The sequence below is a fragment of the Gigantopelta aegis genome, chromosome 1 (genome assembly GCF_016097555.1).
Source record: "Gigantopelta aegis isolate Gae_Host chromosome 1, Gae_host_genome, whole genome shotgun sequence".
Classification (NCBI taxonomy): Eukaryota; Metazoa; Mollusca; class Gastropoda; order Neomphalida; family Peltospiridae; genus Gigantopelta; species Gigantopelta aegis.
The window spans coordinates 15520939-15593027 of NC_054699.1; the positions used below are offsets into that span (position 1 = coordinate 15520939).

The 72089-nt window shown below is 38.4% G+C and overlaps 2 protein-coding genes across 2 annotated transcripts in view; both read left to right on the top strand.

Annotated features, from left to right (window-relative positions):
* LOC121369206 (centromere protein I-like) overlaps positions 1-18638 on the top strand; it is a 22551-nt gene extending 3913 nt beyond the window's left edge. Inside the window, exons 2-14 of the mRNA XM_041494172.1 lie at positions 1-41; positions 1167-1307; positions 3677-3850; positions 4333-4453; positions 5418-5497; positions 6813-6930; positions 7776-7840; positions 8613-8749; positions 12234-12387; positions 14211-14335; positions 15695-15980; positions 16155-16205; positions 16806-18638. The exon at positions 1-41 is cut by the window's left edge and continues 49 nt beyond it. Coding sequence (XP_041350106.1) covers positions 1-41; positions 1167-1307; positions 3677-3850; positions 4333-4453; positions 5418-5497; positions 6813-6930; positions 7776-7840; positions 8613-8749; positions 12234-12387; positions 14211-14335; positions 15695-15980; positions 16155-16205; positions 16806-16907 — 1595 coding nt within the window. The 3' untranslated portion in view covers positions 16908-18638. The remainder of the gene's footprint in view (positions 42-1166; positions 1308-3676; positions 3851-4332; positions 4454-5417; positions 5498-6812; positions 6931-7775; positions 7841-8612; positions 8750-12233; positions 12388-14210; positions 14336-15694; positions 15981-16154; positions 16206-16805) is intronic.
* A 12172-nt stretch (positions 18639-30810) lies between these two features.
* Positions 30811-58981, top strand: LOC121371123 (cysteine-rich and transmembrane domain-containing protein B-like). Its single transcript, XM_041496790.1, has 5 exons — positions 30811-30976; positions 42648-42806; positions 56402-56472; positions 57348-57423; positions 58612-58981. The coding sequence occupies exons 2-5, from the start codon at positions 42648-42650 to the stop codon at positions 58630-58632; spliced, it is 327 nt and encodes a 108-aa protein (XP_041352724.1). The 5' UTR covers positions 30811-30976; the 3' UTR covers positions 58633-58981.
* The last annotated feature ends 13108 nt before the right edge of the window (positions 58982-72089 follow it).

The window sequence follows — 72089 nt, forward strand, 5'->3', positions numbered from 1 at the left end:
ATCCCAACCTGGTTACCCTTCCTCTACGCAGTACAAACATTGTAAGTTGCAACACTTCATGAAAATAAATGAATGGATACATGTAAAGTAAATTGACTTGATCAGATTAACCGCTGTGGAAAAAAATTGACGAGACTGATTAATTGCTCTCCTAATTTAGATAGTGAGGAGCTGTGTAAGATATGACCATAATCCTTTTTAGGGCTCAAATTTCTCGACCAACTGGTCGCATATGTGACTGGATTTTTACTGAAAATTATAATTAAGTTGCATGTGTGCGACTATAAAAAGTGGGCAACAGATTTGGCAAACTGGTTGCTTATGCAACTGGATCTTTAATGAAAATTATAATCAAGTCGCATGTGTGCGACTATAAAAAGTGGGCAACAGATTTGGCAAACTGGTCGCATATGTGACTGGAATTTTATTTAATGAAAATTATAATCAAGTCGTATGTGTGCAACTATAAAAAGTGTGCAGCAGATTTGGCAGATGAATTACCTGCTTGGTCATGCAGTCTCGAGCTTCGAAGTCTGGTAGTTGTACGTCCAAAATACGACATGTTTTGTTAGACTGGGACATGCACTTATAATTATACTTCTCGGCATGACATTACGGTTTGAATCGGTGACATCATCAATCAATCAAGCTGCCAAAACACCTGCTTGTTGCATAATTGCAGAAAACCAACACAAAAGTTAGCACCTTTTTCAAGGTTTATTGTTAATATGAATTCAAAATCGGTTTGAAAATGATATAAATGCTGGGTTTTTTATTTTTATGTATTGGGATTTCTTGGTAATAAATTATTATTGAAAACAGAATCGTAAAAACCTACAATTAATTTTTTTGGTATGTTTAAGTTGTATCTATTCACTACCTTACAGCCATGATGATTCTATTATTCACTTGAGTTGTGTGTCTAAAATTATTAACTGTGCTTTTAAAATTATTAAAATGCTAGGTGCACAGTGTGCCTTTAAAAAATCAAAACTTTGAGGCCTGTTTTTGTAACGGGTGTTTTATTTTTATTATTTTCTAATCATATTTCTCCTTGAACTAGTCTCAGGAGTGATGGAGAGAGAGTCTACAGATGGACAGATGAAACAAATAAAGACACACACACAGACACATGTATTGCACTGTTTGATGTTGCTGGCTTTCAGATATTCTTCAAGTCATATGACAGAAACTGGTCGAGTATTTTGAGGAAAGTTAAAGAGAGTAACGCTGAGATGTTGCTGAATCAGTCAACGGAGAGGGAATCCTCGAGGAAGAAGAAGGCGGACTTGTCAGCTAGAGCACCGGTATTAAATATCTTCTTACTAACAGTTTCTAGACATTCTGTGTGGAGATTATTTCATTATTTTTTGTCTTTCATTAAAGCGGAGTTCTCATCGTGCGATTAGTCACACCGACTTGTTGCATGCGATTTGTCGGCCTTACAACAATCGGAATGTATAAGACTTAATATGTTCTGATTCAGGTGTTCTCACAGTACGATTTGATCGCATGCGACAAGTCGATACTACTAACTGCATAATGAGAACCCCCCCCCTTAAGCAAGAAATGGGTCTTCCTTTGCGACATTAATGTGATATAACAATTTAAGTGGGTTTTTTTTTTTTAATAATTTTTAAAATTATTATTTCAATAAAGCAAACACCTACTAGTCGTCGGACCTGTAGTATAGTGACTACTCCATCAAGCAGATTTCTTCTCAACACTCTAAACCGTGTTGCATTTACTGTATATTCAATCCACTAGCAGTTTACTGAATGAGATTTTATTACAGGTAAACCTTTTTTCACACATTCAAAAAAATGTCCAAAGTAAAAAAATAACATGCTGCTAAAAGGGAACTAAACTCAAATATGAGCCTTATGTGTTGCAAAGATGTATGCCCGGACCACCAACACATACTGACACTTAAGGGATGTGTAATTTTAAAGTTAATTTTAAAAATGTGATTATTCCTGCTAACTGGGGGCAGCCATTTTCTTTTGTTTTCATTGTGTCCGGTACTCTAGCTTGGGGCAAAGTGATGTCAGCTCCTACCAACTCCTGTATGCACCGTGTAAACAAACAGTAATTTATGACAAGGCGCCTTTCTTTCATCAACCTGACTTTTAAAACAATGTAAATGATGTGATAATATAATAAACTATTAAACTAAATATATTTCAATTTGCATTAATAGAACGAAATGGGGTTATAGTATATTTCTCTTAAAAAATCCAAAGAAAAAATTCATACTGTTAGGTCTATTGGTAGGCTATGTTGGAGCAAAAACGACCACTCATGATACCCAAGTGATTATGTTCTTTTCTTTGGGAGTATGTAATTGGTCAGTCCTGTGATTTTAGATGGGAAAGTCTACTTAATCAATAGTTTTACAGAATCATTTACAGTAATTAATCATGATGGCTGATAATGTCCGTTACCATTTATGGGGTGGCAGGTTATTTCCCAATGCCCTGTAGTGTCAATAATACCACCGGTACGTAATTTAGTGTCTAGATGGCAGTAATTAATGGCTTGTCTACAGTACCTACCAAATATACACCTGCTAATCAGGAATCACAGGTGGAGGCAACTGAAAGTATAGACCAATTAACTAAGAAAACACTCCGTTTATCATTTCAGTACATAGGTTAATTCATGGACAAAACATGAACTTTGAGAGTGGTGGTTTATTTTGTATTGTAAAATAATATATACTTATTGCTGACTTACTGGGATTGATATTATTACAGAACATTGCGCAAAAATCAGGTACGTTTGTTTCTTCAGTTCTAAGACTAATTCCTGATGTGATGCGTTAAATATTATGTAACCACCGGCTCGCCAGAGGGCGTATTTACTGTGATGGTACAAAATGGCTGTGCTCATTATATATTTAACTATTTTATTAAATATAATAATATACTTGTTGATATTAAGTAGTAATGTGCATTATATATTGTTGAATATGCATACCAGTCCAAAAGCCTTGCACGATCATTCCTTTAAAAAAATAATCAAATATGGTCCATGGCAAAAGAAGTGCCATGGAGAATTAAAAACTGCAGCAATCACCTCGGCATTGCTGATTGCTGTGGCCATTTGGTAGTAGTAGTCATATGACTAGAACAGTTTTTAAAAAGTTTGTTTTGTTTAACAACACCAGTAGAGCATATTGATTAATTAATCACCGGCTGTTGGATGTGAAACATTTTGTAATTCTGACTCGTAGTCATCAGAGGAAACCCACTACATTTTTCCATTGGCAGCAACATATTTTTTATATGCACCATCCCACAGACAGGATAGCACATACCACAGCCTTTGATATACTAGTCATGGTGCACTAGCTGGAACGAGAAATAGCCCAGTGAGTCCACCGACGAGGATCGATCCAAAACTGACCGCGCATCAAGCGAGTGCTTTACCACTGGTCTACGTCCTACCCCCGGATCTTTTATATGCACATTCCCCACAGACAGGACATCACATACCATAGTCTTTGTTATTCCAATTGTAGGGCATTGATGGTATGGGAATAAACAATCGGAGAATGTGTCCGCCGAGGTCATTCGATCCTATGGCCGGTGAGGAAATGCACTTGGTGAGATGTCAGGTTAAGTAGTCATGAACAGAAACAAAACTGAAGTTTTTCTGTTGTTTTGTTTTGCAGGCTTCAAAGCGCCGTCGTCGTGAACTGATTCCTCAGATCTCCGCGTCACACTCTGCTGTGGGCGACCGGACTTCTGCCACCGAGAAAGTGTCCTTGTCGCTGGATGTCGCTCGTGTGCCCATGATTCAGATCAGTTCCTTTATGGAGATGGTGGAAAAAATTGACAGAATAGAAGTACGGCCTATGTGACAAAGAGCTATAGTCAGTGTTATGTTATGTTTCAAAACTTAATTGTTTTGTTTGTAGAAAACCAGTAATTTTCAAACAGAATATCTATAATTACATGTATGAAATGATTTCCAGAGACAGGACAGCACATACCACTGCCTTTGATGTACCAGTCATGGTGCACTAGGTGGAGCAAGAAATAGCCCAATGTGCTCACTGTCGGGGATCGATCCTAGACTGACCATGCTTCAAATGATCACTTTACCGCTGGGCTATGGCTGAGCCATACTGAGCATCACATATGTTTATTGGACAAAATGGAATTTTGAGGGGGGGGGGGGGGCATAAAAAATGGAAGCAGGATTTTATCCTTTAGACTGATGGAGCTGAAGATCTACAATTGATTTTATTATGACCTACGGTAAATAGAAGAAATTAAATTTCATGTGTTACAGTGTTTACCTGTAATTGTACCTGTAATGTTTCAGTTCCCCAGTGAGATCTGTGTGGCCCTTCATGATCCGCTGTTACAACACATCATCGTCCACTCCGGCGACAGGGTGATTGCGTCGCGCTTCAGCTACTGGATACAGCACACGCTCGTAGAAGGTATTTCTCACACAGTCTCCGACCCTCCAGAAATTGCGCACGTGGTCGTGTTGCTCGTGCAAGTCTTAAGATTTGTGTAACCTATTTTTGATTCAAGCATTAAATTTAGGACACGATTTTCATGGTTGTGATGGGTGGGTTATACAAAATTAAATGGGGTTTACAGAATTTTTTTTTTTTTTTTTTAACTTAACCCAGAAATTGTTGACTCAACTTTTCAATTGTTAAAGACCTGAGAGTTCTATTTTTAATATTTATGGCCATACTCTTTTAACAGTTAGTTCCTTGATATTTTATTTTTGAAATATATGGCAGACCCAGGACGTTTTTCCTTTTTTGAGGGAGAGGGACTAAAGGAAAAATTGCACATGGATCCTCTTGGGGAAAAGAGCAACCCAATAAAACAAAATGCAAAAAAGAATGGCACCTGAATATATTTGTGGGGTTCTCTGGTCACACCCCCCCCCCCCCCCCAAATCTGCCTCTGTTTCTTAAAAAAACCCAAAAAATTGTCTTTCCTATACTGTTTATCCAGTTAAACATTGTTTTACCAAATATGACATATATATATTTTTATGTCTTTGGAGGAGAAAAAATGGAAATGGTTGTCCTGTGTAGATGTGTACAAATGGAGGAAACATTCTGCTATAACTAATCAGAGATGTAACTGGTTTTATTCTGTGTACAGTGAAACTCCTCCAAACCGGACACTCTGGGGACCAAGTACAAAGTCCAGTTTTAAGAGGTATCCAGTTTAGAGAGGTTCTCATCTGTACAGATATTTAAAAAGAGACCATGAAAAACGTCTGGTTTTGAGGGAATTCTGGATTACAGAGGGTCCGGTTTTGAGAGGTTTCACTGTATTATGTTTGAATTCACATCCTACTTTGACACGAAAGACCTTGATTAGATCCACTGTGACCTGTGAAACAGTGATAATTCAACGTAATCTTCACACTTTCAGAACTGTTGAATCGTTCAGGCATTAACAAAGAAGCAGAGAAATTGCTTCAACATCTGATATGCTTCATGGATTTCTTGCAAGTAAGTGGTTTACTATATAAGTATTTCAGAAACCATGAAATAAGATATGTGGACCAAAACGAAAAACAAATTATTTTTCATGTAATTTTTAAATGGCCAAGACATTTATATTTTATTTATTTATATTTTATTGTATGTTATGACAATAACAGGTCTTTGATTTCACAGAAACAATAATTTTTTGTAGCGTGTTTGGAAAATCATAAAATTGAGAACTACACTCATCCAGTACCCATTATTATGTGTTATATATAGAATAATAAACGAGCTTGCCTGTCATACCATTTTATAAGACGAGTGAACGGTTTTGCTTTCGCTTGTTGGATGTCAACACTGTTCACGAGTTTCAGAAAAATTGTATGTCAGACAAGCTAGTTTAGGATTTTATTTATTATAAACCAACTGCAGACAAGCTGCAACGCAGAAGTAAGCAGCTGTCGAGACCTACTAAAGGTTATTTTTCTGCGAATTGGGTCAGGAAGTGATCTATGTCACACGTAAACTTAAACGACGTCGCAGTGAACAACGAGACATCATCAATGTACAGTTTAGAGTTTAGATTGAGCTGAGTGAATGGGATTGACTAGATGTGACGCTGACATTATATATATATATATATATATAGGGCCGTAAAATAGAATAGCAGGTCAACAACATCGTTTTGGCTTTGTACACAATAGGCCCAAATATAACGGCCTATCTTATCGCTGTTTCAATTCATGGTCATATTTCGTAATGGTACACCTTTAAATTACACTATTTTGTATAAACACAGTTAGATACGTTAATAATCTCTGAACAAAACATTTTCATCAGCAATTTTGCACTCAATGTTTTCTAGCGTTCGGAAAAAGGACGAGTCATGCACCCAGTTTATTTTATTGCAGGGAGCAAAGTGATGTCATTCCGAATATCAACGTCATTCAAATAAAAAAATTGCCCCGCCAGTCGGCGCGTGCCAATATTAAACTAGTTAGATATTTAGTAATTGTTATGACGCGAGTAATATCTTTACACTGGTCTGTAATAAAATTCACTATTTTAACCATGATTACATGAAAACAGTTTCCCATGAGTTCCAGTGATCACGTGGGCTCTATACCAAAAACATGTTTCCCATAATATTTGATTTCTTTCCACATTACCTGTCCTCAAGGAAGTTCGCTATCCTCAAACAGGTGTGGGGGGGGGTACTTCTTTGAGGACAGGTAATGTATCTATAAAAGAGAAAACACCTAAAATGTTCTCCAAATCCTGAGGCTTGCAATGCAATAGGAAATCTGCAACTATTTTGTTTTGTTTTGTGGATGTTCAGGAAGGTATTCCAGTAGTGGACACATTTCTTCAAATCTACCTGGACACGTGGAATGGGGCGGACTACAGACCGTACATCATGCGGCTCATCGGCAAGTTAAGGATGAAGCCCTTCACAGGTAGGTCAGCCAAGTTGTTACTGTGTTTGTGGTCGTCTGCTTTTCATGTAAAGCTTCACGTGTTCGTATTGCGAGAGGCCTTCACACATGTACTTTAGATCAGGGATCGAAGTAAGTCCAGAATGGTCATTAGAGAATACTCAACGAGCTACGAGGCAATGCTGTTTATCTTGCACAGTTGAATTCATGTCCCTTCCCGAGCCCTTGGTGGATCCATTCAGCTGATTTGTTTGGGGTTTTTCATTCCAACTAGTGCGCCACAACTAAACAAAGGTCGTGGTATGTGCTTTCCTGTCTGGGAAAGTGCATATAAAAAGATCCCTTGCTGCATTAGGAAAAATGTAGCTGGTTTTGTCTTATGACTACGAGTCAGAATTACCAAATGTTTGACATCCAATAGCCGATGTTTAATTAATCAATGTGCTCCAGTGGTGTCGTTAAACAAAACAAACTTCTTCTTTCTTTCTTTTTTGTTCTCCACAAAATATTATTAAACTGAAATTACACCACCTAAATTTTGATCAGCTGAGTGTTATACACATACGGTGGCATGAATGATATCTATGGAGGTATTTCATTGTAATATTGGAAATATAAATGTGTCATTACCAAGTCTGTATTTTATGGTAACCTGTACATGGGATGCCAGACATATTTATTATTTCAGTGTCTGTTAGATGAGCGTTAAATGTTCACTCTCTAGTATAACTTTTATCATTGTCTGGTGCCTTAGACTCTGGATAGTTTACCAACCTGGTCAAAAATTTACCAGTAGATAGGTTATAGCAGTTTATTTTCATGATATTTTGTTGTTTAGTTCACTTTTTTCATGGATTCTTTTTCAGTTTTGAAAGAACTTATTCTGGAACCACTGAGAAAACTCTTCTTCACATCGTCAGTTTATTTCAAGGTGGGTCTAAACTGGCTATTAATTTTTGAAGCTATCTTAGGGCTATGAAATTGTAAAACCATCGTAGGCTATGACGTCACTACAGCAAATGTCAGTGACGTGTCATAGCTTACAATGGTTTTACGATTTCGTAGCGATAGTTTTGAAAATATGGGTCTTGGTAGCTAAAATTCTGGATTTAATATTGATTTTTTTTAATTTAAAAAAAAATCTTTGTTTTAAGATTTGTTGAAATCATTAAATATTTTCAGTTGAAAAAGTACCTCTTGGTCACATTTATTTCAAAGATTGTTTCTGAATTTGCAAAAGGTTTTAAGAATTTATTTGTAGAGTAAGTGATGCCAGAGATTATCGGAAATTATAAATTACCAATTTTATTTCTAGTTATCTTAATAGGTCAGAGTGAAGATGAAAAATTATTGCTTTTAAGAACGAATGATGAATAACCAGGGGTGGGAATTCTCCTTGGATCAGCTGTTTTCCTCTCATGGAACATTGCGTTTCCTTGCATTTTAATCGTCCTTTTCTCCAAAATGTGTCAGATGGCACAGATTTTAACCTAGGATTTCAAGGATTTCTGGGACCCCTCTAGATTTCCTCTTTTTTACAATTCACCAATTCCCACCCCTGATGACACAATGTTACTTGCAACAAAGCAAATTTTAAAAAAAGCTTAGTTTTATTTCAGTCTTATCAAAGAAAAAAAATTAGCACCTCATCATCACCACCACCTACAAGAAGAATTAAAAAACAACTCTAACTCTTGTTTCAGTGTCAGGTGATTCTGACGTTGACTGATCTGACCCAGAACTATGTGGCTGTAGAGTTGTTCCGCTACAAAGATTCCTTGATGCAGCAAGAGATGAACAGCGTCACGTCCGACACGTTGGAGTTCACCTCCCCCGAATGGTCAGTTTGTTACACGTCATCCTTCATTCAAGTCATTCTTCATTTAGGGGGTATGATGTAGCCCCGTGGTAAAGCGGTCGGTCTAGGATTGATCTCAGGGCCCATTGGGCTATTTCTCGTTCCAGCCAGTGCACCACGACTGGTATATCAAAGGCTGTGGTATGTATCACCCTGTCTGTAGGATGGTGCATATAAAAGATCCCTTGCTGCTAATCGAAAAGAGTAGCCCATGAAGTGGCGACAGCAGGTTTTCTCTCTTGTTATCTGTGTGGTCTTCAACCAAATGTCTGACGCCATAGAACTGTAAATAAAATGTGCTGAGTGCGTCATTAAATAAAACATTTCTTTCTTTCATTCATCCACGGGGCGGGACTTAGCTCAGTTGGTTGAGCACTCGCTTGAGGTGCTGGCGTCGCATTATCGAACCACCTCAGTGGATCCGTTCAACTGATTGGGTTTTTTCTCGTTCCAACCAGTGCACTACAACTGGTCAAAGGCTGTGGTATGTGCTTTCCTGTCTGTGGGAAAGTGCATATAAAAGATCCCTTGCTGCATTAATAAAATGTAGCGGGTTTCCTCTATTGACTTTGAGTCAGAATTACCAAATGTTTGACATCCAACAGCTGATGATTAATATATCAATGTGCTCTAGTGGTGTCGTTAAACAAAACAAACTTTGGTTTCCTTCATCCACATCATTCTTCACCCTTCGTGCATGTCATTCTTCATTTAGGGGGCATGACGTAGCCCCGTGGTAAAGCGGGTCGGTCTAGTATCGACCCCAGTTGGAGGGCCCATTGGGCTATTTCTCGTTCCAGCCAGTGCACCACGACTGGTACATCAAAGGCTATGTGCTTATAATGCATATAAAAGATCTCTTTGCTACTAATGGAAAAAATGTACCGTGTTTCATCTCTGCAGTTATATGTAAAAAAATTACCAAATGTTTGACATCCAATAGCCGATGATTAATAAATGAATATGCTCTAGTGGTGTCATTAAACAACAAAAAACCTCTTCATTTATGCAGCCGGGCAGAATTTAACTCAGTCGGTTGAATGCTCGCTTGAGGTGTTTGCGTCGCAGGATCGAACCACCTCAGTGAACTCATTCACTTGGTATGTGCTATCCTGTCTGTAGGATGGTGCATATAAAAGATCCTTTGCTGCATCAGGGAAAATGTAGCGGGTTTCCTCTGATGACTACTAGTCAGAATTACCAAATCACCCAATAGCCGATGATTAATTAATCAATGTGCTCGCAGAGCAAAAAAACTGATTTGCAAAGTTTATGCAATGTCGTGATTCACTGCACAAGTTTCAGAGATTGCTACACAATTTTCAATTAACTAGAAATATCATTAATCAAGATTTTGAAAACTGATTTGCAAAGTTTATGCAATGTCGTGATTCACTGCACAAGTTTCAGAGATTGCTACACAATTTTCAATTAACTAGAAATATCATTAATCAAGATTTTGAAAACAAAATGTTTCCCTGGATTTTGTTTAATAGAGTGTGAATTAGGCATCTATGCCCATATTTTCGAAGCTATCTTAGGGCTGCAATATTGTAAAAACCATCGTACGCTGACATCAGTATGGCATGTGCTGTATTAACGTCATTGCCTACAATGATTTTACGATTTCATAGGCAATATTATTACCCATATGGTTAAAAATATCTTGGCACATACCAAAGTGATACATCCCACGGCAAATGAGACGTAACACTTCAACGTCACATGATGACGTCATCGATTGGTGCACTACAACCTTGCAGGATCATCATCCAAACGAGTTGAGTGATATAAATTAACATTGATTATGGGTAATAAATAATATATTAAACTCGCTACCATTTTGTATCACATTTATGCCCCTCATGAAATAATTTTTATTGTCACTTGCTAAAGCGTATGACAACTGAAAATTATTTCACTCGGGACAAAAACATGATACGAAACCGAAGCTCATTTAATATCCTATAATCTGTAGCCAGGCTATTAATTAATGTACTGGCCTGCCAAGAGAAATGGTTAGGTTGTGATTAGTTACAAACTCTCAATTCGGTGAAATGATAAATGGTAAATCAAACCTGAATTCTTCTGAATCTCAGTATGTGTTGATCCATGCTTAACCCCCCCCCCCCCCCCCAACAAAAAATAAAAATAATAATAATAATAATATAAATTTACATATCTTTTGGTATTCAGTATATTTGGTTGGTCAGCACTAATAACAACCCGATCTCAAGGAACATTTTGCTTTTAAAATTTTAATTGGTGACAAAATTGCTAATAATAGCAGTAGGTAATTAATTTTACATTAGGGCCAATCTGAGTACCCATCCACCATTATGAAAAGTTTGCAGGATTTTCTTTCACAACCCACTTTCACCTCTGATTTTGAGATGTGTGATTTTTTTCTTTCACTGCCTGGGTCAATAACATGAATTTGCCTTTCCGTCCATTATTGAAGCGACTTTAATTGACAGAAATACAGTGGTGTCCGTCTAAAATGGATTAAAGGCAAAATACGCCAGTATACACAATGAGCCCGATTACCCGAGCTATTACCACTTCACTGTACTTTTTAAAACATCTTTATTATCGTTATTTTTTATCCCACTGCCCGTTCCTTTGTTTCCTTTTCTTCATTTTCCACTTTTACTGCTCACCTCTACATCCCAGTCCTTGCCTCTCCAAACCATGACAGGTACTTGTCACTTGTGGCTTTCTGTGCCATACTCCTAGGTACCACTTCCCATCAGCTTTAGCCGAGGGCTTAGTCTGACCATTTCAGATATTGTTTGATGGTTACTTCTGGCATTGTTAAGAGGCACTTGTAACCACCTACTATACGCACCTACTACCAGTGTAACAGCCCAAAATATACCCCCTGCTAAACTATACCAGGGGGGGTAAAGTGGGCTAGCCTGTTTTATACTCCTAACCCTAACATCATAAAAATGAAACTATCATAGATTAGTAATTTTAGTAGATGTTTCGATATTCTCTAGCCCAAAATATATAAATTATGATGGAAAAAAACACCTCTGGACATTGAAATACAGACTAGAGAGGTACATTCTGGGCTAGCCTGTTTTAGGCCCCAGGGTATATTCTGAGCTAGTCCAGTTTATACCCCAGGTATAGTTTTGCAGGGGTTATATTTTGGCTATTACACCGGCGGTCATTAGTTAGTGCCGTGGGTCAAACCAGCTTTATTAACAGCAGAGGACGAGGATTTTAAGTGGGTGCAGGGAAGTACACAGAGACTGCACCCATGGAGAAAGTTGACAGGTAAGCGATGGTGTGGACAGCTCAGAAGACAGCTCAGAAACTGACAGATTGGGTCAAAACTGATTGAAATCACAGGAGAAAACGTAACAGTACTTTTATATCATGCTAATTACACAGAAATGTGGATTACACAGATGCTGGTTTTGACAGGTCCATTGTACCATATTTCCTTGTTTTACAGCTTGTCTCTGTTCCACGAAGCCGTCGAGAAGTTCAACCCAATGCACACGCTACAGGAATTGGTCAAGTGGGTCATGTCGATCGCTAACGTCGGATTGATCGCGGAAAACGACCACACCCTCCTCACGTATCACGTGATCGGCTACATTGAATTGGTACGACCATCCTCTTTGTATACACGTGTGTTTAGAATGAGGAAAAGAAATGGAATATCTGTATTTATTATATACATAGCAATGAAATATGTAGATCTACGGAAACCATAAAAGTCATATCCAGTGAAAAGTAATATTTTCACTGTATTTTAACTACAGTGAAAATATAGAAATCTTATTTACTTTTTTGTAAAAGTGCGTGATAAATTATCTCCCTTTGTGTAGTTTCTTCGTATTTAAATTTGATGATTACCAATGCATCTGATCGTATTTAAAAAAAAAAAAAGAAAGTAATTTAAACAACTACCTATAAAAAAGGGATACAAAGTGCAATTACAACAAAATATCTAAAAACGAATTGAATATGAAGCTAAATAATGATGACACAATGTAGTGTCATCGAGTGTAAGTGTAAGAATTTAATGGCGTTTGGCTCGTTTTGTTTTTATGGGAGTTTTTGGAGGATTGCTTTGTCAGGTATGTTTGCACCGCAGCATTGTTAAATAAATATTAATAAAGATAAATTTTATTCCAATTTCTTTTTAAAAGTCTATGGTCAAGTAAATTTTCTGGGAAAGTTCCATAGGAAGAAATATATCATGACGTTACATGTTTTTGATAGGATAAGCGAAAGATATTAACCAAAAAGCGAAAGATATTGTCAAAAATTAGGAAATATGTATATAATAAATAGACCATTTCATGGTGTTTTTTCCAAATACAATTTTTATGTGAACTCGTGATGTGAGAAAACCATATTTTCATCTCATTGCTTCGCAATTTGTGAAAATATGGTTTTCACACATCACTCGTTGACATAAAAATCGTATTCGAAAAAACCCCATGAAATAGCCTCTATAACAACAATAGAATTAGAAGAAAAAAAGACTTGTTCTTATAATGGTCTAATTTTTCTTTAAATTCTACCAGAATTAATTTGTATTTCTGCTCCTGTATTTTGGAGAATCCAATTTTTTCATGTATATTCTACAATGTGCTAGCCGTCTAATTAATTCAGAATGTGATGCTTGTAAATAATATAATTATCTGGATGTGGACGTTATATTTTTTAACATTTCATTTCAACTTATTTTCATGCTTATTTCCAAATAAGGTTCAAGCACGCTGTCGTGGGTACACACCTCAGCTATCTGGGCTGTCTATCCAGGACAGTGGGTTAGTTGTTAATTGTTAGTGGTTAGTGAGAGAGAGAAGAGGGTATAGTGGCCTTACACCTACCCATTGAGTCGTTAAAACTTGCTCTGGATGGGAGCCGGTACCAGCCTTATGTCCGATGGCTTAACCATGATGCCATCAAGGCAGATAATACCTAAACACTGGATGTCGGCCTAAATGCTTTTTTTTTTTTTTTTTTAAAGAATGATGTTACATGATTCTGAGTTTCCTGCGGATGCTGTCTATTTCGATTAAAAATATTAGCAATACAGGCCTCTGCAAATTGCGAGACTGATAGTTTAGTTTCTGCATTCCTTGCATAAGTTTAGTTTTGTGTTACCCAGTTTTCTCTAGCGCATTGAATTTATGACATCGTACGGAACATTTTGTTCAGCATCGCGTCACGATTCGCTACTCAAGTTTCAGAGGTCGCTACACAATTTTAGAAAATTAAACAGCAGTTGCTAATCAATTTTCAATCGACTAGAAATATCACTAATCAAGATTTTAAAAACAAAATGTTCCCTGCATCATTTATGCGGTCTCGTGGTATATATTATTGCGCAAAATAAACTCGTGCAATAAATAGGAAGCGAAAACAACGTATGCGAAGTTCTGTATATTTATTACATTGGTTTGTTTTGTAGCTGTGCACTCTGAACCAGAAATACGATGTCCCGTTCTTGTTTCTGCCGTCCGACCTTCTCCTCAGTAGAATCATCCTTGCCAACTCTGCTTTTGGCTGCTCCAAGCTATGCTCCATACTGTGCAAGTATGTATCTGTTTTTATTTTTATAATAATTATATACTCAACAACGAAAGTTTAGCTAATGTTAAAAGAAATGGCATAACATTTATAAATTAACCTATTTTTATTAATTAGTATTCACATCTGAAATGTTTACCATTTACAAACAACATAAACTCATCAATGTTTGCCTTAACACAACAGGACCTGGTTTTCTTTTAAGTATATTCGACCATGGCAAATTTAGACATCATAAAAGATATTTGCTAAACTTTCATTGTTGCGTATAGTTTATGTGTGTGTGTATACTGTTTTTTACACACCACCATTTGTCGTGTCGTTGCTTGCTGTAGTATTTTAATAACCTATTGGTTTGAAGTAACTTGTTATGTGTAGTACTAACTGATAACAACTGTGCAAGTGGTATGGTGCCACTTGTGTAACAGCAACACGAGGCGGTGGTCGGGCATAGGAGCCATTAATTGAAAATTTTTGTGGTCGACTTATGTTGATTTTTTTACATGGTACTTATCAGTCGAGAGCACTCCCTAAAATTAGTAGTCACGTGACCCTTTCGACAGTGTGGTATTTTTCACAGACTATATTCTGACATGGAAATTGTATTGAACTGCATGGAGTAATTAATGGTGGTGTGTAACCTTAATGAAAGGGAAAATTGTTTTTTAATTCATTATATTCTGACAAATACCACCCTCCCACCTCTATAATGTTTGGTAATTTATTCCATGATAGCTCCTCCCGCTAGAGCATTACGTAATTGGTGAATGGCTCCCTCCAAAATGTCATTGACATTTTCTGTATTTTTCCAGCTACAAAAATGATATTTCAAGCATATCGTTCGCTCTCTGAACAATCAGATCAGCAGAGCAACTGCATGACTTTTTTTTTTTTTTTTTTTTTTTTCTTCTAGCTTCTGAACATAGTTTCAAGCAGATCAGCCTTTTTTTCTTTATATTCCAGTTATAAATCATAACCTGCATTTTCTTTGCTTCATAGTTACAAAACATCACCAGCATTTCCTCTATTGCAGATACAAGGGGCGGGATGTGGCCTAGTGGTAAAGCATTCGCTTGATGCACGGTCGGTCTGGGATCGATCCCCGTCAGTGGGCCCATTGGGCTATTTCTCCCTTCAGCCAGTGCACCACGACTGGTATATCAAAGGCCGTGGTATGTGTTATCCTTTCTGTGGGATGGTGCATATTAAAGACCCCTTGCTGCTCATCGAAAAGAGTAGCCTATGAAGTGGCGGCAGCGGGTTTCCTCTCAATATCTGTGTGGTCCTTAACCGTATGTCCGACGCCATATAACTGTAAATAAAATGTGTTGAGTGCATCGTTGAATAAAATATTTCCTATTGCAGGTACAAAACGTCATTCCAGGCGTTGCGGTCACTCTCTGACCAATCCGTCCCGTGCACCGACTGCATCGGCCTGGGTCAGGTCCCGCAGTTCAACAGCATCGTGGTCGATGTGTGTAACTGTTTCTCTCGCAGCAAGCTGTACGACACGAAGCTGGGCCTCGGCGTCTCCTCCGTACGGCAGCTGGTCACGGACGTCCCAGATGTGGATCTTGCGCACAGCAACGGGGCGTTCAGCATCTACAGACACCAGGCTTTCACTGGGTTCGCAAGGAGCTTCTGGAAACAGGTGTGTGTGTGTGTAGTGTCAATCAACTCTGCTTTTGCTCCTCATTTTTCTGTTTCTCTCTCTCTCTCTCTCTCTCTCTCTCTCTCTCTCTCTCTCTCTCTCTCTCTCTCTCTCTCTCTCTCTCTCTCTCTCATCAAATTTACTAGCACATAGCATATATTGTTTTTATTTCAGAGTCATCCCCAAGGTGTCAAGTTCGATCCGAGACAGATCAGTCAATCACAGGTAAGTGGCACTGACCCTGGAAAATACATTCTTTTTCGTTTTTGCACAAAATATATTTTTTACGTACTATAAACAGCAAGTTCACCAGAAATATGTCAGATTTGCAAAATTTGATTAAGAAAGTTATTAAAGGTGTAAATAATCTATAATGGCCGAAAAAATATGGAAATGTGGAATAATAACTACCATTGTGCAACATGGGGGGAGGGGGGTGATGGTGTGTGTATGTGACAACTATTACTTCAACATTCCACGATTTTCAAAATGATTAATATGTGTAAAAAAAAAATAATAATAATAATACTCGTAAAAATATTTTTATCTAAGAATCAAAATTGATAATTTTTAAACATGTTTCTCAAGATAAATATTACAGAACCTCATAATACAAAATACTAACAGTTAAAATTAAAACTGTCCCAATTCTAGAAAATGTGGCACTTTTCTTTCTTTTTTTTCAATAGCATATTCAGACACAATTTTGCCTTTTATTTATTATTCGAAATCATTTGTTTAGTTTTTTTCTCATCCAATCCCTTTGTCATGCAGTATAGGAAAATAATAATAGCTTTTTGTTTTTATTATTTTTGTTTTTTACAGTCACAAAAAGAGGCGTACTTGGAGTATTTGAAGAACGAAGGCTTAACGGGGGTGGTGCAATTCCTGACAATGTTTCTTCGAAAACACTCTACAGCCAACTGACGATGACACTGTTTGAAAAGCTTTGCTTAACGGGGGTGGTGCAATTCCTGACAATGTTTCTTCGAAAACACTCTACAGCCAACTGACGATGACACTGTTTGAAAAGCTTTGCTTAATGGGGGTGGTGCAATTCCTGACAATGTTTCTTCGAAAACACTCTACAGCCAACTGACGATGACACTGTTTTAAAAGCTTGGCTTAATGGGGGTAGTGCAGTTCCTGACAATGAACTGACGATGACACAGTTTGAAAAGCTTGTAACTGGTAATACCATGAAGCTTCCAGAAGCAAATAATATTTTGTTTGTAAACCATAAAGATGGTTTATGCAATACCTAAGCCTTAACTGGAGATGCCTTGATGATTCAAGAAGCAAATAATATTCTGTTCGTAAACCATGAAGATGGTTTACTCAGTATCTAAGTATTAACTGGAGATAACTTGATGCTTCACAGGGGTGGGGATTCTCCTCAGATCAGCTGTTTTCATCCATGGAACGTTGCATTTCCTCGCATTTTAATCGTCCTTTCCTCCAAAATGTGTCAGATGGCACAGATTTTAACCTAGGATTTCAAGAATTTCTGGGACCCCTCTAGGTTTTCTCTTTTTTTACAGTTCACCAATTCCCACCCCTGGGCCTTCAAGAAGCAAATAATATTCTGTATTTAAAGATTAAGGTTGTTTATGCAATACCCCAACGCACTGGGTGTTGTTTCAAAGTGACACCATTTCGAGTGTTGGAGAACAGATATCCACTGCCAGCCCCAATTTGCTGTTTTCCATTATCCTTGGGATCTGTTGTATGCATTTTACCACAGACGGGACAGCACATACTACAAATTCTTAAGTGAGGACTTCTGAGATGGAAACTAACTACCATTGTCAGACAGTACATTTTATAAATGTTTAAAATACTTTTTGCTTTTTTTTTTTTTTTTAAAGATCTATGGTAGCTTGAGTGGCTCGTGATACTGAGATGGTTCCCTTCGGACTAAATGACTTTCTGAAGTGTTGCTATATACAGAGACCTATAGTGATGTTCCGATGATCAACTATAATTAGTAACATTAGGATTTATTTATTGGGAGGGCCACTGACACTGTCTATTAAGACCCGGTCACACTGTCAAGTATCAGGACACCGAGTTGGCCTATGATATGATCTGGCATCATTCGTGACAATTCGTGGTGGTCCGTAGAATTCCGTAGCTGTCGTATTAAATCCCTGATAAATCAGTAGTAGTACTTGTATGTCTATGAAATTTTTTTACATGTCCAAAAATTCATCATGGATCGAACAACGTAGTACATCCTTAATGATCCATAGAAGAACGTAATAATCTGTAATAAACCGTACTTAAACCGTACTTATCCATACTTAATCGTAGTAATCCCGACCTCAAGCACCGGTCACACTGTCATGATCAGGACGCCGGATTAACCACGGATACGATCCGTAACGACTCTTTGCGCTCCCCGTTGTCAACTAACCCCTATCCTTAATCCTTGGTTTATCCATTAAAAACCATGGTCATCCGTGAGGTTTTCATCCGTCGTGGATCCGGCTAGACAATCCTTGACAGTGTGAGCTTTGCTTTACAGGCAACAGGCATAAAAGATGGTGTGAAAAAGAAGTGTGATTGGCATCCTCCACTGGCTATGCCAGTGATTGGTGATTGATCAGTTGGTTTCTAGTAATGTGATGGTTGATAAATTTATGATCGATTGTCAAATGTATAATTATTCTTGCAGTTTTGACTACGAAAAAGTTTGTTTTTGTTTAACGACACCACTGGAGCACATTGATTAATTAATCTACCCCTTCCCTCTCTTCCTTTTCTCCTTTCTCACCCTTTTTTCTCTTCCTTTTCTCCTTTATCACCATTGTTTCCCCAACTCCTCTTCCCGTGTTTCTTTCATCTATCTGGGCTACTATGATATAGTGTTTTGCCTAGCAAAGGCAAATGACCGTAAGCGGTGAATTGAGGATTTTGAGAAAATCACTTTTTATTCACCTGATGAACACTTTAATAAAGTCGCAGACCCATGAAAATGGACGCTAAGTTTGATAAAATTTACAAGTGTTGAAGATCTGTGACGTTGAAACGGGGGAAATACTCCCTGAAAATAGACTAGAGCTCGTCTCGATAACCGTTACTTGTCAGAGGTACGTGCATTTTTAAAAATATAAAAATACATTTTGTGGTATTAGAAATGCCAGGTTGACTATTAAAAAAAACCCTCATCGGATGTATGGAAATAGATAACCAAAATAATAAGTAATCACTGGCGTAGGAAGCAGGTGGGGTATGTGGCCCCCCACTTTAGCAGCAGTGATGTTTTTTTTATATATTTATACATGTATTTATTTGTGTGTGCCCCCCATTCCACAGATGCATCTTTTGGCATCTTCCTTCGCCCGTGGTAATATCTGATTGCAATGATCGAAAACTGCTCCAGTAGCGAAAAATATGTGACAGTTTAAAAAAAGTCAAATTGTCCAGTGTTGTATAACACACAAAACACGTACACTAGTGTCATAGATGCACACTGGCACGGAGAGGGTTCCAATCCTACGTCAATGGTGCAACTCGAACAATGTCAACAGCAAGCAACATAGTAACGTACACGGAAGTGTACGCTGGCACTTCAACTTGCAAACGGAAGTAACTAGAATAACGGTCTTCAACAGTAGGTACTACATACGCGGGTCAGGTACACACTGGTCGAGTCCTGGGCCCCGTTCTAAGAACGAATTGTAGCTAAGGTAATTGTAGTGATTTAAGGTGAGTTTTACAACTGGCACCGTAAACTTTACAGCCGTTCCACAAAGCAACCTTACGGTAGTCGTAAGTGCCCTTTTAATTAATAGATTCTTTGCAAAGAAGTGTGAATTAGTTAAATAATAAATTGTTTACCGACTTTTCGGAATATGTTTGATGTATTCATTGGTATAGGACAACCATGAAGTCACTTTGTCAATTTATTCGGTAAGCGATAATTGCCGAATGCATAAACATGAGTTATCTCCCTTATTTTCGTGTGAAGGTCGTTTTTCATCGATCATAGTTTCATAAAAGCTATTTGGTATATATTAGATCCATTTTTACACAAAAAATTAGTCCTTACAAAATTATCAAATCATCATCTATTGTTCGAAACAAATTGTTAACAACTACAAAAAATTACTCTCCTACCTTTAATTGCCGTTAGATTTCCTCCAAAGTTTGTCCAGAAACAAATCGCAAAAAACCCACTACAAATATACAGATTCCACACACGAGACTGCAACGATGTCGCCGATATTGTCTGCTGAGATTGCATAGGGAAAAATATATGCAGTTTTCTGCCGTCTGCCGTGTTGCTTGTTTATGGAATACTCTTCAAGAGGGTTGAAAGCCTCCAAAGTATGTGACACATTTACTATGAAATCGATGATCTCTAGTGGTATCATTAAAATAATAATATGACGTCATCACGTTTGCTTTTATATCATAACATGTTATGACGTTGTTAGATTAAGTCCTATTCTTTCACCCCTCTTGCTCTTGAAGAATATTCCATAAAAAGTCAAAATGGCAGCTGATAAAAAATTACATGCTTTTTTCCCTATGCGCTCTCAGCGAAGTCGATATAGGTGACATGGTTATCATCTGGTATGTGGAATCTGTGTCAGTGTAATATTTTTTTCAAGATTTATGTCTGGACAAACTTTGGAGGAAATTTAACGGCAATTAAAGGTAGGAGAAGTTGTTAACAATTTGGTTCAAACAATAAGGGTCATTTGACAGCTACGTTAGTGGCTTACAACCGTTTTGTACCAATTGTAAATTTTCACTGTAATTTACGACGATAGTAAGCTACGCGTCGTGGAACGGGCTGACGATCGTAGAAAAAAATTAAGGTCTCACTACACAGATCACTTCCGGGTGAGAGTTGATTGATGACGGTCCACTATAGTTCCTAATTGTGACACATGTTATGGTTCACATATTCACTTCTAGGAAATGGTGAAGAATTAAAACAATATGTATGTTTAATGGTAAGCCTTCTGGCTGTATTTTGCCCATGATATTTTGTAATATTGTGCATCGACCTTTTGGGACATGGGTATATAGCGCAAGTGACAGCCGGAGTGAATCGGTTAATGAACCACCTGTTCGAACCGGTACTACAGCCATATGCGGTCATATAGCAAAAAACTGAGACGGAAATGTTCTCAATTTTGGAGTGAAAATAAATGCTTATATATTGTATGTTTGCAATGGTATATGTTGTTTGTGCCAACGTGAACCCGTTCTATGGGCAATCTTCCCTTGAAGTTGGGCAGTTTAACATGGGTTTCAATGGCAGATGACATCTGTGTAGTGAGACCTAAAGTCTCGATGGTAGGTATTTACGACAATAGTAGGGCTAAGATCGCTTCGTGGAACGGGGCCCTGGTTCGGGGATTAAGTAGTCGGTCTGGAGTTTCAGTTAGCACCGCTGGTCTGGAAAAGGTGAAGAATAGTGTTATGTCGGGGGAACTGACGGGGAGAAACTCGTTATGGTTTCTTCGGGTAGAGAGCCCTTTAACCCGTGTGTCTCCGGTAGACGAACTACAAGTCCTATCTTGATCAGAAGTACAGCACAACCAAGCACTCCCGTCCAAGGATAATCAGCAGGAAATGGAACGGTAGCGGTCTGCAACTCCCTAGGTATCGCTAAAGATCGAAAGGCGTCCTATTTTACGTACGGCTTGTTTATTACGAATCTGCGCGCATGTGAACTTTGACAACAATAATTCTGAAAAAGGAAGTACTTGTTCCCGATAAAGAAAAGAAATGAGGAAAAAAACAAGTAAAAAGTTATTTTTATACAAAATGCATTATATACGATCGTTATTTTAAATAGTAGCATCGATTAAAATCATATGCTATATTAATACCTACTGTCCCAACCAAAATGTTAACAACTACAAAAAATTACTCTCCTACCTTTAATTACCGTTATATTTCCCCCAAATTTTGTCCACACACAAGTTGTGAAAAAAACATTGCAGTAACATAGATTCCACATATGAGACTGCTGAGATAGCATAGGGCAAAGTACATGCAGTTTTCTGCCATCTGCCATTTTGCTTTTTTATGGATTACTCTTCAAGAGGTGAAAGCCTCCAAAGTATGTGACATAATTAATATAAAATCAATGATCTTTAGTGGTATATTTAAACAAACATAATAATTTTTAAAATTAATATGACGTCATCACGTTTGCTTTTATATCGTTGCTAGATTAAGTCATATCCTTTTACCCCTCTTGGAGAATATTCCATAAAAAGTCAAAATGGCAGCCGGCACAAAATTACATGCGTTTTGCCCTATGCGATCTCGGCGAAGTATGTGGAATCTGTATCATTGCAATGGTTTTTCCTAGATTTCTGTCTGGACAAAATATGAGTAAAATCTAACAAAAAATAAAGGTAAGAGAGCAATTTTTGGTACTTGTTAACATTTTGGTTCGGACAGTACCTGCATCTAAATAATCAGCACTTGTCAACAGAGAAAGAATCCTGTCGCTGTCACGTCTGCTTTCAACTTTGGGTCATGTCACGTGACGTACGTATTCTTTCAACATAAACGAATTATGGAAGCCCATCTTATCTATAGGACGCTTTCCGATCCAGGCCTTGGAATGTACAAATTCAACTGTGGCATGTGTTTTATCTATCGACGGAATACACTTGTAAGGTTATAAACATTTTCCCGTTAATAGGACGCTTCACGATCCTTCGAGGATACATGTATATTCTGAACATCAGCATCCAACCCGATAGTCAGAAGTCCCTCTTTCTGTACTTCCTATCTGGTCTGCTCACAGTGTCACCAAAATGATGTAGCGTACAGGATCGCAAACGTCACATGATTTTTTTTTGGATTCATCACTATCTATTAGGCACATGTAGTTTACACTAAAATTCCTTTTACTTATATTCACACTGCGCGCCTATGCGCCTCTACTGCATCCTTGAGCGTTTCTCGTGCGCCTTCTATGCGTCCTTTTGCATAAGTGATGTTTATTTCCTATGCATATCTGCATCCCATTTTCTTGTGTACTGGCGACCATTCCTGTTGGTTCTAAGTTCCGTCCTGTATGTCTTCGGACTTGGGGGAATCTACAAGCCGGCGAGAGCTCTGTGCTCCGCCTCTTTTATTCGAGTGGAAGTGTACCAGTAACTGACTGCCTACATGTCCGCTGGTACATGACGTCATTATCTGTGTATCTTCGTCATACCCAGTCCACCATAATGAACCCGGAAATAGGTTGCAAATATTCGCTATTTCATAATAATTATTTGTAGAACAGCCAATTAAGAATACTTTCTTCTTTCTTAAAAATTATTTCTTCACTACCAGAATATTATAATTATATAAATTCATTCTGAAACCTGACAATATTTGCATCCCATTATAAATTAACTAAGTAACTACTTCAGCTGTGTTAATTTGTCAATAAAACATTTATTGTCCGAACCAAATTGTTAACAACTACGAAAAATTACTCTCCTACCTTTAATTGCAGTTAGATTTCCTCCAAAGTTTGTCCAAACAGAAATCTTGAGAAAAACAACAACATTACATTGTAATTGTAATTTACAATGACACAGATTCCACATACCAGATGATAACTATGTTACCTATATCGACTTCGCTGTGAGCGCATAGGGCAAAAAGCATGTAATTTTGTGATAGCTGCTATTTTGACTTTTTTTTTAATATTCTTCAAGAGGGGTGAACGGATAGGACTTAATCTAAAACGTCATAACATGTTATGATATAAAAGCAAACGTGATGACGTCATATTATTTATTATTATTATTATTATTATTATTATTTTTAATGATACCACTAGAGATCATTTATTTCATATACTTTGGAGGTTTTCACCCCCCCTTGAAGAGTATTCCATAAACAAGCAACATGGCAGACGGCAGAAAACTGCATGTATTTTTTCCTATGCAATCTCAGCAAAGACGATATCGGCGACATCGTTGCAGTCTCGTGTGTGGAATCAGTATATTTGTAGTGGGTTTTTTTGCGATTTGTGTCTGGACAAACTTTGGAGGAAATCTGGACAAATTTTGGAGGAAATCTAACGGCAATTAAAGGTAAGAGAGTAATTTTTTGTAGTTGTTATGGAGTTTTTAGATTTGCGGGTGTTATTGTCTATTTGATCCCGCAAATGGTATTTTTGGCCGCTTATTTGTCTCCTAAATGTTTTATTGTTTGAATTAGGAGATAACCATATGCAGTTTTTAGATTTGCGGGTGTTATTGTCTATTTCGGGCATCAAATAGACGATAACACCCGCAAATCCAAAAACTCCATATGGTTATGTCCATTGTAAAGTGAATCGTTTTTTTTACAGAACTGACTATATTTTGCATTTCTTGAAAAAAATACCTGGCTACAATCTAACCGTAGACCCTTGAATCGTCAACTTCGCCTGTTCCAGGTGCTAATGACGACATTAGCTTTCCGGGTGTTATTGTCTATTTGATCCCAGAAAAAGAATGTAATTAACCAATCACAATACAGAACACACTCGCAGTCAGTTTACAATTACAATTCAACTGCGTTTTCTATTTTATCAAAGTATGGGCATAGTCCGTTTCAGCATATTAGCTGTAGGGAATGGTTATATGATAATCATAATGGTGAATTAATTGGGCAACATTACAACCGGTAGTTCAGTATTACAGTAGGTTTTATGATCACCAAAGATCTTGAAGGACGATTGGGGTCAGAAGTGAAATTTGAAAGTTGACGGGGTTTTTTTTATAGAAATAATGTTCCACAGTGATTAATCGACCTTCCTGGAAATTTTCAAAATCGAAAATGACACCCCACGCACGTGTACGGGGCAACTGCGTGATGCACGTGCAAACTATGGAATGTGTTTCGGTGTGTTGATAAACAAACCTGGACGTTCTTTACTAGGATGTCTGTGGTCAAAATGAATGTTCGGTCTAATAGTTAATATTAACATTAATATTTCAGGTTCCCCAACCTTTTTTGAAGAGTATATGTCAGAATGACATAATAGAAAAACGCTAGATGACACTCGAGTTGATATTTCCATAGCTGTTACTCCAAGTTTTACATTACTGTGTTGCCGTATATTATGAATATATAATCTATTCCTGCATATGTCAAATTTATAAACAAACAGTGTATGACCCACAGCAAGGCACTGATGAGTCATTTTGATAAGAGATGGCCTACAGCCACCTTCTATCGGTCAGTTTGCTTAATAGTGTAGTAGAGTTGTGACATATAGTGGTCCAATTATGCAAAATGTGATACTAACATGTCACTTTATATAATCCTCACTATGTTAGACCATCATATGTCAGGACCGTACGCGTGGGGGGGGGGGGGGGGGGGGCGTTTTTGTTTTTTTTACTAAAGGTCCACTTTTCTCTATTAAATTTAAATAACGTTACGTAATCGTTGTTGTTTTGAGGGGTTATTTTTATGTTGAGGTCCCATCACGAGCAATTCGCACCCACCCATTAAAAATCCTGCGTACGGGCCTGTATGTAGAGTAAACCTTGATATATGATCAACATGGCAGTTACCCCAATTGGTCACGTGACGACACAATTCATAATGGCCGCCAATTAACTGACTCTGTTTGTATCACATTTAAAAGTGTAAGCTATAAAATATTAGCTCCAATGACAATATAATTATTTTAATGTTGCTGTTATATATTAATAATCACAAATACCCTGCATTAGCTCAGTGGCCAAAACACAAATATCAATGAAACGTGGCACACATGATCTGTATCATTGTGTGGTCAATTTAAAATCGGGACATAAAAAAAATAATATCGCCCCAAGCCCGTGTTCACTATTTTAAATTTCAAAATGGCCGCCATTTAACTAACATTTGTACTGAAACTCTTATTCTAAGGCACATAAAACCATTACACCAATACCTACACTCATGTTTCAAGGAACTATGGATCTAATAGTGCATATAAAAAGAGAGAAATATATATGTTCACTATATTTGCAAAAAAATTTGGATACACTGAACAACAAAAGAAACGCGTCTAATTACAAAATTCCTGTGTATAATCCTCAGTGTTAATTATCACAAGATACTAATTAAAACAAACGTTTCTAAAATTCTGATAAAGTACCTGGAAATCACAAAAAAACATAGTGTTCTTCTATTTCACACCATGACCTAAAACAACACAATTCATTATCATTTTCACCACAAAAAAAATAAAAAAATACTAATAATAAAAATTGGGGATGATATAATATTGCAGGTGCGTGCGTAGGAATTTTAGCATGCGGTGGGTCTAGACTTGACTTGAAGTTTATAGTGGTGGTTGAGTCATTCTCCTCCAGAAAATATATTGGAAAAAAAAGAAAATTGACTTGAGCAAGGAGGAGCTTCGATCCCCAAAAACCTTCTCCCTGCACACGCGCCAGTATTAAGTATAATTTCCATGAAGGTGGGATCAAGCTCGGTCTGATTATATAAGATCCAACAAAAACCTTCTCCCTGCACACGCGCCAGTATTGATTAACTGTAATTTCCATGAAGGCGGGATCAAGCTCAGTCTGATTATATAAGATCCAACAAAAACCTTCTCCCTGCACACGCGCCAGTATTGATTAAGTATAATTTCCATGAAGGCGGGATCAAGCTCGGTCTGATTATATAAGATCCAACGAAAACCTTCTCCCTGCACACGCGCCAGTATTGATTAAGTATAATTTCCATGAAGGCGGGATCAAGCTCGGTCTGATTATATAACATCCAACGAAAACCTTCTCCCTGCACACGCGCCAGTATTGATTAAGTATAATTTCCACGAAGGCGGGATCAAGCTCGGTTTGATTATATAACATCCAACAAAAACCTTCTCCCTGCACACGCGCCAGTATTGATTAAGTATAATTTCCACGAAGGCGGGATCAAGCTCGGTCTGATTATATAACATCCAACAAAAACCTTCTCCCTGCACACGCGCCAGTATTGATTAAGTATAATTTCCACGAAGGCGGGATCAAGCTCGGTTTGATTATATAACATCCAACAAAAACCTTCTCCCTGCACACGCGCCAGTATTGATTAACTGTAATTTCCATGAAGGCGGGATCAAGCTCAGTCTGATTATATAAGATCCAACAAAAACCTTCTCCCTGCACACGCGCCAGTATTGATTAAGTATAATTTCCATGAAGGCGGGATCAAGCTCGGTCTGATTATATAAGATCCAACAAAAACCTTCTCCCTGCACACGCGCCAGTATTGATTAAGTATAATTTCCATGAAGGCGGGATCAAGCTCGGTCTGATTATATAACATCCAACGAAAACCTTCTCCCTGCACACGCGCCAGTATTGATTAAGTATAATTTCCATGAAGGCGGGATCAAGCTCGGTCTGATTAATAAGATCCAATTTCTCCCTGCACACGCGCCAGTATTGATTAAGTATAATTTCCATGAAGGCGGGATCAAGCTCAGTCTGATTATATAACATCCAACAAAAACCTTCTCCCTGCACACGCGCCAGTATTGATTAAGTATAATTTCCATGAAGGCGGGATCAAGCTCAGTCTGATTATATAAGATCCAACAAAAACCTTCTCCCTGCACACGCGCCAGTATTGATTAAGTATAATTTCCACGAAGGCGGGATCAAGCTCGGTTTGATTATATAAGATCCAACAAAAACCTTCTCCCTGCACACGCGCCAGTATTGATTAAGTATAATTTCCACGAAGGCGGGATCAAGCTCGGTCTGATTATATAAGATCCAACAAAAACCTTCTCCCTGCACACGCGCCAGTATTGATTAAGTATAATTTCCACGAAGGCGGGATCAAGCTCGGTCTGATTATATAAGATCCAACAAAAACCTTCTCCCTGCACACGCGCCAGTATTGATTAAGTATAATTTCCATGAAGGCGGGATCAAGCTCGGTCTGATTATATAAGATCCAACGAAAACCTTCTCCCTGCACACACGCCAGTATTGATTAAGTATAATTTCCATGAAGGCGGGATCAAGCTTGGTCTGATTATATAACATCCAACGAAAACCTTCTCCCTGCACACGCGCCAGTATTGATTAAGTATAATTTCCATGAAGGCGGGATCAAGCTCGGTCTGATTATATAAGATCCAACGAAAACCTTCTCCCTGCACACGCGCCAGTATTGATTAAGTATAATTTCCATGAAGGCGGGATCAAGCTCAGTCTGATTATATAACATCCAACAAAAACCTTCTCCCTGCACACGCGCCAGTATTGATTAAGTATAATTTCCATGAAGGCGGGATCAAGCTCAGTCTGATTATATAAGATCCAACAAAAACCTTCTCCCTGCACACGCGCCAGTATTGATTAAGTATAATTTCCACGAAGGCGGGATCAAGCTCGGTTTGATTATATAACATCCAACAAAAACCTTCTCCCTGCACACGCGCCAGTATTGATTAAGTATAATTTCCACGAAGGCGGGATCAAGCTCGGTCTGATTATATAACATCCAACAAAAACCTTCTCCCTGCACACGCACCAGTATTGATTAAGTATAATTTCCACGAAGGCGGGATCAAGCTCGGTTTGATTATATAACATCCAACAAAAACCTTCTCCCTGCACACGCGCCAGTATTGATTAAGTATAATTTCCATGAAGGCGGGATCAAGCTCAGTCTGATTATATAACATCCAACAAAAACCTTCTCCCTGCACACGCGCCAGTATTGATTAAGTATAATTTCCATGAAGGCGGGATCAAGCTCAGTCTGAGTATATAAGATCCAACAAAAACCTTCTCCCTGCACACGCGCCAGTATTGATTAAGTATAATTTCCATGAAGGCGGGATCAAGCTCGGTCTGATTATATAAGATCCAACAGAACTTTATTACGCTCATATGGCATATGAGGAACATGATATATAAACTGTAGTGACAAGATAGGGTTTACAGGAGACAATAGTACAATAGTATTAATACAAATGCAATAAAGTAATAGAGACAATAGTATAATACAAATGCAATAGAATAATAAGGAATAATATAATACAATTAGAATAAAGTAATGTATTTTACATTATTGTAATTCCTACCAAATGTGCTAATCACACATGCGCACACATATATACATGTATACTTGGGTAGTAATAAGACATTGTACATAATTCATATACATATATTTTAGGGTTTACTGCATTTATTAATAATTTCTTTTATTAATTTACATAATTTCTTGAGAACACTTATTTTGCTATTCGTCATTAGTTGTTTAAATTTCAGCGTACTTGGTTTATTATAATAATATGGCTTAAGCAAATTTTTACGGGAGTTAGTGAAATAAGTACACGTGAATAAATAGTGAAATTCGTCTCCAATATCATTATTGTCACATAATGTGCACGTTCGATCTTCCACTGGGGTGTTGTTCCAGCGTCCTGTTTCGATTGGTAAGTAGTGATTAGATGTTCTAAATTTGAGTAATATAGTCCAACATGTGTGTGGTAATATAATAAGATATTTTTCTAATCTAAGGTTTTTCTTAAATATAGTGTACGTTTTACCTTTTGATGATGAAGTTATGTTTGTATTCCATTGTTGTAAATACTGGTCGTTTTGTCTTAATTTTACTTGATTAAGAAGTATTTTTACGGATGAAAAGTTCCGTGACATCCAAACATTTGTCATGCCTAGCTGGTTAAATATATCTTCGACCATTTTTATCCATTTATAACTATATCCATTAACAGAAGAGTCGTTTAACATTAATTCATGCAGTAAAAACGATGATTTTGTTTGTTTACCAGATACGATACGGGCCCAAAAACTTATAATTCTTTGTTGAATAATAACAAAAACCTTCTCCCTGCACACGCGCCAGTATTGATTAACTGTAATTTCCATGAAGGCGGGATCAAGCTCAGTCTGATTATATAAGATCCAACCCCTTTGATGGGCCCACTCTCTGGGTTTTGTTTTGCGTGTGTGTGTTTTCTGAAGCAGAACATTAACAAGCATTATATATGCCAGGGCCGTAGCTAGGATTTTTTGTTGGGGGGGGGGGGGGGGGGGGGGGGGGGGGACAACTGAGTAGTTAATAGTCTAAAACTCCGTAAACGGTTAAGAAGAGAATTTTCTTTAAGTTTCTATAATTTTTTTCTATATATATATATATGTATGTATGTAACAGTCATCCTCGACATACATACAATATATAGATATTCATATATCAATACATACATACATATTGGAAGACTAAGGTAAATAGTTTTACGAAATATCTATTCATATTACTGTTATTAAGCGATTTAATAATTCACGATACTATTGCAATAGTACTATCACTATTGCGATACTATCACAATAGTATTTTAACTATCGCAATACTATTGCAATAGTAAAACTGACCGCAATAGTCACCCCTAGTTATAAGTCTGTTTTTGTGTCCGTGTCTATTTGTGTGGGGTGGGGTGGATTATAGCTTTATATTCTGAAAATATGAGACTGTCTTTCTTATTACTTATTTTCGTGCTTATATCCAGTTACGGTTCAAGCACGCCGACTTGGGCACACCCCTCAGCTATCTGGACTGTCTGTCCAGGGCTGTGGGTTAGTGGTTAGTGAGAGAAAAGTTGGTGTAGTGATCTTACACCTACCCATTGAGTCGTTAAAACTCGCTCTGGGAAGGAGCCGGTACCAGGCTGCGAACCCAGTACCTACCAGCCTTATGATTGATGCCATAACCACTACACCACCAAGGACCAGGCCGGTAATGTGAGACAGTGTGTTTAAACATCAGTCAGAGGTCAGAGATCAGAGGTCGACACACGTGATCAGATCTATATATAGCCATTCTTTCCTTGTGACGACAGGCGTGCGCTACAACAGCTTGCTCTGAATGTACACGTAAAACCCCATGACATGACATGACATTGTGACTTTATCTTGTACACACCGACAGAGTTACCGTGATTAGTGTCGGATATCTATTGTTTCTCTTTTAGGCGTGCATTCAAGGTAAGCCAGTGTTATTTTGTCTTAAAAATCAAACAGTTTGATTTAAAACATTTAACATTTTAATTACCGTAGGTCTCTTAACATGACAACAACTGGTGGGGGTATATATATTTGATTAACTAGGATGGTGTGTGGAGGGAGGTGGGCAATGTATTATCTTCATAGTGGGGGCGGGTGACCCCATCTCTATTACAGCTTTCAACGCCTATGTTTATATACCAAGAACTAATTTGAATTTTGAAAAACGACAGTAAAATAATTTTATGATTTATTTTCATTGTTATTTCAAACCAGGATGTTAAATATCATTATCATGAGATCAGAGGTATTTCGCATTCCTATTGCGCATGCGCGCGAAGAGTAACGTCCCTTGACAAAATAGACTGAAACTAGTCTATTTACAAATTGGGGGGGGGGGGGGGGCGTGACAGACAGGTTGTTATGGGTGACTTGAGTAGCTTCGTAGGAGACTTTTAAACTTTGGCAACTAACATGTACATATTTCGAATTAGATGGTATAATGGCCGTAGAAAACGGTCCGCTGAAATTTACAGCGGAATGGTTCAAATTAAAGGGACATTCCTGAGTTTGCTGCATTGTAAGATGTTTCCGACTAATAAAATATTTCTACGATTAAGTTTACATATTAAATATATTTTCTTGTTTAGAATACCAGTGTCTGTATATTCAATGTGTTTCTGATCGTCTTAATATTTGTAAGAAGCCCAGACTGGATTTTGTCTTCAAATAACTTCGTACATAAGAAAAAACAATATTTTAGGAAATAAGATGAAATTTAACATAGTACAAATATTAGAACGATCAGAAACACGTTTAATATACAGCCACTGATATTTTATGCAGAAAAATATATTTGATATGTAATTACAATCGTTAAAAAGTCTCTGTTAGTCGATAACATCTTAAAAATTGCAGCAAACTCGGGAATGTCCCTTTAAAAAGCAGTGCAACAACTTGGACAAAGTCTCTGCGACTCGTACCCGAGGGTTTTGATAACGCCAGATTAAAAGACTATCTCGTAAAAAGTATAAACAAAACAGTTGACAGATTCCATAGGTTATGGCATCGACAGGTTATGGCATCGATCGATATATATATTTGAGAGAGAGAGAGAGAGAGAGAGAGAGAGAGAGAGAGAGAGAGAGAGAGAGAGAGAGAGAGAGAGAGAGAGAGAGTATACACACACACACACACACACACACACACACACACATATATATATATATATATATATATATATACACAGTCAAACCTGTCTTAAGCGGCCACACAAGGGAGTAGATAAGCGTGGCCGATTAAGACAGGTGGCCGCTGAGTACAGGTTGCCACATATATAGTCTTTAAAACATTTGTTGTTGTTTCTTGTTTTACCGTCTGTACTGCTAATTAACGGATTTGTGCTTCATAGTTGACTATAAATCAACTTTTGACATGTTGTCTCCTTCAGAAATAATGCAAATAGAATATATTAAATTAACCGTTCTCCACAATTTTGTTTTCTTTTTCCATTTAATTATTTAATTCCGACTTCATGCGATGTATTGTTATAGAAAGTGAATCTACAAATGTCAAGCGTAGCCTGCCCAGAGGCAATTAGATGCATGTCAGATTCATACTTCCTTAATTGATACACAATGGAGATGTCGGGACTGAATGGGTACTAGTATTCCTGAAGGTGTGAAGATCAGTTATTTGCTGCACCTTATCGCTGTTGTTAAAATATTCCTTTTATATAAGAGTAAAACTTTACTGTGGCCGCTTAATGCAGGTATTTTAGCGATTTGGGATCCGATTTAGGTGGCCGCTGGCCGCGTTAGACAGGTGACCGCTTATTACAGGTGCATTTACATTATAAATCGTTTGGGAGGAAAAAAGTGGCTGCTTAAGGCAGGTGACCGCTGAGTACAGGTGGCCGCTAGGACAGGTTTGACTGTATATATATATATATATATATATATATATATATATATATATATATATATATATATCAGAAGGTGTTTTGTTGCATTTTTCTTAGTGTCTATCTAATTGGGAAAAGTTAAAAAAAGGAATTGATTTTATGCTGTTACATGTATATCCATAAAGTGGGAATTTAAAAAAGGGGGATTTGAGGGGGGGGGGGGGGTTGAAGGTAAGTGCCGTTCTGTTTACCCATACACACATTTTTATACAGTGTCAACATGAACGCATTGGGTATTATACAAAATATATTTATTTTCTTTACTGTTAATGTGTTTTCCACCATATCTAAGTATATAAAATACTAGACGGACCTGTGTAGGAACGTCCTGTACACAGCCGTCATCACTCTATATATATTCATATATCATTATTATTATTATTATTTAAGGAGTGTCTGTTATTTCTTTTACGTTCATCGGGGTATGAACAAAATAAATCATCCGTAAATTGTGTGAATCGGCGAAGCCGTTCTCACATAAGTTTGCGGATGATTTTTTAGTTCATACCTAGATGAACGTAAAAGTAATAACAGACAATACGTATAATTAAATTTGAAACACACTGAGTAATAATAACATTAAAAGTTCATATATATATATATATATATATATATATATATATATATATATATATATATATATTCTGTTGAGTATTGTCCGAAATATACATATATTTTCTGTATATACAAAATATATATTTTTTATTTTATTTACTGTTTACTACCATATCTAAGTAGAGAATACTAGACCGCCCTGTATAGGAACGTTCTGTACATAGCTGTCCTGACTACATATATTTTTTTATATATTTACACACGCCACGTTATATATTTTATTGAGTATAATTCGAAATATACATGTATTTTCTTTATATACAAAATATATATTTATTTTCTTTACTGTTAATGTGTTTTCCACCATATCTAAGTATACTAGACCGCCCTGTGTAGGAACGTCCTGTACAGAACCGGTAAGGTTTTGGTCCCTTATGCGTTCACTGGCTTCCCTCCTACAAAATGTACCGAACAAACCCTCGTACTTAGAGTAACATTAAAATCGTTTCTACGTGAAACGATTACCCACAAACGTTTCCGATATCCATTGGCTGGATATCGATGGAAGGATAACGAATTTCCCGGACATATGCGATTGGAACAGTTAATAATTGAACAATGGTCGTGGCCTCCCATTGCTTTTGCCCCCCAATTTGCAGATAGGTCTATTTTGGCGAGATCTCGCGAAATCTCGCGGTTTGCGTCCTCGAGTAACTCCGCAACGGGCACATGCGCAGTGGAATGAGTAAGAGGTCTATTTCCCCGGATGTATAAGTTCACGCTGAATTCATTCTTTGGTTTGGTGGTTTACAGATATATATATATATATATATATATATATATATATATATATATATATATATATATATATATATATATAAAAAACATTATTTTAAATAATAATAATACAATAAAAGCCTGTCATATATATGAAAATGGATGCATGAAACAAACTAATTACGTACGTGTCAAACGTTTGTAACTTTCCATAGGTATATTTTCAAATTTAATAAACATTACAAGCTTTTATTTTATTATTATTATTTTAAATAATCTTAGTTCAGCCAGCAGCCATTATTAGTGTTGAAGACAAGTCAAGTCAAAACATTTAATATAGCAGGTGATTAAAAAACAACAAACAAATACAAATAAAAAAAAACACATTAAACACACACACACACACACACACACACACACACACCAAAATCATAAAATGTTGGGGAAAAGATAGCTAGCGGAGAAAACAGGTCTAATAAGGACTATAGTAAAAAAATACGATGGGCCAAACGCCTATCATGTTTAGTACGCACTACACACAGTAGAGGTTTTGTAGCTTATCGATCGTATAGCATTGACATTATGACAAACCGTTTTGTATGATACGTAAGCTGTATAGTATGCCAAAGTAAACTTTTGACCATAATTTAATGGACAACAGGGGCGTAGCGTGATCTGGTGTTAGGATAATATAATAAACCAAAAATTTGTTTTGTAGACAATTTCAATTCTTTTGTCCAAACATGACTAAGAAAGAAATGCACTTTTTATTATATTGTAACATATTTCATGAATAAAGAAATATATATTTAACAGACTTAACAGTTAAAATTTGTTTTGTTTAACGACACCACTAGAGCACATTGAATTATTAATCATCGGCTATTGGATGTTAAACATTTGGTAATATTGACATAATAGTCTTAGCAAACCTGCTACATTTTTCCATTAGCAGCAAGGGATCTTTTATATGCACCATCCCACAGACAGGATCAGTGTTCTAGCTAGGATGTTGATGGGGCAGGGCGCTAATTTAATTGTAGGGCATTTTTAACGCGAAAATCTTATTTTGGAGGAAAGTGCTGGATATGATCGAATTTTTTACATTCATAAATTGTAGGAATATCTATGCTGGTTTTAATTTACAAAACGTTTTTGGAGGGAGAGGAACAATCAATTTCTAAACCCAAATTTATTATTCTTAAATTTGGATGTTTGATGAAACAGTACATTCATCGCCGTATGCAATATTATTGTACTAATGTACTAAATATAGACACTATTAAAAAAATATCGTTCCAGCCAGTGCAACACGACTGGAATGTGCCGTAGTATATGCTATCCTGTCTGTAGGATGGTGTATATAAACGATGAAACTAATGGAAAAAAGTAGCGGGTTTTTCCTCTAAGACTAAATTTAAAAATTACCAAATGTTTGACATCCAATAGCCGATTATTAATAAATCAATATCCTCTAGTGGTGTCGTTAAATAAAATCAAACTTTAACTATTAAAATGTTTTACAAAAGGTTGGATCACCTAAAAAATCATATTCTTTTTTTTATTATATATAGTATTTATACCATTTAATATCATGCCCAAATGTAATTTAAAATAAATAAATGAGATAATTAAAAGAAATCAAGAAATGAAAAAAAGAGAATGATTAGAAATAAATAAAAATAAATAAAGAAATAAAAGAACAAACAAGTTAAAAAATTGACATAAGGATATATCTGTAACAAGTTGCTCACTTCATTTAAAAACGGCTATTATTGCATGTCAAGGTCTAGATATATTTTATTAAATAGCTTTTGTAGACATGCTTTTAACAAAACACAGTTATGCCTTCATAGACCAAATAACCAGTGTTGCTAGTTTACTCTGTGCCATATTATAAAGATGCAATCAATGTGTCATTGATAAGGACTACTGACATCAGTTAAAACTATATGTATCTTGGTCTGGGTATTTGCAAAGGCAACAATTACTTTCAAAAATTTACTTATCAAAATAAATTTCGCATTTGACGTTCTGTCGAAGTTTACCATGATGGTCTACTTTTAACTAGGTGTTTGCTAGGTGGTGTGTGGTTACGTGCGTGACGGTGTGAGGATTACTTCGCATTCAAGCTTTGTAAGACTGCCTGTCCGCTCGTCTGCAGTCATATCGACTAACAATAGAAACGAAAAAAACATATCACGTTACTGCTGTCGGCTTTCACAACTGTGGCCAAACAATGTATTGTCAAACGTTTTTTAGTTGGGAATTCAGACTCGTAACAACAATGTACACGCTTTGAGAGGAAAGCAAGGTTTTGTATTTTTGTTTGACAATGAATTAGGGCAGGGCGGCGATAATCAGGGGCGGTGCGGAAACAAGCAGGGCGGCACAAAACGGGGGCAGGGCGCAGCGCCCCTCTATTTAATGCTAGCTAGAACACTGCAGGATGGCACATACCACGGCCTTTAATATAGCAGTCGTTATACACTGGCTGGAACGAGAAATAGCCCAATGGGCCCACTGACGGGGATCGATCCCAGACAGACCGCTTATCAAGCGAGCGCTTTACCACTGGGCTACGTTCCGCCCCAAATAATTAAAAATAACCATTCACAAAAAGAAAAAGATCGCCATTCAAGATGAATCACACTTCTTTTCCCAGTAACACGACTCGTAGACAGTATGGTTGCCCCCCCCCACCCCACCCCACCCCCGCAACCTTCCGTGGCTATGCGGGTCGGGTAAAGTATTAACATGCACATGTGCCACTAGAGCTTCATGCACGCCTGTCACGGGCTTAATCTCTGACTTTCGCCAGTGACTAAGTCCGGGTCGGGGGGGGGGGGGGGGGGGGGATAAGTTTGGAGTGGGCAGAATTTGGAATAAAAAATTTAGCGGTCGGTCAAAGACCTAAGTCCTAAAAAGAATAACTAGCATTCTACACATGTCTGGACTGAGAAATTAAAATCAAAAGTAGTTTTGAGTGCTCGGCCTAAAAGGTTTTAAGGTGATTTGAGCAATTGAACGGGCGCCAAATTAAAGTGCGTTGGACTATTTATAAAAAAAATAAACATGAAAATTTGGAGCCACGGCCAACTAAGCCCCAAAAAGGAGGTTACCTGTCCTAGTTAGGGTTGCGTCGCGGGATTCATGGTGAGCTGATGGGCTGTTCAAGTCTGAAGTTGGGGAGTTCTTCAGTCAGGAAGACACGGCACTTGTCTATGACTCCACGATAGTCGTCTTGTAATACCATCTTTAAAATACGGTGGATGGTCGTATTGTCCATGGATGGCCTCATGAGTCCCTGCCTAAACAGCCCATCCCGCTGTGCTGTCACGTACAATTTGTCCGAGTGGTAGGCTCCCTGAATCTGGTACTGATCACTCCACGGACCTTGGATTTGAGAGCTGCTAGTGACGTCATCTTGGATCGCTCCTCGGTACTTCGTTGGTAGCTTGTCGCAGACGAGAGTCCAATCGGGTAAGTCGGATGACTTCGGTATGGTGGCCGTTGACACCTTCCTCCTCTTGGCTTCTCGCTGGACCGCCACTAGGGCTACAACAACAGCCGGAGGCGCTGGTGGGCTCGCTGGCGAGTCTGTGGTAATCACATGCTCGGTGTCCATCAGCGGTGGGGATTGAACAGAAGGGTCCGCCACTGTCCAACACCCTGGGCCGCTCCTGGCGTTGGCTTCCGTCGAGTAGATGGGGGCGGCGACACAGACAGGACCGCCCGCGGTGGTTGAGCCACCGGCTTTGGTCCTCCCTGAACCGCCCCCGTCGGTTTCGCCTTCTTCGTCGAAGCAAGTGGGACCGCCCCTGGCGGTTGAGCCGCCAAGTTTGGTCCCCCCCCCCCCCCCCCTGAGTAGCCGTAGGTCGCCTCCTCGATCGCTTCGGTTTGTCGTCCCCGTAAATCAGCGTGACGATCGCCAACTCTCGTCGTGCTGAATGCGATACTAGATATTTTATTGCACAATTTTCGACGTGGGATTTATTTTTTATTTTTTTATAAATGACTCACCCGATATGTTCACCTTAGGTCTAAAATAAATTGCTTGTTTCCGAGAACCCGATCGGTAGGAAAATGGCCGACACTAATTTTATATTTCTTTGTTGTTTATTTTTAGTTTATGTAGATGAAAAGAATAAATACATAAAATTTTATTTGGACCCATAGGGATGAATGTGTGTGTGTGTGGGGGGGAGGGGGGAGGGGAGGGGGGAGGTTGTTTTGCTATTGTTTTATAAGAAAAATATTTATTTGAAAAAAACAAAAAAAAACTGACCTACCATATCTCTTTCCCCCCCCCCCCCCCCCCCCGACACGTTCCCTAAAACACACAATTTTATTTTAGACCTTGATAGTGAAATTGATAGAATTGTGTAGTTTATATTGGTCATCCTGACATACTGACCGATCTCGTGTCTCGCGTTTACCATGGGAGGGTATCATTATCTCTGTTGGAGTACTAAAGTACACAACTATTCCCCGGGTATTGTTCACCGCATGGAATGCGTATACGTATTTCGAAATGACATACCTGTGTAGTGCTATAATTTGTCTCTGACATATGTTTTTTTTTTTTCTTATCATAGACGTCGGAAGATGACATGGGCTAGGTCGGGTGGGGGTGGGAAGGAAGAAATCCCGATGACATGGACTAGGTCGGGTGAGGGTGGGAATGAAGAAATCCCGATGACATTGACTAGGTCGGGTGGCGGTGGGAAGGAAGAAATCCCGATGACATGGGCTAGGTCGGGTGGGGGTGGGAATGAAGAAATCCCGATGACATGGACTAGGTCGGGTGGAGGTGGGAATGAAGAAATCCCGATGACATGGACTAGGTCGGGTGGCGGTGGGAATGAAGAAATCCCGATGACATGGACTAGGTCGGGTGGGGTGGGAATGAAGAAATCCCGATGGCATGGGCTAGGTCGGGTTGGGGGTCGGGTGGAGGTGGGAATGAAGAAATCCCGATGACATGGGCTAGGTCGGGAGGGGGTGGGAAGGAGGCAATCCCGATGACATGGGCTTGGTCGGGTGGAGGTGGGAATGAAGAAATCCCGATGACATGGACTAGGTCGGGTGGGGGTGGGAAGGAAGAAATCCCGATGACATGGGCTAGGTCAGGTGGGGGTGGGAAGGAAGAAATCCCGATGACATGGACTAGGTCGGGTGGGGGTGGGAATGAAGAAGGACCGATGACATGGACTAGGTCGGTTGGGGTGGGAATGAAGAAGGACCGATGACATGGACTAGGTCGGGTAGGGGTGGGAATGAAGAAATCCCGATGACATGGGCTAGGTCGGGTAGGGGTGGGAAGGAACAAATCCCGATGACATGGGCTAGATCGGGTGGGGGTGGGAAGGAACAAATCCCGATGACATGGGCTAGGTCGGGTGGGGGTGGGAATGAAGAAATCCCGATGACATGGACTAGGTCGGTTGGGGGTGGGAAGGAAGAAATCCCGATGACATGGGCTTGGTCGGGTGGAGGTGGGAATGCAGAAATCCCGATGACATGGACTAGGTCGGGTAGGGGTGGGAATGAAGAAATCCCGATGGCATGGGCTAGGTCGGGTGGGGGTGGGAATGAAGAAATCCTGATGACATGGACCAGATCGGGTGGGGGGTGGGAATGAAGATATCCCGATGACATGGGCTAGATCGGGTGGGGGTGGGAATGAAGAAATCCCGATGACATGGACTAGGTCGGGTGGGAGTGGGAATGAAGAAGGACCGATGACATGGACTAGGTCAGTTGGGGTGGGAATGAAGAAGGACCGATGACATGGGCTAGGTCGGGTGGGGGTGGGAATGAAGAAGGACCGATGACATGGACTAGGTCGGGTAGGGGTGGGAATGAAGAAGGACCGATGACATGGACTAGGTCGGGTAGGGGTGGGAATGAAGAAGGACCGATGACATGGACTAGGTCGGGTAGGGGTGGGAATGAAGAAGGACCGATGACATGGGCTTGGTCGGGTGGAGGTGGGAATGAAGAAATCCCGATGATATGGGCTAGGTCGGGTAGGGGTGGGAAGGAACAAATCCCGATGACATGGACTAGGTCGGGTGGGGGTGGGAAGGAACAAATCCCGATGACATGGGCTAGGTCGGGTGGGGGTGGGAATGAAGAAATCCCGATGACATGGACTAGATCGGGTGTGGGTGGGAATGAACAAATCCCGATGACATGGGCTAGGTCAGGTGGGGGTGGGAAGGAAGAAGGAAATGTTTTATTTCACGACGCACTCAACAGAATTTATTTTTACGGTTATATGGCGTCAGACATATAATTAAGGACCACATATATATTGAGAGGAAACCCGCTATCGCCACTTCATGGGCTACTCTTTTCGATTATCAGCAAGGAATCTTTTATATGCACTATCCCACAGGCAGGATAGTACATACTAGGGGTGCAACGATACGGTCAAAACCGTATTGCGATATATTGCGATATAAGAAACCGTATTGCGATATGTATTGCAATATAGTTGATATTATTTAAATTTAATGTTTATGGGTGTTTTTTTTAAATGAAAGCAGAATGCATAAACTTATTAATGATCTTTATTAGTTTCAGCCGTCAGGCTAAACCCATCATTACAAACATCAAACACGTCGACGTTTCTTTGATGGTCAGTTGCTTAATAATTGTTGCACGCGTTTTTTGTGAATAAAACTTGACATAGCTAGTTTGAGTTAAATAAGTAATACTAAGTATATAAATCGAAATATTTGTAATATTCATTCCATCATAGACCTAAATGATTATATAAACCACGACATTTATTTGTTGCATAATGTTCTTCTTGGTCATTTTTATTTTTTAACAAAATACTAGTCTACTAGAACACCGGTGTGACGGTGTCAAACTGTTTTTAAATTGTCACATTTGGAAATCCTTGCTATCGGGTTTTTCCGTTGCTGCTCGCTTGACACGGAAATGTACGTATTGAATCGCAATATTTCGGCAGATCGACCGAACCAGAGGTTATTGGCCGAGGTGTTTTGAACGATCGGCCGAAGTATTCCGAGTTCATGGAAAAACAGCTAAGTGCGATTCTCACTTATTGGTTTATTTCTTTGAATATGATAGCCGTAGCCGTATTTAATTGTGAATGAACAATGAATAATAATGTGTAATTAACAAAACATTTATTTGTAATTATCGTTAACTGGTTATTTCCATTGGACTTCTGACACGTTTTGTTTAGAAGTTAGAACCAGGTATAACCGACCAATCACTTTATATGCCAACAAGTAAGCCGACTACGCTTGACGTGATTGTTACATTTCCTGTCATCACTAATTAATAAAATCATGTGGTTTTTGTTTGTTTGTTTGCCTATTTCAAGTCAAATAAGATACGAGGAAAACAATAGCGTATAAAAATCGCGATACGCAAAACTGTACCGCGGTTCGTATCGAGCTGATCAATTATCGCGGTATACCGGTATACCGGTTTATCGTTGCAGCACTAGTACATACCACGGCCTTTGTTACACCAGTTGTGGACAACTGACTGGAAAAAGAAATAGCCCAGTGGGCTCCCTGTCTAGTAAAGTTTGTTTTGTTTAACGACACCATTAGAGCACATTGATTTATTAATCATCGGCTATTGAATGTCAAACATTTAGTAATCCTGACATTTTAGTCTCAAAGAAGAAACCCGCTACATTTTCCCATTAGTAGCAAGGGAACTTTTATATGCGTCATCCCACAAACAGAATAGCACATATCACGGCCTTTGATATACCAGTCGTGGTGCATTGGCTGGAACGAGAAATATCCAAATGGGCCCACCGACGGAGATCGATCCCAGACCGAGCGTCCATCAGTCAAGCGCTTTACCACTGGGCTACGTCCCGCCCCAAGGCGGAAGATGGTGTTTTGGTTCCCTATTGGCCTACGCCTATTGGCGACTGGTATATCAAAGGTCTTGCTATATACTATCCTGTCTATGAAAAACTGCACATAAAAGATTCATTGTTGCTTTTTGTTAAGAGTAGTAGGTTTTCTGAAAGTCAGTTCTTAGTTAAAAGTTATTTTGTTTAACGACACCACTAAAGCACATTAGTGTATTAATCATCGGCTATTGGATAACATTTTTGGGGTATTTTTGACATATAGTCTTAAAGAGGAAACCCGCTACATTTTTTCCCCCATTAGTTATAAGGGATATTTTATATGCACCATCCCACAGACAGGATACCACATACCACCAATCGTGGTGCACTGGCTGGAACGAGAAATAGCAAATCGACGGAGATCTACCCCAGACCGACCGCATATCAGGCGAGCGCTTTACCGCTCGTCAGTTCTCAGATTCATTAGTTTTGTTTTACAGATGTCGCAGCCTCCACATTATGGAACTACTGACAAGGCGTACGGAGAAGCCCCACCGCCTTATCCACCGGGACAGCCTTACCCACCCCAACAAGGATACGCCCAACAAGGTTACGGTCAGGCGGGTTACGCTAACCCAGGTTACGGGATACCACCAACGGTAACTAACTGCACGCAAACACGCGTACACATTCGCACACACATGGGAGTGAACACACATTATACACGCACGCACGCGCGCACACACACACACACACACACACACACACACGCGCGCGCGCGAGAGAGAGTGAGCACACATAATGTCAATGTGGTGTGTCTATAGTGTGCTCATGTGCGTGTGTGTGTATGTGCGTGTGTGTGTGTATGTGCCTATGTGTGTGTGCGTGTGTATGTGCGTGTGTGTGTATAATGTCTGGTACGTATGTGTGATTATCTGCATATGCGAGCATATGTATGTCAATGTGGTGTGTTTATAGTGTGTGCTCACTCCCGTGTGTGTGTGTGTGTGTGTGTGTGTGTGTGTGTGTGTGTGTGTCATTCTACAGTGTCACTTTTCAAAATACAAATTCAAGATAAAACGAATAAAAGATATAAATATTTATTGTTAACTTTTGGAAACTAGATGAACAAAGAAACATAAAATTATATGTAATCGGCCTGTACGTGCAGACACGTTATTCTATGAACAAGTTCATTGTCATTGGTGTTACCGGACAAGTGGGGTATCTCAGCAATGTGATCCAATTGGTTTATAGTGATCAAGAGCACATGGATGTTTTATTTTGATGTTCCTAATAACATATATGGAATAACTTTAGAATTAAAAACTATCCAAGGGTGTAGTTGTGCATTTCCACACGGATATTCTGTATGCGACTTAAATTATACACTGTGGCAGTTTTAATTATTTAGAAATGTGGAATCCTTCAAAATAAATTTCATCAAAGTCATAAAGGTAGAAGGTATGCTTTCCTAAATAAACAATTTAAATTTTAAAAATAAAGTTTCTTGAGAAATGACAGCTAAAATATTCTTGCGTAACACAACAAGTAACACCAATAACAATATGTAACACCAATGCATTCAAGACTGTATCTTGGAAATACTATTATTCTTGAGACTACCACTATATTACTTGCTAGCAAAATTATGTAATTAATATTTACTTAAATGTTTTTTTTTTCTTCTGTTTTTTCTTCTTCAGCCTACAACTATTAAAGGCCTTTTAGAATAATTGTGTGTTTCTGTTAAGATACGGCCGGTGTAGGAGGCTCAAATCACTCCCCCCTTGCAGGCTCAAATCACTCCCCAGGCTCAAATCACTCCCCCTAGTATATTAATGCAGAACGATTTATCTCCATGTGTAAGATGTAATATAGAGCATGTGATATATTATGAATATTATTTGTTATTGATATAATTCTATACTACAGTAACATTAATGGCAAGTGAATAAATTAAAATTTCGTGCAGATTATATAGTACTTTATATATATATATAACATATATATATATATATATATATATATATATATATATATATATATATATATATATATATATATATATATATAGTAGCAGATTGACGATTGACAGACAAGTCCAATATTCTCTAATTTAAAGACTTAAATAAATAAAAAATAACAATAATAACTAAAACGAAATTTAAATATCAAAAATATTTTTTTTCAGAAATGTTTGTTTATGAATGCAAATGTGGATACAAGCGCTTTGGTTTATGCTATAGTGTGGCATGAGCTACAATTATGTTTATTTATATCACAGAAAATTCCGTAAACGAGGGAATCAAATAACTATATATATGGCCTAATTGAATACGTATTGCTTACGTATGGTGAATGTTCATATATGTATATGTTTTATTATTACCATTTGTATGTACAGTTTTAACAGTGGCTCATAAGTCAATAATAATGCCTGTGTGTTTTCATTTATTGTGTAAACATGCGCTTTATTTCATATACGCTTGACACTTAAATAAACTATTCTTCTTCTAGCATTATACTTAATAGTTGATCAGTTAGCCTGGTAGGACACCCTCAAACACTGCCATATACTTGCTTGTGTGTGAGCTCATTGCAATCAACACATCCTAATCTTCTCACCGGAACTTACATTCATGCGATGTTCGAGGGCGGGACGATTTGGTCCTATTAGAGGCATCTTCATAAATCAAGGCTAATATTCGTCCCTCGTGTTCAGCCTTGATACATGTAGTCAAGATTACTGATATCCACTACTAGCGTCCTCTATTGGAAGAAAATTTGTAACACCGATTATGTCCCTTACACGATGACATCGCTGACCAATCACAGCATCGGTAACATGTGACAATCTTGAAAGCAATATCAAAAATTAACCGCCGAAATCCTTTTTTTTTTAACATATCGTGACAAACACGATACGTTTTCACGGATGCTGACGTGCCATCTTTGTTTATAATAACAAGGGAATCTATAAGGAGCGTTGCGATTCGTTGCAATCAGATCTCATCGCATCCAATGAAATTTAAGCATTTTGTGGCACGATTTCTTGACGACATGTATCAATGCTGAATACGAGGAACGAATATTAGCCTTGATTTATGAAGATGTATTAGAGGATAATCCCGTTCTCTAAATTAATGGTCGTGCTATTAAACTGCATACTGTTTTAATCTATGTAAGGGGCAAACGGAAGTTCTCTGATTTGGAGTAGGTAGATCGAGGTGAGTAAACTTGCCAATATGTTATATATACCGTATAAGCGAAATGTCCCTTTCCACTGCTTCAAACCATGGATTTCGACGAAATATGGACGTTCTTACACACCAAACAGTACCCAGATTGGTGCACTGGAGATCGGGGTAAAAAGGCGAACTTCCGACAGAAGGCTGGAAACTACAAGATTGTAAATTCGGAGCTATTCTACCTGCATAAGACAACGAGGAATGACTCCAAACAAGGTATGTGTTAGCCGCTGTATATTTATATTTCAACATAAGTGTGTGTGTGTGTCTATATATATATATATATATATATATATATATATATATATATTAGTTCAAATTCAGTTTATTTCCATTTTACCACCCACGGTGGTACCGGAAAATACAATATATATAATACAAGCAAATACATACATAAATAACATACAACGTGATCAATATGGAATAATTATCAATTATAATTCATGTACAATAATGGAGAAAAACAATTAACCTTTCTTAATAGCAGAGTCTATAATAGTTATGAATTTAAACAGTTTTTTTAGTTCCTTTACAGAAATATGTATAGTAGTAGAGGATTTGGGTCATTCTACAGAATATCTAATGTTGCTATTTTAAACTCTGCTTGTTGACACTTATGAATAAGACCGGAGGGGCTAAAGACCTAACGGGCAAATGATCGGGAGGACAAGTGACCGCCACCCTCATTGTACATGGTCTATAAGAGTATTCTTGACCAGTTTAATGTTTACACAATTGCTTCAACTTTCAGTTCGCGACTTACGAGTTGTGCTAGACGAGAAGGAACGGCAAAGAATAGTGACTATGTGCCACGAAGGGTGTAACACTTCAACTGAAGCACAGGCTATTGGCGGACACATCGGAAGAGATAAGACTCTCATCAAAATATTGGAGAGGTACATATCAATCTATTGTTTTATTCAATGTATGTTGCCATAAGTACGCTTACATGTTAGCGACCAGGGCATACTTTCACAACTCTCTTATCCACTACTAAGAGACCATAACGCTCTTTTTGCAGATAGTTAATGCACTGCAAAGACAGCGTTATGGTCTCTTAGCGGATAAGAAAGCTTTTATGAAGAGCTTTTATTTGTGAAAGGATACCCAGTTAAAGCCGCGTACGATTTATCGACACCACCCCTCATGAGCGCTACCCACTCATTCTCACTAATGAGGTACAATTGGGTATCAGAATAATATTTACATATAGAACCATAGTAATATGCATCGAAAATATAGTAAAAACAGCCAGTTGACGAGCCCAGTTTATGTAATCGTAAACGGACGGTTGATGAATTTTCAATATAATTTTCGTTTTTCAACAAATGTGTGCTATGTTATGTACATAAGAAGAAAGAATTAAATCTCAGTTAAACAGTAACTGCATTTGGTTGCAGGTTTTGGTGGCCTGGTGTCAAGAATGATGTTAAGACCCACGTGTCGAGTTGCGATAGATGCCAGCGGGCGAGTACTAGATTCCAGAAGACAGCACCACACATGACTTCAGTTCCGATTCCGGGAATGCCATGGAAGCAAGTTGGAATTGACATCTGCTCTCTACAAACGACACCCGACGGCTACAACTGTATGGTGGTCATGGTCGATTACTTCACTAAGTGGATTGAAGCGAAACCTCTGCAGAACAAAACGGCGAAGAGCGTTGCAGTCTTCATCTATGAGACTATATGTCGACATGGTGTACCCAGAGTCCAGATTAATGACCAAGGCAGAGAGTTCGTCAACAAGGTCTCAGAAGAACTGCATGCACTAATTGGTGTACAGCAAAGGATCACCAGTGCCTATCATCCCCAGGCGAATGGACTTGTAGAGAGAAACAACAGGACCATTCAGACATCTCTACTGAAGGTGCTAGAAGGAAGGAACGAAGAGTGGCCGAAGGCTTTACCTGGCGTCCTGTTCGCCTTCAACACAAGTCGTCAGAAGTCTACAGGGTTTAGTGCCTTCTATCTGATGTATGGTCGGAATGCAGTCCTCCCCGTGGACATTGTAGGTGACACCCAAGACGAAGAGATGGAGGAACCCGCTGAGGATTATGAATCAACGTCTCTGCAAGCTCGCCTCCAGTCGATTAGTCACGTTCAGGATATTGTTTACCCAACAGCCTCGGACAATATCACCACGGCACAGGACCGCCAACAGCGCGTCTACCAGAAACGCCATTCAAGGAAGACCTCATTTACGCAAGGAGACCTCGTCCTGGTATGGAATTCCAGACGTGCAGACCGGAAGGGTGGCAATAGCGTGGATCCGTGGAATGGACCGTACATCGTAACAAAGAGTGTCGGTCAAGGCCTGTACGAAGTCAGACAAACAGACAGTTCTAAGTTCTTGAAGTCGAAGGTTAACGGCACCAACATAAAGGTATACAAGCCAAGGGTTTCAGCATCTAGCACGCCACCAAAACCCCAAGAAAAGACAACAGAATCCACCGATGTACAAGTCACACGATGTGAAGAAAATCCCATCTCATTCGTCCCGACTGATGCTCCCTGGCGGAAGTTCGCGTGTCAAAAGCTGGACATTGCGCAACCGAAGGGAAGGTTCCCAAAGCGACCACCCCCCGGATCTCTAGAGAAACTACCAGCGAAAATTGACACGATAGTAGGGGACGGCAACTGCCTGTTTCGGGCCATCTCCAAAGAAGTAAGCGGAACTGAAAAACACCATAGGACACTCCGCTCACAAGTCGTTCAAGTTCTCGGTGATGAACGCTATAGCAAGCACTTCCAGGGTTACTCTGGCCACTCGGATATGACAGCATACTTGTTGGCGAGTGATATGGACAATAATGCAGTTTGGGCCACAGACATTGAGATTGTTGCCACGGAAGATCGCCAAGGCCAGCGACGCTGGATGCGGTACGAACCCTTGTGCGTTGTACCACCCCTCGTGGACTCTAACTGTATGATATACCTCACAAATTACAATGAACACTTTAATCGTGTAATGTAGTCATATATGAATCTGAAATGTATGCTTTCTGACATGTTGACCTCATTGTCTATTTTCCATTACCTGTGTTCGTGAAAACATGGAAAATAACCCCACAAGTTAGTCTGTGTTAAGGCTAAAGTTAGTCTGTGTTATGGAAAATCTGCTCTCGTGAACCCACTTACATCCATGAGGACATAATATAAAGCAAGTTGATTCAGACGTCATTCTTTATATTGACAGTCACATGTAACAACACAAACTGCTTTTCACCAAGTTTAATCATCTGCAAAAAGCTATTCTCGGAAGATAACTATGACAACGTATAAATTGAGTTACAATGTAAACAATAAAAATGTCCTCCTTTGCTTATTATAAGTAACAGCTGGTATTTAATTGACAAACTAGTATTTATTTTGTTTACCTGAAACTGCTTACATTTGTCTAAGCGATGTACTCAAATATGCAGTTACTTATTCCTAATAACTCACTAGTTACCACTAATTTAAGAATTGAAGACGCTACTATTAGAAGGCTGTGTATTCAATAGTTATACTTGTAATTTGGATAGGGGAGTGATTTGAGCCTGGATGGGGAGTGAAATGAGCCTAGAAGATCATAAAAGTATTAAAAGATAATTAGTCCTTAAAAAAATACTATCCCTTTCATCCACAGCAGGCATGCAATCAGTAAAATAGTTATCAAATAATACAAATAAAGTGTCATAATGCAAGTGTATTCCTTTCCTTTATTCATTAATTGCAATGCCGATGTTATTCTAGATAATAGTGCACTTACTTTAAATTAAATGGCCGTGTATTAAATATCTATACTCGTAATTTAGAGAGGGGAGTGATTTGAGCCTGAGGGGAGTGAAATGAGCCTGGGCAGGGGAGTGATCTGAGCCTAGGCTCAAATCACTCTAGAGTGAAATCTGAGGGGAGTGGTTTGAGTCTGCTACACCGGTCAGACAGTTTAAAAAATATACTAAATTAAGATACAGAATTTCAATTTTGTTTAAATATTAAATTAAAGATTTATTCATTCATTAATTTATGTAGTTATTTTCATGTTTATATTAAGGCTCAAAATCTATTTTACTGTATACTTGTATTCCCAATAGCGAGTAAAACGTTGTAATCCTACTTTTACTTTTACGTAAGCGCTGCAAAACTCTACGTTAAATGTTCCAAATATTTACAGAAAACGAGGACGCCTTATAAATACGTGATGTCATTTTAATGTTTTCAGTACATACACTATACAGCAAATCAAACAAATTATGTCACTATTCAAGAAATAAATCATAAGAACTGCGTCATTATTCAAAAGAGTTAACTATTATTTCCTTTTGACTAAAAAGCTATTTTAATGTAGGATATTCAATGGGGTTTTTTTTAAATAAAATTTCAAAACGAAAATAATTGCAAATACGCTGAAATAAAATAATAAACATTCAGAACATGAACTCACCATTTATTATTATTATTATTATTATTATTATTATTAAATTATTTTGACTGGTTCGCAAAGTGGTCATTCGGTTGTGTGTGTGTGTGTGTGTGTGTGTGTGTGTGCACGCACGTTAATCTTACATTTTTATAGCCAAAACTCACCCAGATAAAACACGGGCAATATTACGCTATTCATATGTCTATGGAAAACGTACACAAAAGGGTCCGCTAAATTCATGTACTCCCCCTCCCCTGTTCAGAAAACGCTCTGTTCGTACAGTACTTAGTATGTATTCCTCCTGTTCGAGATGGTTCGGTAATATGGATTAATCAAATACTTATTTACCGCCTGTATACATTTTTGCTGTGAATATAGCCAGCCCTCGTTAGCGGAGGCTATATACACGGCCTTCGTATATATAGTCGCATCGTATATAAACATCGTCTAGTTCAGCCTATTCTTTAAAAATGCAACAATTCCTATCCCAAATTTGGCATATTTTGCATAATAATGAATTTGGCAAAATGTTCGTGATCCAGATGTTTAGAGTTTTTCGCGTACGACTAACGATAAATTTATCTATAGATGCAAAGGCCTAACTAGTCGGGATTGTCGACGTTTAACATGCTTCTGTTACTAAAATAAATTAATGTATAAGCTTATTATCATTCAGTACATGTTTTTATTATTTTTTAATAACTTATTTTCATTGTTGTTGTTTTTCTATTTACCCTACGTCGCATAGGACGGTCAAGCGTTCTCGGTACACGAGCTTGTTAACGCTCATTCTCAATAAATAGTTGCATTTAGCATATAACATTTCTCAAAATTAAACTTAACTTTATGTATGCTTTCCATGTTAATTTTTACAGACAATGTATTATATTAACCAGAGAAAAAAATATCAGCATATAAATGCAATTCCTTTATTATCAAATTTTCAAAATCTGTTAAAGTAATGTACGTTATTACACATACCCAACGACGTGTGACTGCGTACAATCTTCAATTTATGTATGTTATCACGTATCGCATCCATGTTTGCAATCTCTTCTGTAGCTTTAGGTAACATGGATTACGACGCAACGCAAATAACAAAGGCTGTGTACGAATGTTATAGTTAAGTGTTATTTTAAAATTGTGAATGCTAAGGCCTTTATTAATTAATATTGCTTTTCAATTGTTGCAATCAGTTAACTGTTAAAGTATGACATCAAAATTATCTCAAATCCATAGCTGACACATACGTAGACTAGATGGGCAGCATTAAAAGTCAAATTGTCCCATTATATTATAGTGTAATAGGTAAAATATTGTTGATATTAAATGTAACGTACATTACAGTGGTTTAAGTCATGAAATAAAATATTCAAGAAGACATGTAAATAAACTCAAAGTGTGAAAATATTATGCTTTTCACTGTTTTAGAAATATCAGTAATCGTCCTGTAAGTTGAAGTCTTTTCAATTCAGAGACGACATCTGTAACGTCAATTCTCTGGAAACACTACTATGAACACAACAAGAAATAAATTGAAGTAATCAGCATTTAAACGCCCCGAAAATGCTTCATAAAAAACTACTTTCATCTAGGAAAAGTACTAGTAGCAAACATGATAGTTACTTCTTGAAGTCGGCCATTAACTTTATTGATCGGTAACGGACATTACTGAGAGGCAAGCCAGTCTTCAAATGACGTAAGCACCAACTCTCTGTCATTCCCATTAAATTTCAACATTCTGCGCGACTTGCCAGTGGGGAGAGGCTCGTCTATCCTGCACAGAATGTCTTTTCTGGCGACCCAAATTTCATCGCGACGTATTGGCCACTGGAAAAGCATTTTCTTTTTTTCTAGAAATGTGATTTGAATTTCGTCGTCCTGGGTATCAACATCTAATATTTTCCCAATGTACCATTCTCTCTGGTACACAGCGCTTACGTAATCTCCAGCGGAGAGGTCCAGCTGTGCATTCAACTATACCGGTTCTGTATTGATCTCGGCAGGACCAACAGCAGAAACATCTGCTTCTGGATCTTCGTCCAGTTGAGCAGGAGGACCTTTTTCAGCAAGGCTGCCATCTAAGCTCTCCATTTTCCACGTGTTACACAGACCCATTTCTAGACAAGTATTGCAGTAACAGCTCACATCTTGAACAGCAACTGTGGAGTTAGCAAGACCTGCAACAGCATGGACTTTGAATGTTCCCTTTAGAACTCTGACATTTCGTTTGGAAAGTAGTACTGCTTGGGTTTGACACTCCTCTGACGTGACGTACAGAAATCGAACTCCTTTCATGCTTGAACCAAGAGCCCAATCCATGAATGTTTTGGCATCCTGAATAACTGTTCTCCCACTTCGTACTGCCTCATCTTCCATTCTTTTCGTTGTCCCACCCAATCCATCGCAAGGTCCCTTTCCGTGCCCCACCTTAAAGTAATTCCAACGAGCATCAACCCATACATATCTTTATGGTTAGCTACTGAATAGAATATCTGTTTGTTCCGATATTGACTAGTTGGTCTGTCTGTCCAGTAGTGAAGTACGCGCAGGAGAGGGTCTATGGCTTTTAGTTCAGGAATGACTGCTTGGAGTATAGCGTGAACAGTGGCTGCTGAATGGGATATCTCGTCTGACACGACTACAACTTGTAGTTGAATCACGGTGAATAAAACGTTTCTGGTTATTGTGCGAAATTAAACAGAATAAATATACAAGTGCTTGGCTAAATGAAATACTACAGTTTAAATGTTTTAATATATGTTTTTAGAACAGACATGTCTGTATCTAGTGCATACAGTTGAATTGACAGATTGTTATTACACATACGTCTGTTATATGCTTTAATTACAGCAACTGAAGTAAAAGTGTCTGCTTTCTCTTTATTTAATGGCTGCTTCGAAGGTAATAATAATCAATGCAACTCATTTGTTATTGTGAAATACGTGTATACTCCAATTCATCCCCAAATGCAAATGGTTCAGTTAACTGAAATGTACGTTACCAATCGTAACGTACATTACATTATTTTACTTAGCTATCAACATGTCACTGAACATGAAACCTGCCCATATACCTATCCTCCACAATATATGTGTTCTCTGTGCTGGGAAAATCCACTATGATACCGCCATAGTTATAGGTACATTACTATCAACACGGTTTGAAAAACATATTGCATGTAGACTTACCGACAATGCTTGATACTTCACTAAAACCACGTTTCTGACGTTAAAACAGTGTGTTCATAATGGCTGCCTCAGGGCCAATAACTCCGAATGTGTTCTCATCTGCAGTTAGGTGTGTTGGCTCAATACAATTTTAGTTTCGTACATTACGGTGACGTACATTTCAATAACGTACATTACGGTAACGTACATTTCAATAACGTACATTAACGTACATTTCAATAACGTACATTACGGTAACGTACATTTCAATAACGTACATTACGGTAACGTACATTTCAATAACGTACATTACAGTAACGTACATTTCAATAACGTACATTACGGTAACGTACATTTCAATAACGTACATTACAATCACACACTCTATTGAACATGTAGTCATTTGTTTTCGAAATTTGTACAGTAAGTATGGACAGTCTAAATACGCCTCCTGGACAATTTAATTGCATGTGAAGAAAAATCTGCTGTACTTTTGATTAGATCATGTTAGGTTGTCTTGTACATTACATTCTTATCCATAACCACCATTATTCTGATACATTGATGCCTGTAATACGACAACATGGTTTTAACATGAATATATTCACTGTCGTACCAATACATATGTCAGTAATGTTCAACTTACATCCAATATGGACAGTGCATGTGCTTTACATATACGTGTGTGCAAGATTCTGTATCGTGTGTACTGGTTTAGTTTTAAACTGACGACATGTACGTTATCATCTATGGTAACACAAAAACAATCTTCAAAAATATTCCCTGTATAAAAAATATAGTGCTCTATAATCAAACATTATAAAATTAATCTTGGTGAATACCCTATATCTGTATACCGTTACCAGCGCTACATAAACTGAATGTAGATCAGACTGGCGACAGTAACGTACATTATATATTGGACTATTTCTTCTACCTAAGCTTCCCTGTTGATCACACAGGGAGTAACCTAATGAGTGATTAATCAACTCCTGGTGGTTACACATTGTACCAAATCATCAGACAAACAATGGACGCTGTATTTTTCTGTAAAAAAGCCGGCGACACGAATGCAACCATTTATTGAGAATGAGCGTAAATCGTTTTGACACTACGGTTATTCGGGGAATGCCCGTCACGTGACTCAAACTAATACGTCACACCTCTGCTCTCCAAATAGCCGTTATTTTCCTCAGAATTATGGACCATACCCATAATTCAATTTTTTTTTTTTAATGAAATATCAATAATAAGTATGATATGGTGGTTATGTAGATGGTTCAGTAAAGTACTTTTAGGTACAAATCAAATGTATATATTATCATATAATACCTTGTTGGGTCAATAATTAGGTCAACCATCTTTTAGAGAGCGCATTTAAATACGATCGTAACACCAATGACAGTGAATAAACCTACTTTCATATTTTGACAATACATTCATGACATTTAAAGATAACTATTCACAAACTGTTCATATGTCTGCTGTTTATGAGAAATAAGTTCGATGGCCGATATCTACCGGTGGAATGTTTTCTCATAAGTATATACAGTAACACCAATGACATAAAACTCCAAGGACAAGGTTATATTGCCCACCATCTTTTGAATACGGAAAATATTTACAAGATTCCTTCTTTAGTAAGTAAGTCAGCCATCAATACGTATTACATTAAAGGTATTCGGTGTTATGTCTTCTGTTATATATTGTAACAGTGCATGTTATGTATAGTGTTATGCTAGGGACAGGTAACACCAATGACATTTTACACTAATCTCGAATAAAATCTCTATCAAAGCTGATTACCAGAGAGAAAAAAATGCTATGACAGGATGATATTATTAATAAGGTATCGTTAAAGATAACAAATTTAGTTTTCTATATATAAATAATAAAAAACATTGTGCAGGGACATAAAAGTGACACTTTCTGTAGAATGACCTATATATGGTTGTACATACATCACACACAAATACAATGGCATGTACCCCACACAAAAACATACACATACACCACACAAATAAAAATGGCATATACACCACACACACACACACATACGCCACATATAAATACAATGACATGCACACCACACACACACATACACCACATATAAATACAATGGCATGCACACCACACACACACACATACGCCACATATAAATACAATGACATGCACACCACACACACACACATACACCACATATAAATACAATGACATGCACACCACACACACACACACACACATACGCCACATATAAATACAATGGCATGCACACCACACACACTACACCACATAAATACAATGGCGTGCACACCACACACACACACACATACGCCACATATAAATACAATGGCGTGCACACCACACACACACGCCACATATAAATACAATGGCGTGCACACCACACACACACACATACGCCACATATAAATACAATGGCGTGCACACACCACACACACACATACACCACATATAAATACAATGGCATGCACACCACACACACACATACGCCACATATAAATACAATGGCATACACACCACACACACATACGCCACATATAAATGCAATGGCGCACACCACACACACACATACGCCACATATAAATACAATGGCATGCACACCACACACACACATACACCACATATAAATACAATGGCATGCACACCACACAAAACATACATATACACCACTGAAGTGTGCGTGAAAACGTGGATGACAATAATGCACACTTTTATACCCATGGTGAGAACGCATTGCACGGGTGCGTTGAGGCAAGCCATTTGTTGGGGTGAAACGTGTTTGCATAACGTTTACCATTTTGTTGTGACCTCTAACCGGAAGTATCATTATTCATATTGAAATCCAAATGCTACTTAGGAAACCTCACTCTGGGCCCAATCCACGAAGGCCATACATTCCTTCTTTCATAATTAGTGTGTTGGACTGGCATCGTTAACATATGTAGTACTAACAATATGAGTGACCATTCAGTAGTGACACTGCTTACACACACACACACACACACACACACACACACACACACACACACACACACACGTTCATTCATTCGTGTCAAACATTACCCAATGTTTCACATACACACACACACACACACAGACGCACACACACACACACGTTCATTCATTCGTGTCAAACATTACCCAATGTTTCACACACACACACACACACACACACACGTTCATTCATTCGTGTCAAACATTACCCAATGTTTCACACACACACACACACACACACACACACACACATTCATTCATTCGTGTCAAACATTACCCAATGTTTCACACACACACACACACACACACATTCATTCATTCATTCGTGTCAAACATTACCTAATGTGCTCTAGTGGTGCCGTTCAACTAAAGACACTTTAACTTTTTAATTCTCGTTTATGTTTTTTTCAGCAACAGCAGCAGTCAACTGTAGTGGTCGTAGGTCAGACAGGTCCTACACAGACCGTCATCATACAAGAAAAGTGAGTTATAGTCTAAATATCAGCGGCGGATATCATGGGTGGGGTGCAATAGACAACACCCACCCTCTTAGTTTTGTGGAATATCCTGAAAGTATACAATGTAAAAATTGTGTTTCTTTAGAGTTGGTATGGTATACGTAGTTGTAATACATTTTGTAGCTACAAGAGGTTTCAGATGTCGTTCCAGAAGGGGTAGGGGTTCAGAGGCGGATCCAGGGGGAGGCTAAATAAAATACTTTTTTTTATATATACGCCCGTTTCGTTTCCGGAGTATATCTTTCTTTATTAGTTCATATAGTATCATCAAAACCTGACTGTAAATAAAACTTGGGAAGGTGGTGAGTAGGGGTACCTTAACTAGGTCACTGCGACCTACTTTTCACACATTACTGCACATTAAAGGAAATTCTTATCTGCGTAATATGTTCCTTATTTCTGATGGTCTTTCAATAGTTTTAATGTCTCTCATAACTCCATAGGATTGGCTGGTGTACTTTTATTGCTGTATTATTGAATTATTTCTGTTGAACTCTTGTTTTTATTTTAACCTCTACACAAGGTGAGACGTAAATAAATATTTTTGTCCTTGACAATTCATATAGGATCATTAAAGCTTGCATGCAAGTACAACTTGGGATGGTGGTGTATGGCATGTTATAACTAGGTCACCGTGACCTACTTTTGACGGACGTATTCTTGTTTTTTGTTTCATTGTTCGTTTTTCAATTTTTTATATTTTGTTTTCTTTGTGAGACTACAATAAGTGTTATTTTTGTTTGTTTATTTATTTATTTTTATTTATTTATATTTATTTATTTATTTGTTTGTTATTTGTTTTTGTTTTTTTAATTATTACTTTATTTATTTATTCGCAGTCGGGGAGTAAATCATGTTCTCCACTGCATCATCAGTTTGTTCTTCTTGCCTTGGGTTATCGTCTGGATTATTCTTGTAAGTATACTGTTTTGTAACACTCACTCACACACACACACACACACACACACACACACAGAGACACAGAGAGAGAGAGAGAGAGAGAGAGAGAGAGAGAGAGAGAGAGAGAGAGAGAGAGAGACAGACACACACACACACACACACACATACTTGCCAACCCTACACTACCGATTTCTTTACTGTTCTATGGCCTACCGCGTTTCAAAGCTTTCCTACCACTTTCAGAAACAAAAACAAACAAAAAAGTAAAAAAGAAAGAAAATTTAAGCTTTAAATTCCGTTAGGTTTAAATCGATATCAAGTAGTGATTAATCCAGCTTATTTCAGTAGGCCTAGCTACTAGACAGCTCTCCGGCTAGTGAGTCGTAACTAGGTCTAGAGTATGCCGCGTCGTCATGGTAATCTGGTTCCCTCAGTTTCTGCTTGCGGCCTCTGGCGGGAAACTTTATATTCACAACTAAAAGCGGCGCTTTGGTTGGCTGCACATAAAGTATTGACAATTGAAACACAAGAGACATATCACTCTCGGCACCATTTGTAACCCCCCCCCCCCCCCCCCCCCCAAGCTCCCTCGCAGTGCACCTACATTTTTTTAATTTAGGAAGCCCGATCATAATTTGCGACTAAACTGGTAATTCAGTATTTTTTTGTATTTTTTTTTCTCTCTTTAGAAATGCGCTTTACAATTTTAAACTCCCCTTTTGAAATATTTTAGACCGTAATGTTCAAAATTGTCCCGGTAATAATTTCTGTCCCGAGTCATCCCCCTGGCTATATAGAGACAGGACCCGGGATAGACATGTTCGAAACCTTAGTGGTATATGAGATGTTAAAATTATCCGCTCCGCTGCACCTACCACTTTCTAATTCTAAAATGTTGGCAAGTATATGACACCGCCACTACTCGAGTAGTTTTTCACAGGCCATGGTATGTATTGTCCTGTCTGTAGATGGTTGCCGTACTGTAGATATCTTACTGATAAATATTAATAAAACAACTTGAGAATACTGCCCCTCCTAACTGAACATTAGGTACCCACAACTCCCCCCCCCCCCCACACACACACACACAATTTGAAAGGCGAAATTTTAAATCGAGTGTTTCTCTTGTTTGTTTTTCTCTTGTTTTCCTTTTTTTTAAATGTATGCATATAGTTAATATAATTTATATTTGTATATTTTCAGTGCATTACGGAAGGTGCTTAAGCATACAGCCGTTTGAATGGAACACACACACACACACACACACACACACACACACACACACCACCACGAAACAAATACCACAATAGACAGTGAATAACCTAATTCTATTATCATATAGTAAAAACCACGAACCACGTACAACGAAGGCAACATGTGACCCAAAGCAAGCAAACAGCGGATACTAAACGAGTTACCGGTTAATATCAAGTTTATGCCCCAAGTGAAACAATTTTCATATGTCACGAGCCAAAGCCAACAAAGTGCAGATACTTTCTATCATTTTCGTAAATATGTTTTGTTTGATTATTTGTTTGTTTGTTGTATTATTAAAATAAAAATTATTCTCTTTTATCTTTGTTTTGTTTTGTCCTGTTTTATTAATCGGGCTTTAGCTCAGTTGGTTGAATGCTCGCCTGAAATGCTTACGTCGCAGGATCGAACCACCTCGGTGGATCCATTTAATCGACTGGTGTTTTTTCTCGTTCCAACCAGTACACCACAACTGGCCGTGGTATGTGCTATCCTGTCTATGGAGAAGTGCATATATAAGATCTCTTGCTACTAATGGAAAAATGTAGCGGGTTTCCTCTCTGTGAAACTGTCAAATTTATCAAATGGTTGACATCCAATAGCCGATGGTTAACAAATCAGTGTGCTCTAATGGTGTCGTTAAACAAAACAAACTAACTTTGTTAATCAGCTTCAAAGAACCTGCTCTTTTCAATGATGGGGGTGGACTGCAACCCACCGGTAGATAGCACTAAACCAAATAATATCCGGCTGGGTCAAAGTTCGAGGTGCGCCGAACTTTTGATAGAGAAGTTAACACCACAAGTCCTGTGATTGGTTATAAATGTGAGTGTGTTGATTGTAAAAAAAAATTAGTTTCATCTGGGATTAAAATGTATGCAATTTTATTTGATCTAGTACCACTGTATGAAGTAGCCTTGTGCTTGGAACATTTATGGGGTACCTGTAACAAAAAGGTACTCAACCTTTGTGCAAAACTAGGGGTGTTGTAGAAATATCTGGTTATACCGAAAAGGTACCATTTTCTGCAGTTAATACTTTGAGGTAGGGGTTGTAGTACTGATATTTATAGGTAATAGTTTGGTTGATATATTGCATATAGTGTTTTTAAACACAAACGTTAACATGGTCGCCTATGGGATTTTATTTGGTATAGTCCAACCGGTAAATCGCTTGCCTGACACGCAGTCGGTCTGGGATGGATCCACGTCAGTTGGGCTAGTTCTCGTTCCGGGCAATACACCACGACTGGTATATCAAAAGCCGTGGTGTGTGCTATCCTGTCTGTGGGATAGTGCATATAAAAGATCCTTTGCTACTAATGGGAAAATGAAGCGGTTTTCCTGTCTAAGACAATATGTCAAAATTACCAAATGTTTGCCATCCAATAGCCGATAATTAATAAATCAATGTGATTTAGTGGTGTCGTTAAACAAAACAAACTTCTTTCTTTTTCATCGATAATTACTGTGGTCATAGACTGGTCACAAATTTGTGTCCGATGAAGGTAACTGACTGATTAACCACGTTTTGCCATATTTTATTGTCTAACATTTGTCTGTGCATAATATTTGTAATCAAAATATATCAAATTTTATCATTTCTATTATAAGGATAAAATATTGGTGTTATATATGGAACGTTTGAATAAATACAGGCAGATAACATAACTAGTCAAACAATACTGCTCCGGACGGACACACAAATGCATAGTAATCTATAGTCCATCCCATAAGGAACGCTTTTTTTTTTTCATAGTAGGGAATTTACTTCTATATGGAAGTTATTTATTTCTGAGTCGGTTGTTGAACACCAAAAACCGTTGTTATTGTTGTTGGGTTTTTTTTTTTTTGTTGTTTTGTTTTGTTATTTCCCAAACACTTTTATTTCTTAAGTCAAACCAAACTGAAATTATTTACAAAATTCATGTTTGTAGGATGATAGAAAAATGATCAATATATGTCCCACTACAGAGATATGGGTCAAATCATTTAAAGGGACATTCCCGAGTTTGCTGCATTGTAAGATGTTTCTGACTAATAAAATATTTCTACGATTAAACTTAAATATTAAATATATTTTCTTATTTAGAATATCAGTGTTGTATATTCAATGTGTTTCTGGTCGTCTTAATACTTGTAAGAAGTCCAAACTGGATTTTGTCTTCAAATAATTTCGTACGTACGAAAAAATCCTATTTAGGAAATAAAATGAAATTTAACCTAGTACAAATATTAGAACTACCAGAAACACGTTTGATATACAGCCACTAATAATTTATGCAGAAAAGTACATTTGATATGTAATTATAGTCGTCAAAAAGTCTCTGTTATTCGATAACATCTTAAAAACTGCAGCAAACTCAGGAATGTCCCTTTAAACACTGCAGCAAACTCAGGAATGTCCCTTTAAACACTGCAGCAAACTCGGTAATGTCCCTTTAAACACTGCAGCAAACTCAGGAATGTCCCTTTAAACACTGCAGCAAACTCAGGAATGTCCCTTTAAACACTGCAGCAAACTTGGGAATGTCCCTTTAAACACTGCAGCAAACTCGGGAATGTCCCTTTAAACACTGCAACAAACTCAGGAATGTCCCTTTAAACACTGCAGCAAACTCAGGAATGTCCCTTTAAACACTGCAGCAAACTCAGGAATGTCCCTTTAAACACTGCAGCAAACTCAGGAATGTCCCTTTAAACACTGCAGCAAATTCAGGAATGTCTCAGTGGTAAAGTGCTCGCTTGGTTCACACTCGGTCTAGAACATCCAGTAGCCAATAATTGATAAATCAATGTGATCTAGTGGTGTCGTTAAACAAAATAAACTCTAAATGTTTTACTTAATTGTTCAGCAAGTTCTGATAAATCATCACCCCCCAGTTCCTTCACTGGGAATATAATTGACATGTTTGTTTCTATATAACACCATCACCAGAGGCAAATATGAATGAATGAATGAATGAATGAATGAATCTAAAGGGAGTTTGCTGCAATTTTTAAGATGTTATCGACTAACAGAGACTTTTTAACGATTGTAATTATATATCAAATATATTTTTCTGCATAAAATATTAGTGGCTGTATAATAAACATGTTTCTGATAGTTCTAATATTTGTAATAGGTTAAATTTCATTTTATTTCCCAAAATATTATTTTTTCGTACGTACGAAATTATTTGAAGACAAAATCCAGTTTGGGCTTCTAACAAATATTAAGACGACGAGAAACACACTGAATATACAGACACTGATATTCTAAAGAAGAAAATATATTTAATATGTAAGTTTAATCGTAGAAATATTTTATTAGTCGGAAACATCTTACAATGCAGAAAACTAGGGAATGTCCCTTTAACGACACCCCAGCATAAAAATACATATCGGCTATTGGGTGTCAGAAAAGGTAAGTCAATGTATATGTAAATACTATTTACATTCAGAATAAAATTTATATAATTATATAAAACCACACGGTAAAGACCTGTGGGGAAAAGTATAATACAATACAAATGTTAAAGTAAGTCTGGGTTTTTTTTTAATTTGTATTGAAATCAAAGTGTTATAAAACTTTAAAATTAATTCTGGGTGGAATTTAAAAGATTCCAAAACATTTCTGTTGTCAAATCTATCGTTTCCCGTCGGCTTCAGATAATTACACTTCACTAAAATGTGGCGCACAGTCAGTGTACACTGACAATGTTCACACTGCTGAGGAGGGTCCTTCTTTAAAATAAATGAATGCGTCACATATGTATGGGAGATGGAGGCACGGTACAAGAATACTTCATCCTCCCTGCACAGTCTGTAGGAGGACTGCCACTCTCCCAGAACTGGGTTGACAGAATGAAGCTGGTTCGCGACCGCACCGTCCCAATCACCTTGCAAAGTCGAAAAGATATATTTGTTAATATGATATTTAAAATCACTGATGGGGACACCAACACCGACAAAATCTGCCTTTTCATTGCCCTTATTTCCAACATGACTGGGTACCCAACACAATATAACATCTTTATTGGCAATGGAAGAAGAAGAAGAAGTAAATATTTTATTTAACGACGCACTCAACACATTTTATTTACGGTTATATAGCGACAGACATATGATTAAGGACCACACAGATACTGAGAGGAAACCCGCTGTTGCCACTTCATAGGCTACTCTTTTCGATTAGCTGCAAGTGATCTTTTATATGCACCATCCCACAGACAGGGTAGTACTTACCACGGTCTTTGATATACCAGTGGTGGTGCACTGGCTGGAACGAGAAATAGCCCAATGGGCCCATCGACGGGGATCGACCCCAGACCGACCGCGCATCGAGCGAGCGCTTTACCACTGGACTAAGCCGCGCCCCCTTATTGGCAATGGATAAAAAGACACGTTCTTATCACCATTTTAGATACGATAACATAGCGCTGACATCTACAAGGTCTTCCGATACGTAGACGAAAGTTTCCGTTACAATACGTAACTAATCACCATACCAACTAAGGGATGCTCCAAGTGCATGTGCTGTAAATTTCAAATGCGTTCAGTGGCTATAGACCCTGGGCCCATATTTTCGAAGCTATCTTAGCCTACGAAATCGTGAAATCATCGTAAGCTATGACGTCACTATGGCGTGCGCTGTAGTGACGTCACAACCTACGACGGTTTGACGATTTCGTAGCGCTAAGATGGCTTCGAAAATAGGGCCCACATTTGTTTGCGTATCCTACTATCACCACAGCTAAACACCTCTAAATCTACCCGTCTTAGTAAGAGAATACATGTGATCTCCTCTTCTGTCAGTTACCTCTAAATCTACCCGTCTTAGTAAGAGAATACATGTGATTTCCTCTTCTGCCAGTTACCTCTAAATCTACCCGTCTTAGTAAGAGAATACATGTGATTTCCTTTTCTGTCAGTTACCTCTAAATCTACCCGTCTTAGTAAGAGAATACATGTGATTTCCTCTTCTGCCAGTGACCTCTAAATCTACCCGTCTTAGTAATAGTAAGAGAATACATGTGATTTCCTCTTCTGTCAGTTACCTCTAAATCTACCCGTCTTAGTAAGAGAATACATGTGATTTCCTCTTCTGTCTGTTACCCAAAGGCAGTGGTGGTATTGTTTCCGATCATAAAGAGAGGAGTCTTCTTGATCAATAGGTGACATGTTGTCGCTCAAACCACACAGTTTGCACGTGCAGGAGAACAGTCGAGATCTGCCCTGAATCGGGAGCACCTCATTATCGACCAGCCGTCTTGCAGGAACATCTGACTACTTCCAGCAAGGCCTTTGGTGCTACCCCTCTGTCTGTCATTACTAGAAAGAGGTTTCTATCCCCAGTCAGTGGGTGGTAGATCAACCCCTCTCCTCGTCTGAACTTGTTTTTATACTCTGAAGCTGTGGTACAGGGCTGCTGCGGATGTTGGACGCAATGCCTGGGATTGAACACTTTAAGTTTTGCAGCCTCAATTGTTCCAAAGTGTCTCCTTTTTTAATTCCACTGTATAGGCAAATCGGTGCACTGTTCCCAGCTGTATGTAAATATATATATGTAAAACCACAGAGTAAGGAGCTGGGGGGGGGGGGGGGGGGGGGAGAGTATAATATAATACATAAATCAAGGTAAGTATATTTTTAAACTTTGTATAGAAGTCAAAGTGTTTTAAAAACTTTACAATTAATTCTGGATGGAATTTAAAAGATTCCAAAACATTTCTTTTGCTAAATAGATCATTTCTCGTCGGCTTAAGATGGTCACACTCCACCAAAATGTGGCGCACAGTCAGTGTACACTGACAATGTTCACACTGAGGAGGAGGGTTCTTGTTTAGAATATCAGTGTCTGTATATTCAATGTGTTTCTGGTCGTCTTAATATTTGTAAAAAGTCCAAACTGGATTTTTTTCTTCAAATAATTTCTTCAAATTATTTTAGGAAATAAAATGAAATGTAACCTAATAGAAATATTAAAACGATCAGAAACACGTTTAATATACAGCCACTAATATTTTATGCAGAAAAATATATTTGATCTGTAATTACCATCACTAAAAAGTCTCTGTTAGTTGATAACATCTTAAAAATGCAGCAGATTCAGGAATGTCCCTTTAAAATGTTTAGAGCTTTTAAGCCCTTCTTTTTAACATATTTAAGATGGGGCACAAAAGATAGCCTCCTGTCATATATAACCCCCAGAAATTTAGTCCCCTCCACAACTGGAATCAGATTTTTTTCCGGAAACAACCGTGGATCTAAGTGGGAACCTCTTTTCTGGCAGATATGCATACAAACAGTCTTTGACTTAGAGAACCTAAAGCCATTGTCAGTTGCCCATTGATGAAGTTTATTCAAACAAAGCTGCAACTGACGTTCAATGATACTCATATATAACGTATAACGAGCAATCAACATCAGCTTTTAAACTCTGGGTGATGTTGTTAATTTTCACAAAATATAGACTTACCGACAGGATGCTACCTTGAGGCACACCCATTTCTTGGGAGTGAGAATCGGATAACATAGATCTCACTCGTACCTTGAAAGAACTATGTTTTAAGAAATTAGAGATAAAGTCAGGCATACGGCCTCTTAGACTTTCAAAATCCCATACTTCCACGTGGTATCATAAGCTTTCTCGGGGTAAAAAAAGACCGATACCAAATGCTGGTTATGAATGAAAGCATCCCTACAAAACGTTTCAAATCTAACAAGATGACCGACCGTGCTTCGTCTAGTAAGCAATTTGTGGCAGTCAAGATACCAGACAAGTCTACGGTCCATCATTCTTTCTATGGTTTTACAAATGCAATTTGTCAAAGAAATAGGGCGATAACTGGGAGGTTTTACTGGATGTTTACCAGGCTTAGGAATAGGAATGACAATTGCCTTTCTCCAGTCAGAAGTAAAGTCACCAGAAATCCAGATTTTGTTAAAGACATTTAATAGAACCAACAATGACGATTGAGGTAAATGTTTTAGTAATTGATAATGCATTTCATCTGGTCCTACTGAAGTATCATGGGCTCCACGTAGAGTATCCTGCAACTCGTCCACAGAGAAAGGCATGTTGTATATCTCAGCATTCTCAGATGAAAAGTTAATAAGTTGCTTTTCAGCTTTATTTCTAAAAAATATAAAATTATCTGTACTAAAAGCCGAAGTAGAGTTATGTGAAAAGTTGTCTGCCAGGGCACTGGCAATGTCACGTCGAGACGGAGCCTTTAGCCCTAGAAATGCAAAATGCATTCAGGTTATCCCCAGTAGTTCTCGTTGAACTCTCGAGGGTCCTGTTTCGCTCTTTGATTGCATCTTTACAAACATCATCAAACCATGGCTTGTTGAAACGTTTCAGTACTGCTGAAGTCTTAGTAATAGTTTCATCTGCAATATCCTTTAAAATTGAAGTGAACAAAGAAACGGGATCGTCAGCATCTGTCATGGCAGATTGTTGCAGACGAGTGCTGCATAGATGCTGAAACCGGTCCCAACCTGCCTTCCCCAGCTTCCACCTCTGGATCCTTTCAAGAGATGGTGGTCCATCATTCTTCAAAATAATTGGAAAATGGTCATTACCACAAGGGTCTGGACCTACTCTCCAGGAGAAATCAATAAAAAGTGATGAGCTATAAAGGGTTAAATCGATGGAAGTAAAAGAACCGTTATTATCATTAAATAAAATGAAGTCATTTTTGAAAATAAAATCTTCCAATTGTTTACCTCTGATATTTACATCCTCGGATCCCCACAAAGTGTGGTGACCATTAAAATCTGCCATAAGAACAAAAGAGTTAGGAAGCTGGTCTGGGAGATCGTGAAGATCTCTAGAATTAAAGTTGTAATTATTTCGAGGAGGTAAATAAACTGAACATAGAGCTATAGTTTTATAAACTGTGACCTGGACTGCCACAGCTTGTAAGTTGGTATTTAACGCAACCATTCTCTGAGGGATATTTCCATTAACAATAATGGAAACACCTCCCGAAGCTCTATTTTCAGTTTCGTGATATTTATTATAAATGTTAAATCCATCTCGTCAGTCACGTTCATATCCAAAGGGTCATAAGTATTGCAGATCGGGACAAAACGCATCTCTATTTTTTTTTCTATCGAAAATCCCTACTTGCTTTTTTATCGTTTCCTCTTTTAGGAAGACCACTAGGGCCTGGTGCCATAGCAGTAGTCCTACTTGGATTATGTGAATCCAGAGACATTTGGGTCACTTCAGTAGATACATTTTGTTTTTGTACAGATTCGGTTTGTTTTTGGGTTGCCTTTTCTGCCTGTTTTGCTGCTTTTCAACGTCTGAAAGCTTTTTATATTTAGCTTTATCATATCGCCATGTGAGGTCGGTGTTTGTTGAAACGCTTTTGGTAGAGACCTTGGCTGCTGCAGCATAGGATTTCCCTGCCACGACAGGTACTTCGATCTCCACCAATTTCCTAGCATCAGGAAAAGACAAGCGCTTCACAACGTTTACCTGCTGTACCTTTTTTTCCAATTTCCATTTTGCACATTCTCGCGAATATGCAAAATGACTTCCCTTACAATTTATGCACAAGATGTTATTTATACATGTTTTACTGTCATGGTCAAATTGACCACAACGAGCGTATTTGAAACATCTTAAGTGATTTGGTGTGTTAATATTAAAGTATTCGTCGAAACTAGTTCGTTATTCCAACGAATCTTTATTCTCCCAAGAGTCACACTCTGTGACAAGTAGTCGTTAGGTTCTCTTCACCGCTTCCAAATCCCAACCGGTCCCCCATGACAAAGTTAGGAGGTTGTTGATACTTTGCTTAGAACCTCCCAAGGTGGTCGATTTGAGGAGACAACGAGAGTGTTTCTCATCGACATACTAGCAATGATCCGGTTTCGATTTTTTTAAGTCTCCCTCGCCAGCCAAGCCGACAAGCCCCAAATGAAACGGTAGTTTAGGAACAGGTTTGATGACCAGAAACCGCCAGGATCAGAAGATACTTTCCAATTTTTACATTGAGGAGAAATCCGCCTTCATGAGAGAGAGGAGGTGTAGTGGTCTTACACTACCCATTGAGTCCTTAAAACTCGCCCTGGGTGGGAGCCAGTACCGGGCTGCAAACCCTGTACCCTACCCCATATGTCTCGAGGCCTCCCACAGAAATCCCCCCCCATGAGGGTTACTAGGAGGCTCTTCGTCCCTGCCCGCCATCCTCCCTGTCTTCCCAAGGTCCCCCAGTCGACTATAGCAGCTATAATGGAAGACTTCCGGTTTTGCTAATACCACTAACCCTAACCCTCCCAAGGTCAAATACCCCATACTACTAAAAGACTAGTAGGAAACACTTATATACTTCATATATATTAAATGTTTTATACTCATAATACAACATAATATACAATACATGCCCACTACATGATCCCGATACATAATATAGTGAAGTCATATACATTATGTCATGTTATTAGGTTTTACGTGCACATTTAGAGCAAGCTGTTGTAGCTTTTTCCGTCCAGGACAGGAAAGGTAGGGGGAGTTTTCCTTGCCTGGCAGGTCCAAGGGAGCTCCCGGTAAGGTCCCCCATGGGGACTAGTAGTGCTAGGAATTTTGAAGAAGCAAGAATAATGCCAAAGAGAAAGGGCGCAATATTTGGATTAAGCAAGTTGGCAAATTTTTTTAGTGGTCGATCCCAAACCCATTAGGTCTAATATAGGTTTTGACTAGTAGTCGAGAGTAGGTTTTCCCGATGCTGGGGTGTCTCCCTAGGTTGCCCGTAGGCCTTAGAAAGGGCCTGACCGCTTCTGGTCGTGGCATGACAGGGGAGACCGTGCAATGTGTATACTAGTAGGAGGTTTTGCTGTCCCGGGTTTTCGTTGTTCCTGTCGTCTTGAAGGTGTCAAGGTCCCCCATGACCACCAGCAGTAGGAGGGGAGGCCGGTTTCCCGCTTCCCAAGGTCCCCCATGACTAGTAGGAGGTTTTCCCGCTCCCTCCCAAGGTCCCCCATGGTTAAGGTTTCGATACTCTCCTGAGATCAAATCGCATCGCTAATATAGATATCTAATGGGTTATACTTTCTTTATTTCTATCTGGTTTTCTAGTTTTCTTAACTGTATCTGTGTCTGGAACCCTAAATAAACTCACCTTATTTTGCTGTAATAGAGTATAAATATACTAATACATGGTGCAGGTGTAGAAGACAAAAACATAAAGGTTATTTACAGTAGTACGGTGTCCAATTTAAGGAACTAACCGCAGCATAAAATTCCTAGAAAAAGAAAAGAATTAGTGAATTTTTAAGTATATACAATAATAGCAACTATTTATGATTATATGGTTATATGGTCGTTCGTCAATTAGTTATTGCCTGTAACCCCCCCCCCCCCCCCCGTTGATCCCCCGGGTTGGTGTGCATAATCGAAGGTCGAGTGCATATGGTAACTGCTCCATCCGAGAAATGTACAAGCGCGGGGGGGGGGGGGGGGGGTGGAGGGGGATGTTATAAGAGAGAAACAAAATTCGTACTTATAGTCATTCGTCACTTAATTGCTTGTTAACCATCCCACCGTTGGTCCCCCAGGCTGGAGTGCATAATCGAGGTCGAGTGCTTAGGATCGCTGCTCCATCCGAGGGACGTACACGCGGGGAGGTGTTACAAGCAATGTATAACTGGCCCAGGACCCTGTATCTATTCCCCACTCCGCCAGAGGGTCCTTGCTCTGTGTTGGAAGGACGCCGGTAGAGCGGGGTGTCGATCACAGTGCCCAGGCCAAGCTTTTATTTCGGTTATTGTGTCTTGCGTTAAGAAGACGTATTCTAAGTTATTTTGAGGTGTCAGGATCCCATTGAGGTTGATACCCCCACCCCCCACCCCATCCCGCCTCAAATCAACCGGGTTGGAGTGCATATTCAAGTGTAGGGTGGCTGCTCCGTGTCGGTTGAACGCTAGCGGGGGCGAGGTATCGGTAGCATATAAAGTTTGGGCTTGGTGGACTGGACGAAGTGGAATATAGCTTTAAAAATTTCATGTTTATGATATTTATCTGGGTTGAGTAGTGAATTAGGGGTGATTATGGTGGCAGGGTTGTCTTTGGTTAGAGATTATAACATTATTTTTCTATGGTTGTGGTGCAGCGTGCAATCCAGAAGGTAATGTTTCATATATTCTGGGGTGCCACACTCACAGTTAATATTTTTATTAGTTATTATGTAGGAATAGCTATTAAGTTGCATTGATTTCCCTATTCTAAGTTTGGTAATAGTTTTATCTATATGAGAGGTTAATTGTTTTGGTCTTAAGGAGTTAACTATTGGTTTAATATTATAATGCTATGTATTAGGTGTTTAGTCCCAGCTTTCTTTCCATTTGTTAATATAGTGTTTCCTTGCTTTGGACACAAGTTCAGTGATGCCTAGTGGAAGTGATTTACTCCTATTAGTGTTGGTGATTGATAGTGCTGTTTTGGCTCCATAGTCTGCTACTTCATTGCCAATTATTCCTACGTGTGCTGGGACCCATTCGAAGACTACACTAAGTTTAAGTTGGTTAATTTTGTTGAGTACATTATGGATAGCTGCTAATATGTCTGGCCTAGTTGATTTATTTGTTTGAAGTGATTGTATAGAGCTGAGACTATCAGAGAAAATTACACTTTTAGTATATATTTTTAGTTTTAATCCAAATGAGAGCTTCATGGATGGCTGTCAGTTTAGCTGTGTATACTGATAAGCTATCTGGCAGCCTAGCATATAATTGTTACTAGTTTAGAGTGTCTGGATAATTTTTCTTCAACAACTGCAAATCCAAACCTACCGTTATCTGGATTTTTAGAGCCATCCGTATAGATGTGGATGTGCTCGAGATAGTTTTCATTGGCTGCGGCTTCAAACAGGATTTTTGTGAAGGGTGGAAACGGAGTTGCATCGGTAGCTTGTTTAATTAGAGAAGGGGTGTGGCAGTCTACTGGTTGATTGACATGGTATAATGCCACTGGTGTGTTATCTATTCCTACTTCGATTTCTATTTTGCTAGCTTTAGTGGCGAAAGAGTCATTAAGGTTACGGTTAGTTTTAAATACCTGTCCTGGTTTAGCTATTGTATGTGTGAGGTCCTGGACTGGGTGGTCTAGTTTAAGAGAATTAATTTTGAGATGGTAGTTAAGATGTTGATGGTTACAGCGATATTTCAGTGGCATAATATTAAACTCGACTTCTAAGCTTTGTCCGTTAGTGTTTGATGGAACTTTAGCTATTATTCTAAGAGCTTGATTTTGGATGACATCTAGTTTATGTAACAGCTTGGGGGGGGGGGGGGGGTGGCAACTGTAGGCTTGGGCTCCATAATCTATTCTGGAGATTATGTATGCTTGGAAACCATAAGCATTGCCTCTGTTTGCGCTCCCCAGTTGTTACCTGAGATGGTTCTTATCAAGTTTAGGAATTTTTTAAAGAGTTTTTTTACTATGTAATTGATATGTTCACTTGTTAATTTTGATGCAAAGGTTACTCCAAGGAATTAAAAAAAATTAACTCGTGGAATTATTTTGTCATCTGATTTTAGTTGGTGGTTATCTGGTTTATTGGTTTTATTAAAGAGCATATAGACAGTTTTAGTTTCTGAGAGTTTAATGCCCCAGTTCAGGGCCCATTTATTCAGTCTATTCATATCGGTCTGCATTTTGGTAAATAGAGCTGAGGTTATATTGCCTATGCGCCAGATGGCACAGTCATCGGCGAATAATGCTGTGTTTAGTGGAGAAGCCTTCCCTACTTTTTCTTTAGCGTTAAGTGCTTTAGTTATATCATTAATAAAAATGTTGAATAAGGTTGGTGAGAGGACCGAACCTTGTGGAATACCATTTATTATTTCTGTTCTATCTAAGTAGTGACCTTTAACTCTAATTGATATTGATCTGTTGTGGATGAAGTTGTTAGTAAAATTAAACATCTTACCTTTAATTCCGTTACTTTGGAGTTTATTTAATAGACCTTGGCGCCATACCATGTCGAAGGCTTTTTCAATTTCTATGAAGATTGCTAAAACTTTATGAGATTTTCTAAACGCATCATTAAACTATTGTGTAATCTAACTATTTGGTCTATGGTAGAATGTTTAGTTCTAAAACCGCTTTGTACATTAGATATTAAGTTATTTTTAAGTAAGAAATTATTGAGTCGTTTATTGATAATGGTTTCTAAACTTTTACACATGTGGGACGTGAGTGTTATCGGTCTGTAACTCCCCGGGAGGGCATGGTCTTTTCCCGCTTTAGGAAGACTAAAGCATTCTGCATGTTTCCACGCAGCGGGCATTTGACCCTCCCTCCAGATCCTGTTAAAGAGCGATAACACTACCTCTAGGGCTACGTCCGGCATGTGCTTGAGAAGTGTGTAGCTTATTTTATCGGCCCCGGTGGCGGTACTTTTTTTTTTAGCTTTGAGAGCAGTTTTAAGT

Bases quoted from the DNA above. Each gene is read 5' to 3' on its own strand.
- LOC121371123 (XM_041496790.1), top strand. From the start codon at position 42,648: ATGTCGCAGCCTCCACATTATGGAACTACTGACAAGGCGTACGGAGAA. The intron at 42,807-56,401 runs GTAACTAACTGC...TGTTTTTTTCAG, and splicing joins GTTACGGGATACCACCAACG to CAACAGCAGCAGTCAACTGT. The intron at 57,424-58,611 runs GTAAGTATACTG...GTATATTTTCAG, and splicing joins TTATCGTCTGGATTATTCTT to TGCATTACGGAAGGTGCTTA.